Here is a 57,500-nt window from a genome sequence, read left to right as displayed (position 1 = left end):
CAGTAGCCCTCAAATCGCCAGTTGGAAAACTTTAAGTTTATTTTTATTTATCATTATGCAGGTTGTTTATTTTAGCATCCCGACTCTTTGCAGGCGGTCGCCAACATTCTTCTGTTCACATTTTATGCTCGGCTTTAACAGTGATCTATAAACACGCCTGCTTTGTTCGCACTTTGTATCAAATGATTTATCTTTATATTAATGTTATTATAAGGAACTTCTGACTGCGTTGTAGGTTATCGCATTTCGATGGAAAACAAGCCAACCGAGCGCGAATTACAGGTATATTATCTAATAGAGACATGGATACGGGTCCTGTTGTTATTTAAAGACGCGCAGCTTTTATGTAACCACTAACTTACTCCGATCAGATCATCGGCACAATGAAGATAGTTATGTCCAACATGTTATTTGCATTTTTAAACGATGTAATTGATGTTTATTGACAATTCATCTTCGTTAAATTGCTCAATCTAAAATTTTTATGTTGCATATATTTAAAGATATAACGCAGATCCAATGGTCAGTCGCGTTTTTCCTCTAGCAAAAAATGTCCTTGGTCATGATTGGGAATGGTGATGTTTGGTGGGATATGGTGGTTGTTGTGTATGTATGTTTCAAATTAAACCGTTTTTTCCACTGAACTGTCAATTTCAAAAGATGCAAACAATTGCATGACAACCTTCACCCTCCTCGAAAAAAAAACTAAAAGTAAAATGATAATGATCTTGGTTAGAAATGTACATTCAACGTTAACAGTATGGTGTTTGTTATAAAAGCAGACAGTGAGTGCGAAAACCTTCGACCCATCAAATAGCCATGCAAGGAAATCGGACTTATTTCGTGCAATCCCAACATTTATATATGAGAAAGTCGGACAAAGGTTATCACATTCTCAAATTTATATTTCAAGACTATCAGATCAAGGACATGCAATTTCAAAGAGTATGTCTTTGAATATCGGACTAAGGACATATCATAGTGTAAACGTGGTATCTGTAGTGTTGTCGGGCCAAAGGCAGGCAATCTCAAATTTATATATCAAGAAATGTTGGTAAAAAGACATGCAGTCAAGAAATGATATTCTATTTAATGTATTGAGAGTATTTTCGGAATATTGCCTTACTGTTTGAATCTAATATTCTGAAACGCAGAGAATTATGTAGGCACAAGTGTATACTAGATTAAAATATGAATATTATTATGAAGATTATATTGTTTCTCACATATTTAGCGTGCAGTTTTCGGAACTGAGACATTTTATATGCATATACATCATACAATCCTAAAGATAACGTTTTAGAGTGACGCCTTTAATTGCAGTTCGTTGCCATGGTTATGAACTAGTCTTTTGAAGTAGTTTTGGATGGTATAAAACGATTAAATTATAATTGGACATGTTTGTTCTTAATAATACAATTCTATGAGTTGGTTTCCGTTCCGATTATCCTATTGGTCAAGGAATTGAAATGAAGATTCTCAAGATTTTTGATGGGCAGTTATATATTATATAGTGCGGCCATAATAAAAACCTCGATTACGTTTCAATTGTGAGTTATTTACCCTCTAAATGTTCCGTTCGTTAAGACAATTATAATTACAACAAGCGATATGCGTTTAAGTAATCCTTTATTTTGCACTTTATTTTATCATTATACAAAACAACAGCTTAAGAGAGGTAAACAATTCATGATGACATATTACAATAAATACATGACTATAAACAATGAAACAATGGTCGCATGTAAAGCGCGATGATACGATATCACCTTGTTAAACTATAATGACATTACTCAAAGATATATCACCGCTCTCTGTATGTGTTCTACTTAATATTGCAGATACTTGAAGAATGAAATGCATCTATTTGACAAGTTGGTATGCACGTACATTTTATTCTAAATGAAATTCAAAACATGTCGTTGTGAAAATGAATGTTAATTTATTTTGCACGTGTACATACTGAATAATTAAAAAGCGTGTTTATGTTATGAAACGTCAATGGTTTACTGTTATTGTAAGCGTTCGCTTTCATTTGCAATGTCAATAAAAAGTTATCCTTTTAAGCACATTCACTTCGCTATTGCTTTATACATTATAGACGTGTTTTATCTTGAATTGGATATGCGACAAGGAAATCTTGTTTGATATTTATGTAAACACTCAAGTACATGTGTACCTTACAATAAGATAACACTGAACTAGGTTTGTCACAAAACGCTAATACCAATGATAAACTGTTTAGTTAAATGAAACGTTAGTTTTATTATCGATCATTTTAGGTCCAAACTCTGACATCATGAGTATGAATATATCAAATATATTATGTAATGAGGTTTTCAATAAACAACACCATAATTTTACATTGAACTTACAAAAATTTAAAATGTTTAATATATATGATCACATTATTACATAACGAAACGAAACAAGGAAAGTCATTTATATGTCGTTAGATCATATTATACAATTTCGTATAAAATCAAGATTTACTGAATTCAACAAATACAATACAGATCATTATAAAAGCAACGCTGTGTAAACATAAATGACGTTAACATACAAATGTAGTTAGTTGGCCTTATCCTCAAATGAGAAGGAAAAACATGTTTGCTAAACATTTGCACATTGTTTATGCCATTAAAGCCATTAATACACTATCATTATATATAAATGCTTAAACCGTATTATGATGACTTAAATGTATCATCTTTTTTTATTTTAAAATGCTTATAAACTTGATAATCTGTGTATGCAGCGCTGAAAAGAAAATGTCGTTATAGAAAACAAGAAGGCCACGATGGACTATATCGCTGCTCGCAAAATTAAACTTGATCAAGGTACCGAAGTGATTGTGTTTAATGCGAGTTAATGTGATGTTAGTTTTACCATGTATGTGGCACGTCTCTCTGACAGCTTTTCAAGCAAACAAAGTCGCTAATGACGTGTCAAACCAAGTCAGTAAAGGCATATCGGCAAAAATATATGAAGTTACCTCGAGGCAATTTAATTAATATATATGCAATACAAAATTCAATTTGTCAAAAGAGCCATGTTACATTAATAATTGTTAGAATTATAATAAACTCCAACAGGTCATTTTGCAATAGAATGTAATGTTAACAAGTGTCACTCTTTTCCAAAATTATTAATACAAGTTTTGTGCATTAACATCTAAGAATTATATCTATTCAATATGAGTAGTCTTAACACAAAATGAATTTGATTTGTTTCCGTGGCTCAGTTGTGAACCAATATGTTCCATTTTTAAAGCCCCTCAACGTTGATTTAAATGCTCTGTGTGGTTTCGATGGAGATGTCGTTTGATATAACAACTTCGAAAAATATGCATATTTTCTCTGATCTCCTTTTAAAAATGCGATAAACCCGAAAAATAACATAACATTTGACCACTAAATAATTATAACTTTATAGAACATTAGCACAATAGTCTAGGGGCTGAAGAGGGCATGTCATTTAAAGCAAAGTATTGACACACGTTGGACGATGGACGACGAACAAAGACGGTCATTAAAATAACCCGAAACATTTATATTTCAGGTTCACTAAATATAAGATTGCACATTACTATCTTCGAGTATATAAAAAAATGTCCTTACACTGGTGTCCCTGTATAACAAACACCATGGCACAAGAAATAAAATCCCTCCAAAAAGTGAAGATCGTTGATATGGAAATGTGTCCAAACTAGGCTTGGTATTCGTAAAGAACATCTGTCAAATCTTAAGTCATCCCTAATTAAAAACTGTCTGTCTTATTTATAGTAAAGCTCAATCACATGCTCTAAAAATCTATAAAAAACGCCTTTAATTGGAATTTAATTTCAACAAAATGAATATTATGAAAATAGAAGCCAATTACGAATTGTAAGCAAAATTGGCGACACTTAATGAATACGGGCCCTGGACACATGTCTGTACATACAACAGTCCGTACCTCATTGACAAACAATCGTAAAGGGTTGCAACTATATTGAAAATCATATTGTTCTCAAAATGAATGTCTTAAAGTTTTCAGACAAAGACTGGCCCAGGAACAGGTTAATTTATAAATATCTAGTCAATGACAAAAAAATCACTTCTATTGACAAATAAAACGCGTTAGACAATATATTTGTATGAAACTAGAAAATCGTGTATTAATAAGTATGCAGCTTTTGTTAATTGCATTCGATTTGTTGCTAGCAAATTGGACCGTTCGAAAATTATGTACATGTTAATACACATCTGCATTAAAATAACATTAAAAGACACTTAATGGCGATTAATAATGTGACAGTTAAACTGTTCAGCTACCTTGGAGAGTCATTGACTGCAACAGAGACATCCCATTTACTTGTCCAAAACATTGTCATGCGTTATACTCACATACATTTGTAGTAGGAATGTGTTGTCGCAATGTTCGATTAAGGACAAGTATGTTATTATAACACATATATTATAACACTGAATGATATATACAGGTGTACTGAATCAATTACTAAAGAGATATAATATTGTCTAAACTGTCTTTATACCCTTTGAGTTGAGAAAAGTCACCCTAAAGCCACGTCAGGTGACAAGTCACATCGTTTTGCTTCTCTATCGAAGTTCGTTTTGTCTTAACAAATGGCATCACAAAAATCACATAGAATGTATTGACCATGAAGGAATACACTCTGCAGAAAGACTATAGACGAAACGTGTTGATTGCGACTGAAATGTTAAGCAGCCCTTGTTATTTGCAGAAAACACCAAATAAAAAACGGTAATCATGAGAAGACGGTATTGACAACAATATAGTCAAAGACACGTCTCATGTTGTCCCGTGCCGTCTTCTTTCTCCATAGCCGGGAGGGCGTTGTTGTACTTTTGGACGATCACACGTGAACACGCGAAATACTGTGGCAACGTTATAATAACGTGACTCTCGGAGACAGGAAGTACTGGCACTAGTCGTGAGATTTGTAGGAATATCACAGGTTTGTAGGCAGATAAAGTTGCCATCTACCAAACGGGAGTTTTATCTTCAGAATGAATTTCTGAAATGAAAACAGTTACATTCAGGTATTACGATTTCATAACTGTTCATTATTAACGACTTCTTTTTTATTACATATTGATGATTGGTTTCAATGTTTCTATAATAAATGATACTGTTGTTTGTAAAGGTTCTTCATACATTTGTATCCTTATTCGATAAAACTCCTTGTCCTGGAAATGATATCAATGAGAGCGACTATAACTTCTCACTATTGAAAACTCAGCGTCCTAGTTTTAAATCATAAAATAAATCAGTGGTTGGAAGCGGCTTCATTCAAGCGTGAGTAGTTCGAGTATAACATTAATTGTTAGTTTATTATTATCTGACGTTTGAATCGCAAAATAGTGTTTTCCTTTTAAAGAAAAAAATATTGGTAGTTAGTTGGGATTATATATACTTTTGAGTTTTACCTTTGTCAATACTGGAATATGCCCGTTTCTTGATACATTTCGATTTGCAGAATATTTTTCGTGAAAAGTTATTTCCTGTCGTTTTGCACCCCATAAACTTTTCGCATAGACCAGTTCTCATGCTGTAAAACCATCGTTTTGAAGTGTGCTCACAGTTGAACGCGGCTTCTGTAAGCGGCTGAGAACACAGTTCTTCGTCTTTGGAATGTATTGGTGGTGTAATTCCCAAACGATGATATCGACACTGATTTTTGCAATAGAATTTTCTTGCAAAATTATTTCCACTTGTTGGGCATCCCATGAATTTGACACATTTTCCGGTCATTTGGTTGAACGTCCAGCGACGTCTTTGGTTGCTACACGCCACGGCTTCCGTTGGCAAATTTTGAGTGCAGATATCTTTAGAAAATGGGTCGTCTTGTTGGAAACTTCCAGCTGGAACTTCATTTAAATCGTGGTATATCTTGTTTTTGAATGTTTCTTGAATGATTTGCTTCTGTCCTGCAAATATACAATAGAATAAGAAATGCGAAAATCCCCTCATCATCTCTCAACATTGAAATAAGAAACACATAATAAGAGTGTTACTTATAACCGAAAAAAAGGGTTGGGTAGGAAGATCGTATTGTCTCAGTCACTGGTCGAGTTAAACAAAACCGAAAAACAAATTAATATTGAAAATACAATAATTATCGCTTTATAGTATATACTACTTAAAATAATAAAACGTCATTTCAACTCTATTTTTGTCTAAAAACAACTGATACGAAAAATACGAGCACGTTATATCGAACGAACTAATGTTCTTGGCTTAGTTCATTTTGTTATATCGGCCATTCATTTAGACACAAATATTTTACGTTTCTCACATGTATAACTGGTATGAGTATGAGAAGGACGAAATGAACTTTGCATCAACCACTGCTGTGTGAGGTTTGATAAATTATATGTTCAAAATATAATATTTTGAATATCCATTTATTTATATTCAATATATGAATAACGCACGTAGTCCTAGTTTGTCTTACCTGTTCAGAGAAAAGAGTTTTGTCTAATGAAAACTACTCTCATGGTGAATGGCAATAAATGTGACAGTGATATGTATTAGACTACATGGTATTTATATTAACTTTATAAATGTTGATATGTAATACATGCGACAGTATCATCTTAGACAACTTATTTTACAACGTGTGTCCTGAATGTAGGGCATACTAAGTAACAATCTTTCATTCATAGTTAAGTATCATTTACGGCGTGTTCAAATAGAAACAAATTCTTCCAATTTAAACACAAGACCTAGCATTCAACTGGGCTTTACCTCGCTGTAACAAAATCCAGAGCGGCGCCACTATTTGTGTTGACTCGTTTCTTATTCTACAAGTTTATCTTTTTATGTAGACGTTTGCTTGATCTTCATCGTATCTTTGTGATTACGAAAACGCTGCTGGTGGTTATCTCATTTTACTAGCTTATACTTTGGCGAGACCCCCTGGAGAATTATGTCACATACTTGTAACCAGTTCAATTAAAAACCTGATTGATGTCTGTTTACTGATTGACAGTTATGCAACTGCTGGATTAAGGTTACCCTGTATATTGTGTCTGCTGACAAAGGTAGATATTGTATAACCGTTTGTAAGGTTTTACGCGCCATGCTTATTTTAACCCATTTATGCCTAGTGGACTCTCCCATCCTTCTAAATTGGATCAATTTATTTCCAAAATTAGGGATGTGTAGTATATTTATTTCTATGTTTAGAATATTTCTTACAGAAAATTCTTTAAGCAAACAGCGCAGACCCTGATGAGACGCTGCATCATGCGACGTCTCATCTGGGTCTACGCTTTTTCCCAAGGCCTTTTTCTAGACGCTAGGCATAAATGGGTGAACACAAGCCATGCGATAGACATAGTAAATGTACAGGGCAAGAAGTCCTGTAACTTTTGTATTTTACAGGAGCTCCTCAGATTTTTACCAAATACATGACATATACATTTTAGCAAGTCCATAAGTCTATTTTTTACATGAAAACAGTTTTCCAGTGTGAATGATTCCTTGAATTACATTGTGCAATAATATAAAACTGAATGAAGCGTCACCTGACAACAGTGCTAGGAACAACATTCTTCCTGACAAAACAATATAACTATAACTACATTAATTTTGTCGAATGCCTTTGAAATCGTAACCTTTACTTTAGAAGTTGACAAGGTCAAGACAGTGCCAGACGTCTTTGATAACGAATTCCCTTTCGTTTGGAGATTCTTGAAAATGAGAAAGCACTGCGGATTGCAATCGTGACAGGAAGTGTGAAATGATGGCATATCTATACCTGTCTCCTTTATGTGGAACGTATATATCACCGGATCATCAGCAATGATACAGACATTAACATGTTGCTTTAACAAGTCTTTATAAATCTAGACACATCTAATTAGATGTCAGAAGATTGAGAACGTTACAAACCAGGTGCATAGACTCAATTATAGCAGTGTTTTGTTTCAAGCGTTCAGAAAATAGCCGTATAAAATTATATGCTTTATTTACGTGTCTAAAAGTCTTATATATGCGAATTTTATCTAAGCAATTGGGCGTATCTTCCACGTGTCATATGTTAGCACTCCACCACCTGAAACTGACGGTTCTTTGTTTCGTTGATCCCAAAGTTTTTACATAATATGCTTACGCATGCTTTTCAATTTCTTTAAGAATTAAAACAAGTATGCTGGTTACATCAACTTTGAGGTATTTGATTTTCATTTGTTTCTGTTTTTGTTAATGCATTTGAGTTGATGTTCTAAAATGATGGCATACCATTCATGAGTAAATCATTCGAACGTAACTCAACAGCCTTCGATATTCGTTAGTTGTGTTCAATTACGTTGGTGTTTAACTAGATTTAAACGGGGCCATACCCCATTCAGTTGTAAGTAAGTAGAGAATAGAGAAAAAACACATTTGCACTACTTTGTTATCTGTGTTAAGTGAATGAAGTTGGATAGAGGTTTGAAAAAAACGTGTAAACGGCGTCATTTTATCTTCAGATATTAACAATTTACCAACAGACCTAACTTATGCCATGTATGATTAATCCGCAAATACGTAAACTACTGATCATATTTACTGGTTCAAATATACAGTTGTTTTCTGTTTAAACGCGATACGCTTCAGTTACCAATAAAACATAATTATGTAAAGGGGGTCCTATCGCCGACAATTGTAAAGGACTCCACAAATTATTAATAAAAACATTTACTTACTTTCGCATCGTGTTTCTGGTTTGCATGGACCTGACTGACAACTCTGGGGCATCTCTGCTACACACACGGTGCCTTGTAGGCACATGATGAACTGAAAGACAAGAAACATATGAATTATGAAATCAATATAAAATGAGCATGTTCTAAGCCTGTAAGCGAATAATACATTTTTATGGGAAAACTGTTTATACCCCATTTATACGTTGCTGGTTAGAAATGTTATTGATGAGGCTGAGGCGCTAACACATATGATCAGTACAAATGGAAAATGATTGAGCAACACCAACACAATAATGGGCCGTGTTCTGTGAAAAGGGGGTTTAATGCATGTGCGTAAAGTGTCGTGCCAGATAAGCCTGTGCAGTCCGCAAAGGCTAATCAGAGACGACACTTTACGCTTTTATGAATCTTTTTAGTTTCAAGAAATGCTCTTCTTAGCTCTTCTTAGGCGGAAAATTTCGTTCCTGATTATCGCGCATGCATTAAACCCCGTTTTTACAGAGCACGGCCCATATATAGTACCCGTTTGAGTACAAAACAGTTGATACTGGTGACATGCATCACGGGTTTGTACGGTCAAATGGAATCGAAACCTTAAAAAAAAATGCTGATAATTAAATCGTCAATTGCAACTTTCAACTGACACACGATTTGTTCGAATTGTTATTCAACAAAAGGTGTGTGCATTGAATCGACGTTGTATATACAAGTATTGGTGTATCACATAACTATTCAAACAATCTCGTTTCACGTCATTTTGCGATTTTTTTTAAAACTCTGATTCACTTTGGATGCATGGTTCGTATGATGGCCTGATACATTGCCCTCATGTTCTGACAATTCAGGTGCCTCGAAATTGGAAGCATTTTCTGCCATTGAAGCAAGACCTTTGGCACTTTTACGATATGAAGGAATGTTATAATTATTTTCGTGGTGAACTGTAAATATGGATCAACTTCCAAACAGTGGTTCGTCGCATCAAAAATGCACAAAATAATTTTAAACCCTCGTGTCAAACAGGTGTTCGTACGAAATTATAGGATTTATTGACAAATAAAACCAACTCCTGTCCGCTCCATAGCTGAACAACATCCTATTTGCTTAATGAAAGTCTGTTTGCTCACAAACTCCGCAATTTATACGTAATTGAATTTCTTAAATACATCCCATAGGTCTTCAGCTGTTATGTTTTACAACTTACTTAACGGAAGTATATTTTAAACTGGTCGCTTTTTTAACTTTTTAAAATAATAAATTGAATTTTTACAAAGGAAATTGGTTATTAAATTTTCCATAAATGAATACAAAGTTGCATTGATGTTGATTTTGCTCTTGCTTTATCTTGTGAAAATTAGCTCTCCCTTCTTAGATAAAATACATTACAATATAAACATTATGTGTTAGCATTCAGGTGAGAAGAGGAACATGGCTTACCCCTCAAACCTGTAGGTTCCCCAAAAAGATGAAGAGTAACACTTTCTTTTCTGAAGAGTGGGCAATTTAGCGCTCTATCAAATTTCTCATTTTATAGCATTTTCTAGATTAAAATACTTGTCGTATCGGATTGCGTATACAATCAAATGTACTTGAGTGGCACTTTATATGACAACATGACAAAAGGTAAAACAGTACTTGATGTCCTAAATAAACGACAACTATAAAAATGTCACTGACGTTTTGGCCTCCGAAATGGAATGTGTTATCGTGGTTCAAGGATAGAGTTACGGTTCAATACGGATTTGTTGCGGAGTCTTCATGCACATAAAATGATGAAGTCTTACATCGCCCATGTTCAGTTAGCAGTGTCAAAACATACATAATAGGCTTATAATTAATGGACATCTTAAACTGTTAACCGAACCGTGGTTTGTGGCTCTAAATTGACAGAATGTTTTCAAACATAGTTGAACTTAGGGTTAACGTTTTCCACCATGCCTTTGCAACAGCTTGTTGGCATTAAAACTCAACATCATTCTTTATCAAATACTCGTATAATGCTTCGTTTCATGTATATGAGCAGCTTTCACAAAATATTTTTCATACCTGTAAAAAATTATTTAATGCTAACAGAGCAGTTCGTTCAAAATGTTAACTGTATCACGAACATATATTCGCATAAAATACTGTTAATATTATTGTGGAATTTGCAATTGAATCATTTCATCATTCTAAAAAGAGTATTTTTTGCTAAATACATTACCTATGAATATATAATTAATTGTCTCCGCATTACATTTAACACATATGATGATGGTGATGATGATGATGATGATGATGATGATGATGATGATGATGATGATGATGATGATGATGATGATGATGATGATGATGATGATGATGATGATGATAATGATTATTATTATTATGATGATGATGATGATGATGTAAAGGTTCTTCATACATTTGTATCCTTATTCGATAAAACTCCCTGTCCTGGAAATGATGAAACCGAAGCAGCTATCATTGGTTTGTAGTACCTTAAACAAACGTTTTAATAGATATCAATGAGAGCGATTATAACTTCTCACTATTGAAAACTCAGCGTCCTAGTTTTAAATCATAAAATAAATCAGTGGTTGGAAGCTGCTTCATTCAAGCGTAAGTACTTCGAGTATAACGTTAATTGTTAGTTGATTATTATCTGATGATGATGATGATGATGATGATGATGATGATGATGATGATGATGATGATGCTGATGATGCTGATGATGCTGATGATGATAATGATGACGATGATGATGATGATGATGATGATGATGATGATGATGATGATGATGATGATGATGATGATGATGATGATGATCAAATTAAATATTTATCCTTTTTACATTATGATCGTAGACTTAGTTTGTATTTTTTATTTACTGAAACACGATTTTGAATAACTATTAAGCGCTTAAGAAAACGGCTTCATCACTGTAAACATAGAACATAAAAAACAGCCTCATAAAAGTGTCATATACAATGTAGGTATCGCAAGAAGAGTGCAAATGACAACTATGAGCGTTATTTACGAGTTCGAATAAACCAGAGTGACATTTAAAGGAGATTTACTCATATGCAAAACTTTCATGAGGACTTTGAACGAACAAAACATTTCCTTCTTTCTACGCTGAAAATCTATCAATCGATGAATCTCTTCATTATCAAATCAATACAACTTATTAGCTCAAACCGAATCCGCTGTGTTTACTTTGCATGTGTTTACATATGTTTCATTATAAATGTTTATGCACACGGCGCAATGTATAGAATAAAAGAAGCGATGACCTACCGAATTACTTGTGGTTACAGAGAGCTTTACTACAGCTCCTTATAATTGTAGCATGTTGGACTAAACTGTCAGGAACGCACCTGTTTTTATACTGTTCATTAATGCAAAAGCTACTCGAATGCCACACATAAATCAAAGTGCTGAAGGCACTGAAGTTGTTCGCTGTTTTCGTCCTTGATTAGCTTGTGCGCATTGCACAGGCTAATCAGTGTGCAAAGGCAAATCTTATTTGACATGCATTAAGCCCCGTTTTCCCTGAAAGCAGCCAATATGTACATATTTCAATGATAAACACTAGACTAGCCAATGTCGTCTTACAAGCTGGTATATACACTCACTGCAGAAGTAGAGCAGAAGCATTTGTCGTCTGCAGTGCAGACAGGCATCGTTAATCGCTCCTAGCATAGTGAGTTGCGGTTCTTACCGTAGCTAAGGCTTCTAAGCACATACTGATTTGCAAAATATGCTCTGTAAATTTAGTCGGCCGCTAACGCAACCAACTAAAACTAGAAAGGTATATAAATTACCTTGTCCTGTTTGTTTTTAAAAGTCGTCTGTGTAAAAATAAAATGCTCATTTAAAGTTTTAGTGTGACACGATGTTAATTGTCTTCTGCATTAAATGATACCCAATGGACAACTGCAGGCGAGAAGTATAACATGACATAAATTGAGTAGTCCAGGGTCAAACAGACGCGTGTTCGGTACTTTACAAACTGTTGACAACCGTCTCGGCAGTTAAAATTTATTAATGACCACCATCAGATGTTACATTTAAATGTGAGAACATTAAATTTGCTCGTTTTAAAAGACTTTAAGCTAATATGTCAGATTTAAATGTATGAAACATTTGACTTGCATACGCTTAGAAGTATACTAGTTATGTTTTATGTGGTAAACAACATTTTCAAAACTACTTAACTAATGTGCCAGGGGTACTGTTCATTCAGCAGTTAATTTGCGCAAAAAGCATGGATTATTTCCTTTGTTTTGCAGCTCTGTTCACATAAAAAATGTTAATCACTTACATTAATCTACTTAGTTATATATATTGTTTTTATATAAAATATATAAATGACAAGGCCCAAAATGTAAATTGCAAAACCCTTTGTCCTTGTTAAAATGTTGTGAACATCCGACCATATTTATTTTCTTTCATACGGTTTTAATATGTTAAATTAAATTCGCCGCAACATAAGATGAAAACAATGAATACTTTTTACGTGCAGGTCCAACCCCTGGGTGCTAACGATATCTGAATAAATCATCCTGCACTTTTACAAACGTCACCATTATTTAAGCCGCATTCTTGATATCAAAAAATGTATCTAACGCCCTAATAAACTCAGTAAAGAATGTCCGCTACACTCAGAGTGTTGACTTCTTTAAACATTGCTGTAGTTAATATTTAGGTATTTTTTGGTTGATTAATACGTGCTCAACACATTGGAAACAACAAAAAGGTATCAAATTATCCAGTTACGACTTTGTTAAGAGACTCGATAATAAGGGACCCAAACCTTCTATTTTAAAATTTCGCAAACCTGGGAAGCAACATGTTTTACGTATGGTAGATGTAATAAGTGTATGTGTTTGCGACGTTTAGTTGTATTCGCATACATTTAATGTAAGTTATGCAGAAATCTATACAACATACTTTCATAGTGTTGATTATTTTATTGTACTTACGTAAAAGAGATTTTAAGGTCAAGGTCAGATGGACGACTTTGCTGCACTGCTTGTGACAAACAAGCCTTACAAAAATATCTTGCTTCAGATTCTTTTTTTGATCTATCGAGCACACGCCGTCCTATTTCAAACCGAAGTTAGTAAACACAATGATTAAGAGCAGGAAATAAAACATGAGCGGGGGAGTGATGTTTCAATAAAACATGAGCGGGGGAGTGATGTTTCAATAAAACATGAGCGGGGGAGTGATGTTTCAATAAAACATGAGCGGGGGAGTGATGTTTCAATAAAACATGAGCGGGGGAGTGATGTTTCAATAAAACATGAGCGGGGGAGTGATGTTTCAATAAAACATGAGCGGGGGAGTGATGTTTCAATGAGAACGATCTGTAGTACACCTACTCAAAAAACTATTAATCATCAAGAAAAATCATCAACAACGCATTGCTCATCTGCTAAATTAAAGTTAATAAACGAAGGCCGACAGATACATGTTTTGTGTATATAGATTTCTAGATTACAATGTAGTTATCGGGTTAATCATGCTTGACTTTCCGAGTGTTTACGTGTGTTTGGGTTATTTTGAGTGGCTTTGGGTGGTTTGAGCATGTTCATTTATTGTTTTCACTCCGTAACGTTGCTCTGGTACATGTTGTGTGTTCTTTGTCCAGATAATCGTTCTGTGTTTTGCTTGTCGCGTTTATATTTTGGCGGATACAACGGGATTTTAAAGGGGCCTTTTCACGTTTAAGTAAATTGACAAAATTAAAAAAAGTTGCTTCAGAATCGCAAATTTTCGTTTTAGTTATGATATTTGTGAGAAAACAGTAATACTGAACATTTACCATGCTCTAAAATAGCCATTAAATGCATCTTTTGACGATTTATAAACCTGAAAATTATAAAGCCTTGCATCGCGAAACGATTGAATAATTTGGAAAGTTCTGTTGTTGTCCTTATATTTTGTGAAACTATGAGGATTACTTAAATAAAGTAAAAAATGCACCCTCCATAGTATGAGCACGGATGGCTGAGTGGTCTAAATGGTAGACTTTTACTCCAGGACTCCAGGGGTCAGTGGTTCGAGCTCTGTTGATGGTTACTTTTTTTCTTTTCTTTTTTTAAAACTTATTTTTGACTTTTTACCGGAGCTTTTTAGATCCATGTTAACATTTATCAATATAAAGCATTTAATGACAAACTTCAATAAAATAAAAAAAATGCCAAAGTCTGTGAAAAAGGCCCCTTTAAATAAAGCTGCAGGTTGTATACGTGTTTGTGCAGAAAAGTGTTGAATTGAACACGTGTATCAATTTATTTCCACATTTTGCTCAAAATAATTGCTGAACTGGTAACCAAAACAACCAAACAAACTATTCTGTTTCAGCTGCTTTGAATTATATCAAAAGTCATAACACTATGACCTCGGCATACGAGCTCACATGATAAACAACTGCGATTACGGTGTATTCAATATCCAAATGCATTCATGAGAAGGGAAGAGTAAACAAAGGTTAACGTAATGAATTATGTGAAGCCTTGCACTAGTCGCCACCTTTCTTTACGAGGACGGTAATGGTTTAATTTCGTAACCTAACAGGAAGTATGTGCCGCTATGAATACCATTATATATAATATTCAAAAGGCATTGAAAGCGATGGGGAGCATGATTGGAGTTTGTGGTTGAAACGAGAACAAAGTGTGTTGGCCCACCTGTTGCCATTAATTGAGAACGTATAACATTGGTTTGTTCACACGTATCTTGAAAGCGTTTCTGGAGCAATTTTAGAAATGTTACGATACGACCTGTATGAGTCATACATGGATCAAAGCGGTTCAAACGTGCTTCTGCTTATAGAAGATGTGTACGCAAGCATATCATCAAATTAAAGTTCGAACATACTATTAAAGTATTAGGGCATTACCTGGCTTACTTTACAACTTGTCTTCAACATTAATGGAATATTGTTCATATTAAAAACATATGGCTACTACTTTTTATTGCTTAACGCAAAACTATGAGCATTGAATAATTTTGACCCATTTATGCCTAGCGTCTACAAAAAGGCCTTGGCAAACAGCGAAGATGAGACGCCGCATCAGGGTCTGCGCTGTTTGCTTAAAGGAATTTCTGTTAGAAATATTCAAAATATAGAAATAAAAATACTAGAAATCCCTAATTTTGGAGAGAAAAAAAAGATCCAATTAAGAAGGATGGGAGAGTCCACTAGGCATACATGAGTTAAATGTTAGTTTGAGACTCGAAAATACAGAATAATGGCATGGCCTGATTACGGATGGAATTCTGTGAATAATACTACAGGTATTTCGGAATTTCTCTGAATGAAGTAACGTGTACTGTCTTACTCACGTTTGACATACCTTATACTTCATCGGCGCAAGAGAAATAATTGTTGGCGAAATAGTAGTAATTAATTTGACAGACGCTTGGCAACTAATCGTGCTGCGTATGCCAAGCTCTGTGGCATTGTAAATGAGAACAAACCAAGCCAAGCGACATGATTTGGCGCATCAAGAGTCTTGTGTTACATACCTTAGGATCATAAGACAAAAGTAACAACAACACTGAACATTGCTAACTCTCCATAACCTTTCTTACCGACTTTGATTGTTTTGCTTTACAAAATAGTGTTGGAGAAATAGTTTTTCATTGGAAAAAAACACTCTGGAATATAGTATAGAAAATGTGCTATTCGAGTTTTAAGTTCTTTACTTATTCATATAACCATAACACATTTGTCTGAAAAAAAAACTAAACAAGCGTGCACAGTTCCCATTTTTCCATCTTTATAACAAGTTTTGTTCGCATAGCTCATGTGTTGAGTTATCGTAGCCTAGGATCTAAATTGTAGTGTTCAATTATTTCTGTATCCATAACATGTATAACTATTTTTGTCATATACAACAATCAGAAATAACGTGCACGTTCCCGCTATGACAATAAAATAAAGTCACGTTCGGTTCCACTGATAGGGCGCTAAATATACGCGAAAAGCTCCGACATTAGTGTTTGTAGTCGATGCTAAAGTGACAATCCAGGACACACAGAATTATTATCATGTCACGTGCGGAAATGAAGATTTCACGACTTCGGAACATTTATGTCAAAGAATCGCGTTATGTGTGTCATATTATATATAAAAAAAACATAACTGTGTTAAAAAACGTTGTTCATTAATGAAGCAATCGACAATAAACGAGTATGGCCTTTCGTTCTTCAAAATGATTGCCTCCCCAACTAATTTCCTTAATCCAGTCTGTCAATAACGATTACAATGTTGTAAAGGTCATATGTACTCCTTAAATTCGCTTTATCTATACAAGTTTAAATGTAAAGTGCACTCTAATGTACTAATGATGGTGCTATTTGTTTATTATATAAATAACATGTCACTCTCTTTTCTTAACGGTATGTTTAACCATGAATTGTTCAAGTCAAAATGCCAAATTGCTTATTCATTTCTTAAATTGGTATAGCATAGAATTGCATGTTAATTTATTCGCATACTCTAATCACAATACATAATGATACTTATGATGACGACACAGGTTTTTAACGATTACACACACGAAATGGACAAAAACGGTTTGGTTGAAGATGAATCCGATAATAATAAAGAGTATCATAAAATATATTTGATTGATAATACAAGTGAAGAGGACAAGAACAAAGAATTTAAAGCCTTGACCTACCGTACAGGGGTCGTAACACTCGCACGTGAGCTCTCCTTCAACGTCGGCGCGAAATCCGAACGGACATGGGTTGTTGCACTTTAGCGTCTGCTTTCGGTTCATCTCCTCGACGGTCTCCAGCAGACGATTGCTGAACACGTGACCTGCCAATGCGTGCTGGAAAAAAACGACGTACGAAAAATGTATACCTTGTGTGGAAAAATATATGCGGTGAATCGCATAAATTACCCAGGGATAAATGACTTTTGTTAAAAGCAATGTTGGTCGTTAAATGTGTGACCTTAACGCACGAATTTTACCCAGAAACAGTATACTAAATATATTTTATAAGATTGTTGTTTTATATAGCAGTATTTTATTCAGTTGGTTAACGCAGACACTAAAGGGCAATTATGCTCGATTAGCATCATGAAAGCAAGTCAATGATAAATCGCCATCCGCACAGGAAGCCAATGTCAAATTGCCCAATAATCTGACACAACCAATTTCCGGTCTCTGTGTCTGTTGTTTTCATGCAATAACCAGTCGCTTTAGTAAGTTTGTCATCTGATTGAAAAAGGGGCATATACTTAACAAATAAACAAAAAACGTTAGCAAAACATTATTGGGTACAAAGCAACAAAATTGTATGCGCATGCCATTAGTGTGTTTTAAATTGTTTAGCCTTACTGAGTGGGGATAGAAAGTGTGACTAAATAGGCCTAAGTAGCAGATTAAATGTATGGTTTGCGGTTATATTTTATAGTTTTAATGCATGTCCGGTCAAAACATGTAATTCCTGTGATTATGTTCCTTTAATGGATAACAATCCCATCAGAGATTTCTTTATTTCCAGTTTTACACCCAACTCATACGTTTATACAATCTAGTATAGCGAAATACTTAAATGTCAGTGACCAATTTACATAAGTGCACTTGCATTAATTATATTAACAAAACAAAAGTTAAGTAAAAAAGCTAACTTAAGGGCATTTAAACTTTCCCTATAATGCATTAACCGTTCACGAATCTGATCAAGTGGAAAACGGATTTTCATGTTTCCACCTCGCAGCAATGCTGACGATGTTCTATGGTGATTCGTAAAGGGCAAACACATCTAATCACTCTGTGATAATGGCTTAACCCACAGTACAGTAGTCCAAGTTTTATACAGGAAAAAAGTGAACGTTTCGTTACTAAATGAGTCAATGTGTACAAGACAGATTGTTCCTTAATACATCATCTATTAACTAACAACACAAATCAGACATGAATGCGATAATTAATTCGATTAAAACAAATAAAGAGGTGATCATTTTATTATCTCCAAGCTCCGAATTGGAGCGGGGGATTATGTGGTTATCTCCGCCGTCTGTCCGTCCGTCCGTCCTGGCCACTTTCTCCTCATACACTTTTAGCACTAGAACCTTGAAACTTAAACACATGGTAGTTATGAGCATATGTGCGACAGTGCACTATTTGCAATTTTTATCTGACCCCTGGGTAAAAAGCTGCGGCGTGGGGATACGCGTTGGCCGCGGCCGCGCAATTTCTAGTTCACATGATTATCGTTATGTAGTTTTCAAGTCAAGCGATGCTTTTATCATAATTATGTTAGCATGTGGACTGTCGTCATTGTACGATTTATATTACATACATGCAACTACAAGAAAATGATACAGCCATGGATTGATTTATCCGTTATTACGTAATTGTAAAATTGCTTTTCACGGCCAATATCGATACATTTTTCATGACGCAAATATCGTAATTTATCGATACATATTTCATGACGCAAATATCGTAATGTATCGATACATATTTCATGACGCAAATATCGTAATGTATCGATACATATTTCATGACGCAAATATCGTAATGTATCGATACATATTTCATTAGGCAAATATCGTAATGTATCGATACATATTTCATGACGCAAAGGTCGTAATGATACTGCTTACACGGATTAACAATGACTTCAATATTTTACAATGTGAAATTCCTAATATTCCCAGATAGAGATTAATATATATATATATATATATATATATATATATATATATATATATATATATATATATATATATATATATATATATATATATATATATATATATGTATACATGTAATGCACTTTATAAAAGCATCAGGTTGTATATTGCATCGTATTAACAAATAAAAACAAACATTAATAGAAGCCGAGTGACGCATTCTTTCTTACCAAGCTACAAGAAATAATTACGGGTTATCTCTCCCCACCTATGTTAAGGCGGTAGGAAACAACTTCATTTGAACCCGAATGTTGACAAATACATGTTCTCGCATTGACCGATGTAGTTGATAAAGGTGTAAACATGTTAGTATTCAGAGCCCGGCACGTTCGGTATGCGCGGAATGCCTGGTATGAGATGTCAACAACGAGGCTACGGCGTTGGATGTTCATTCAATCGCCGGGCCACGCGACAACAGATAGCGGGGGTCAGAAGATCGCATGTCCGCGTTAGCATATCTAGATGGCTTTAGATGCGGGGTTAAGTTGATTTAAAGAAATAAAAGCACACGGTCTATTAGGCTAATCAGCAATTTGGCGAACTCGATTCGAAAATTGACTGAAGAAGAAAGGCATTTTAACGCGAACTTTGTTGAATGTTCAAACAAATGATTGCTCAGGCTTCGGGAATTAAATGTTTGATGCGTTTCTTCCAAACTAAGTTGGTCGTTCTTGCCATAACAACGGAGCAATTTCGAAATTATTTTTGTAACGTGCATTTGTGTATTAGGAAAATGATAATCGCAATCCCATTGAAATAGTTACATTTGTACTCGTATCTAAGGGCAGAGATAAAGCAAATCACTGTGTATTTTTTATTTTCTTTTAGTCGTAAATATTTTATTTTATTTCTGTCGTGGGCGTTGTGTCTTGTTAACCATGCTGTCATTACGTCAAAACATAATGATTGTCTACAAGATATTCACATTGATATAATTATGAAGAGGTTCTCAATGACTTTAAAGCATGAAACCTTTATTATGACATTCAACATTTAACCCTTAACGTAAGATCTTGCTCACAAAGAAGCTACTTCTGAATCGGAAATGGCTATCACGCGGTCGCTTGAAGGATGAAAATAAACAACACGATCATCTTATCGATTATTCATTCTGACACTTAGTAATTTTTACATATATAACCACATAGATTAATGCCTAAAGTACGTGCGTTAATATCAATTAAAAATTTAACTCGGTACTTAATTAAGATGTCACGAACAATATAAATAGCGCATCGCTAGCGCGCCGAAAAGGTCACGAATGAATGCAGCATTTATAAAAGTCTATGATCAATGATATTCTTCAATAGATGGCGTGTACAAGTTTATTGCAATCTATAAATAAAGATGTTTTTCTTATCGCATATCGCAATACGCAGATACGCGAAATGCCGATTCCATAATCCGTATTATGTTTAATGCAAAGAACGTAATGATGTTTGTGTTTTTACTAATTGCGCCATTTTCTCCATAACATAATGTTCTTAAAATCTAATTAAACATTAAACGATACGGCACGCTTACCGTAGTAAATAACGTAAGTTGAGGTCATTATTAAGATTAACCCATTAATGCCTAGAGCGTCTATAAAAAAAAGGCATTGGCAAACAGCGTAGACCCAGATGACACGCCGCATGATGCGGCGTCTCATCAGGGTCTGCGCTGTTTTCTTATAGGAATTTCTGTAAGAAATATTCTAAATATAGAAAAACATATACTAGACATCCCTAATTTTGGAAATAAATTGATCCAATTTACGCATAAATGGGTTAAACTTGTTCTAATAAAAAGTACTGTACTTTTTGCAGTACGAGTAATTGATGAATCAGCAGTCGCTATCACTTCACTCGTTCAAGACATCAGAACATGACACTGACAGCACAGCATAATGAGGGGTCAGATATGCCAAGAGGAACAAAACGCCGCAGATACATGAAATAGCGCGAAATACCGCGAGACTTGTATTGTTTGTGGCTCCTACAAAACTGCACACGAGTATGTCACAATACTAGTCAACGAGTGTCTAATCAAGGCTGATGGTTGGCGGAAAGTTGTGGGTCGTATTCGAGCAATTTGCGGCGTCCAACTGTTAAATATACGTGCTGCGATACGTTTACCGTTCATAGATGAGCGTTAACGATGTCACGTTAATAACTAACATGACGTGCCGCAGTATTTTTTCTGAATAAGCACGCTTATTAAAACACAGTCATGATTGATGACTTGATTTCGCCTGCTCGTCAGCTTGATTATTATGTGTCAATCGTTTATGGAACCGTGTGTGCAGGGCTCGTTTCAAGAATCGTTGCATCAAGATTCCATGCAACATCCATTTTCTGTACAATTTAAATAAAAGAAGTCTTATGAACACTTGCAAGTGAATAGAAAATGCACAATATGTCCATATATGGATAAGTAAATTTCATACAATCTTCTGCAAATACAATTAAGCTTTTCTCTTTATGTTTAAGTTGCAAATTCATAGGTTGTATTCTTAATGAAACAAATAAATTACATTATCATACGATCAAATTAAACAAATAATATCATCAGTGAAATACGCAGTCATATATGCTGACAGCTATTACAATGAGGAAAGCAAACTTGTGAAGAAATTAATTAACGGACATCTTAAATCCGTTCGTCATTAATAACAAAAGTATGGGTGTCATTTTAAAGTCAAGTCTTTTGATGTGAATGTCCAGTTAGGGCCATTATTTCTATGAGTTGTAAAACTTGAAGCTGTTACAAGATTATCACACGCATCAATCAAAAGCACTGTACCAGATAAGAGCACTGAAAAATACGGCTTTATTGAACTGATATTTTCGTCGATTTTCATTAAAAAAAAAGGATAGGGAATGGGGTCAGTATTCGGACCTGCAGGACATGCCTTTGGTACGTTAATCAAGATCAATTAATTACCGGATTTGGCTCATTCATGTTATTTAACAAACAAAAGAAAAGACACATGCGAAAATAATGTTTTGTTACTTGTCCCATATATTTGTAAGTAACGATATTCTTTGTTATTCGTATAACACTACCAGCGTGTTTCATAAACGGTTTGCAAAATTCATATTAAAGTTATCGTTATATTTCCTTCTTACATTGCAGAGAAAACAGATCTGACGAACGCATGTGCTGTAAATGACTACCATGGCTGCTTACATGCGATGCATATTAATAAGAACCTCACTCAAGACATTGTATTTTAGTTGTTAATAATTGCTAGCGAAGGTCACGTCAAATTATCACATGCGTCTGATTTGAACGCGTTCCGACAATTATGTTTGAAATAGCCTTATTATAGCCAAGTGTCTGGCGCTAATCGTAACGTATAGCGTCACCTCTGTTTATGACATGTTTGACGTTTGATTTACACGTTCAACGCAGCCACAACGTATTCTGTCAGCGATTTAGCCGCATCTCCATTGTCTAAGATTGAACATTATTTTTCCGCAAGGTTGGAAGGGAATGGGACTTAATATACGAGACAAATTTTAGCGTCATAGCAATGTATGCATTTCCAGCTCCGGTATCAAATAACATCGTTCAGCGGCGACAGGTTATTATTATTGTTTATGGATCGCACATGTCTTACTTATGTATAATGGTTATTTTTACTGTCGTATTGTGCACAATCGACGGCCAACGAACGTTTCGTTCGGATATATAGTTTGTGTAGTGTCAAGCTTTATGTTTTCCTTATTGCTGTTTTATTGTTTTGTATTGGTCATAGTGTTAATACTTCTAATAATACAGATTGCATGCTGCTGTCGATGTGTTTTGTATTTACGTTAACATAATAATATATATTCCGTGTCTATTTAGGATGAATAGATGAACACAAAGTATCCCCCAAATAAAAAAACTAAAATCAAACTACTGATTTGGATATTTGGATTTCCATTGATCAAATAGATAAATATTGAACTGATTGCGATACTTGTTGTGATGGTTGTGGTTTAGGTGGTCGTGGTTGCGATAGTGGAATTTTTTAAGTCATACTACCTAATATATATGACGCACGCAGCTCTGTAATTGATGTGTTATTATAATTATATAAATGTATCTGTACTCCTTTGATATGTGATATTCCAAAGATATGTAAGAATTGCATGAATGCATTTATAAATCACTTGCATTTTCAAGATGTGCACGACGGCGCAATACACGAACATGCAAGTAGCATGTGCTGAACACCACTACGATTAAAAAGTTATAAAATGGTATGCACTTGCTTCTTTCCCACACCGACGTCTTGTGCAACTTTTCAAAGACTTTGATCTAACGTAAATCTACTGAATTATCGAATTTGTGATCAGTTCGATTACAATTCGATAGGGCTATTACCCTCAAAATATCGCACTGGTGTGTTTGATGTTTGGTGACATGAAACCACACTTTCTTTAAAAAAAAACAATTTTGCGAAAGATAATCCCTTGGTATTATCCGAGATCATGCATTAAACGTTAAGAAATACAACTGTATTTCGATGAAAGGTAATTTGTATAAATGGCAGTTGTAGTAAAATTAGTTGTTGTTTTCGTAGAAGAAGTTGAAGTAGTAGTTGTTGTTTAAGTAGTAGTAGTAGTGGAAGAAGTAGTGTTGGCGTAAGAATAAGTAGTTGTAGGTACAGTGGTGATAGTAGTAGAAATATAAGTAGATAAAAAGTAGTAGTAGTAATTGTAGTTGTTCTAGTAGTAGTAGTAGTAGTAGAAGTGGTTGTATTTTATTTTATAGTTTTAATGCATGTCCGGTCAAAACATGTAATTCCTGTGAATATGTTCCTTTAATGGATAACAATCCCATCAGAGATTTCTTTATTTCCATTTTTACACCCAACTCATACGTTTATACAATCTAGTATAGCGAAATACTTAAATGTCAGTGACCAATTTACATAAGTGCACTTGCATTAATTATATTAACAAAACAAAAGTTAAGTAAAAAAGCTAACTTAAGGGCATTTAAACTTTCCCTATAATGCATTAACCGTTCACGAATCTGATCAAGTGGAAAACGGATTTTCATGTTTCCACCTCGCAGCAATGCTGACGATGTTCTATGGTGATTCGTAAAGGGCAAACACATCTAATCACTCTGTGATAATGGCTTAACCCACAGTACAGTAGTCCAAGTTTTATACAGGAAAAAAGTGAACGTTTCGTTACTAAATGAGTCAATGTGTACAAGACAGATTGTTCCTTAATACACCATCTATTAACTAACAACACAAATCAGACATGAATGCGATAATTAATTCGATTAAAACAAATAAAGAGGTGATCATTTTATTATCTCCAAACTCCGAATTGGAGCGGGGGATTATGTGGTTATCTCCGCCGTCTGTCCGTCCGTCCGTCCTGGCCACTTTCTCCTCATACACTTTTAGCACTAGAACCTTGAAACTTAAACACATGGTAGTTATGAGCATATGTGCGACAGTGCACTATTTGCAATTTTTATCTGACCCCTGGGTAAAAAGCTGCGGCGTGGGGATACGCGTTGGCCGCGGCCGCGCAATTTCTAGTTCACATGATTATCGTTATGTAGTTTTCAAGTCAAGCGATGCTTTTATCATAATTATGTTAGCATGTGGACTGTCGTCATTGTACGATTTATATTACATACATGCAACTACAAGAAAATGATACAGCCATGGATTGATTTATCCGTTATTACGTAATTGTAAAATTGCTTTTCACGGCCAATATCGATACATTTTTCATGACGCAAATATCGTAATGTATCGATACATATTTCATGACGCAAATATCGTAATGTATCGATACATATTTCATGACGCAAATATCGTAATGTATCGATACATATTTCATGACGCAAATATCGTAATGTATCGATACATATTTCATGACGCAAAGGTCGTAATGATACTGCTTACACGGATTAACAATGACTTCAATATTTTACAATGTGAAATTCCTAATATTCCGAGATAGAGATTAATATATATATATATATATATATATATATATATATATATATATATATATATATATATATATATATATGTATACATGTAATGCACTTTATAAAAGCGTCAGGTTGTATATTGCATCGTATTAACAAATAAAAACAAACATTAATAGAAGCCGAGTGACGCATTCTTTCTTACCAAGCTACAAGAAATAATTACGGGTTATCTCTCCACACCTATGTTAAGGCGGTAGGAAACAACTTCATTTGAACCCGAATGTTGACAAATACATGTTCTCGCATTGACCGATGTAGTTGATAAAGGTGTAAACATGTTAGTATTCAGAGCCCGGCACGTTCGGTATGCGCGGAATGCCTGGTATGAGATGTCAACAACGAGGCTACGGCGTTGGATGTTCATTCAATCGCCGGGCCACGCGACAACAGATAGCGGGGGTCAGAAGATCGCATGTCCGCGTTAGCATATCTAGATGGCTTTAGATGCGGGGTTAAGTTGATTTAAAGAAATAAAAGCACACGGTCTATTAGGCTAATCAGCAATTTGGCGAACTCGATTCGAAAATTGACTGAAGAAGAAAGGCATTTTAACGCGAACTTTGTTGAATGTTCAAACAAATGATTGCTCAGGCTTCGGGAATTAAATGTTTGATGCGTTTCTTCCAAACTAAGTTGGTCGTTCTTGCCATAACAACGGAGCAATTTCGAAATTATTTTTGTAACGTGCATTTGTGTATTAGGAAAATGATAATCGCAATCCCATTGAAATAGTTACATTTGTACTCGTATCTAAGGGCAGAGATAAAGCAAATCACTGTGTATTTTTTATTTTATTTTAGTTGTAAATATTTTATTTTATTTCTGTCGTGGGCGTTGTGTCTTGTTAACCATGCTGTCATTACGTCAAAACATAATGATTGTCTACAAGATATTCACATTGATATAATTATGAAGAGGTTCTCAATGACTTTAAAGCATGAAACCTTTATTATGACATTCAACATTTAACCCTTAACGTAAGATCTTGCTCACAAAGAAGCTACTTCTGAATCGGAAATGGCTATCACGCGGTCGCTTGAAGGATGAAAATAAACAACACGATCATCTTATCGATTATTCATTCTGACACTTGGTAATTTTTACATATATAACCACATAGATTAATGCCTAAAGTACGTGCGTTAATATCAATTAAAAATTTAACTCGGTACTTAATTAAGATGTCACGAACAATATAAATAGCGCATCGCTAGCGCGCCGAAAAGGTCACGAATGAATGCAGCATTTATAAAAGTCTATGATCAATGATATTCTTCAATAGATGGCGTGTACAAGTTTATTGCAATCTATAAATAAAGATGTTTTTCTTATCGCATATCGCAATACGCAGATACGCGAAATGCCGATTCCATAATCCGTATTATGTTTAATGCAAAGAACGTAATGATGTTTGTGTTTTTACTAATTGCGCCATTTTCTCCATAACATAATGTTCTTAAAATCTAATTAAACATTAAACGATACGGCACGCTTACCGTAGTAAATAACGTAAGTTGGGGTCATTATTAAGATTAACCCATTAATGCCTAGAGCGTCTATAAAAAAAAAGGCATTGGCAAACAGCGTAGACCCAGATGAGACGCCGCATGATGCGGCGTCTCATCAGGGTCTGCGCTGTTTTCTTATAGGAATTTCTGTAAGAAATATTCTAAATATAGAAAAACATATACTAGACATCCCTAATTTTGGAAATAAATTGATCCAATTTACGCATAAATGGGTTAAACTTGTTCTAATAAAAAGTACTGTACTTTTTGCAGTACGAGTAATTGATGAATCAGCAGTCGCTATCACTTCACTCGTTCAAGACATCAGAACATGACACTGACAGCACAACATAATGAGGGGTCAGATATGCCAAGAGGAACAAAACGCCGCAGATACATGAAATAGCGCGAAATACCGCGAGACTTGTATTGTTTGTGGCTCCTACAAAACTGCACACGAGTATGTCACAATACTAGTCAACGAGTGTCTAATCAAGGCTGATGGTTGGCGGAAAGTTGTGGGTCGTATTCGAGCAATTTGCGGCGTCCAACTGTTAAATATACGTGCTGCGATACGTTTACCGTTCATAGATGAGCGTTAACGATGTCACGTTAATAACTAACATGACGTGCCGCAGTATTTTTTCTGAATAAGCACGCTTATTAAAACACAGTCATGATTGATGACTTGATTTCGCCTGCTCGTCAGCTTGATTATTATGCGTCAATCGTTTATGGAACCGTGTGTGCAGGGCTCGTTTCAAGAATCGTTGCATCAAGATTCCATGCAACATCCATTTTCTGTACAATTTAAATAAAAGAAGTCTTATGAACACTTGCAAGTGAATAGAAAATGCACAATATGTCCATATATGGATAAGTAAATTTCATACAATCTTCTGCAAATACAATTAAGCTTTTCTCTTTATGTTTAAGTTGCAAATTCATAGGTTGTATTCTTAATGAAACAAATAAATTACATTATCATACGATCAAATTAAACAAATAATATCATCAGTGAAATACGCAGTCATATATGCTGACAGCTATTACAATGAGGAAAGCAAACTTGTGAAGAAATTAATTAACGGACATCTTAAATCCGTTCGTCATTAATAACAAAAGTATGGGTGTCATTTTAAAGTCAAGTCTTTTGATGTGAATGTCCAGTTAGGGCCATTATTTCTAGAGTTGTAAAACTTGAAGCTGTTACAAGATTATCACACGCATCAATCAAAAGCACTGTACCAGATAAGAGCACTGAAAAATACGGCTTTATTGAACTGATATTTTCGTCGATTTTCATTAAAAAAAAAGGATAGGGAATGGGGTCAGTATTCGGACCTGCAGGACATGCCTTTGGTACGTTAATCAAGATCAATTAATTACCGGATTTGGCTCATTCATGTTATTTAACAAACAAAAGAAAAGACACATGCGAAAATAATGTTTTGTTACTTGTCCCATATATTTGTAAGTAACGATATTCTTTGTTATTCGTATAACACTACCAGCGTGTTTCATAAACGGTTTGCAAAATTCATATTAAAGTTATCGTTATATTTCCTTCTTACATTGCAGAGAAAACAGATCTGACGAACGCATGTGCTGTAAATGACTACCATGGCTGCTTACATGCGATGCATATTAATAAGAACCTCACTCAAGACATTGTATTTTAGTTGTTAATAATTGCTAGCGAAGGTCACGTCAAATTATCACATGCGTCTGATTTGAACGCGTTCCGACAATTATGTTTGAAATAGCCTTATTATAGCCAAGCCATGGGACTTAATATACGAGACAAATTTTAGCGTCATAGCAATGTATGCATTTCCAGCTCCGGTATCAAATAACATCGTTCAGCGGCGACAGGTTATTATTATTGTTTATGGATCGCACATGTCTTACTTATGTATAATGGTTATTTTTACTGTCGTATTGTGCACAATCGACGGCCAACGAACGTTTCGTTCGGATATATAGTTTGTGTAGTGTCAAGCTTTATGTTTTCCTTATTGCTGTTTTATTGTTTTGTATTGGTCATAGTGTTAATACTTCTAATAATACAGATTGCATGCTGCTGTCGATGTGTTTTGTATTTACGTTAACATAATAATATATATTCCGTGTCTATTTAGGATGAATAGATGAACACAAAGTATCCCCCAAATAAAAAAACTAAAATCAAACTACTGATTTGGATTTCCATTGATCAAATAGATAAATATTGAACTGATTGCGATACTTGTTGTGATGGTTGTGGTTTAGGTGGTCGTGGTTGCGATAGTGGAATTTTTTAAGTCATACTACCTAATATATATGACGCACGCAGCTCTGTAATTGATGTGTTATTATAATTATATAAATGTATCTGTACTCCTTTGATATGTGATATTCCAAAGATATGTAAGAATTGCATGAATGCATTTATAAATCACTTGCATTTTCAAGATGTGCACGACGGTGCAATACACGAACATGCAAGTAGCATGTGCTGAACACCACTACGATTAAAAAGTTATAAAATGGTATGCACTTGCTTCTTTCCCACACCGACGTCTAGTGCAACTTTTCAAAGACTTTGATCTAACGCAAATCTACTGAATTATCGAATTTGTGATCAGTTCGATTACAATTCGATAGGGCTATTACCCTCAAAATATCGCACTGGTGTGTTTGATGTTTGGTGACATGAAACCACACTTTCTTTTAAAAAAAAACAATTTTGCGAAAGATAATCCCTTGGTATTATCCGAGATCATGCATTAAACGTTAAGAAATACAACTGTATTTCGATGAAAGGTAATTTGTATAAATGGCAGTTGTAGTAAAATTAGTTGTTGTTTTCGTAGAAGAAGTTGAAGTAGTAGTTGTTGTTTAAGTAGTAGTAGTAGTGGAAGAAGTAGTGTTGGCGTAAGAATAAGTAGTTGTAGGTACAGTGGTGATAGTAGTAGAAATATAAGTAGATGAAAAGTAGTAGTAGTAATTGTAGTTGTTCTAGTAGTAGTAGTAGTAGTAGAAGTGGTTGTGGTAGTTGTAATATTTGAAGTAGTAGTAGCAGTAGCAGTAGTAGTAGAAGTACTACTACTACTACTACTACTACTACTAGTAGTAGTAGTAGTAGTAGTAGTAGTAGTAGTAGTAGTAGTAGTAGTAGTAGTAGTAGTAGTAGTAGTAGTAGTAGTAGTAGAAGAAGTAGCAGTAGTAGTAGTAGAAGAAGAAGAAGTAGCAGTAGTAGTAATAGTAGAAGAAGAAGAAGTAGTAGAAGTAGTAGTAGAAGAAGAAGAAGTAGTAGTAGTAGTAGAAGTAGTAGTAGTAGTAGTAGTAGTAGTAGTAGTAGTAGTAGTAGTAGTAGTAGTAGTAGTAGAAGTAGTAGTAGTAGTAGTAGTAGGAGTAGTAGTAGTAGTAGTAGTAGTAGCAGTAGTAGTAGTAGTAGTAGTAGAAGTAGTAGTAGTAGTAGTAGTAGTAGTAGTAGTAGTAGTAGTAGTAGTAGTAGTAGTAGTAGTAGTAGTAGTAGTAGTAGTAGTAGTAGTAGTAGTAGTAGTAGTAGTAGTAGTAGTAGTAGTAGTAGTAATAGTAGTAGTAGTAGAAGTTGAAGTAGTTGTAGTAGTAGTAGTAGTAGTAGTAGTAGTAGTAGTAGTAGTAGTAGTAGTAGTAGTAGTAGTAGTAGTAGTAGTAGTAGAAGTAGTAGTAGTAGTAGTAGTAGTAGTAGTAGTAGTAGTAGTAGTAATAGTAGTAGTAGTAGAAGTTGTAGTAGTTGTAGTAGTAGTAGTAGTAGTAGTAGTAGTAGTAGTAGTAGTAGTAGTAGTAGTAGTAGTAGTAGAAGTAGTAGAAGTAGTAGTAGTAGTAGTAGTAGTAGTAGTAGTAGTAGTAGTAGTAGTAGTAGTAGTAGTAGTAGTAGTAGTAGTAATAGTAGTAGTAGTAGTAGTAGTAGTAGTAGTAGTAGTAGTAGTAGTAGTAGTAGTAGTAGTAGTAGTTGTTGTTGTTGTTGTTGTTAGTGTACTAGGAGTAGAAGTAGATGTTGTAGTAGTAGTAGTAGTAGAAGTAGTAGTAGTAGTAGAAGTAGAAGTAGAAGTAGAAGTACTAGTACTAGTATTTTTCAGAATATCTCACCATCTGGTAAAAATCTCAAGCTAACAACAATTAATTTTTAAACATCTATTATTATATTTATTAGCTAGTTTTTAGTTTATTAAGAAAGTATTTCGAAACTGATGTTTGGAAAACACTAAATCAGACAATATTGAATGTCTTTCTTAGATGTTAAATGCCTTTCTAAAAATTTGCATGTTAACTCTTACATTGCACAATCTGCACGCTGCAAGGGGTAGGGCTATTTTCGTGCAATGAAAATGGACACATAACAGACATTCTTTCATGTAAAAATTACGACACATAAATATTTTGCATCGATTACAACGTTATCTGAACATGACGAATCGACTTAATGATCAACAATTGTATCGTTTATTATTCGCCAAATTGGCTATCAAAACGCTATCAGAGAGGTTTGTTTTGGTATCAAGTGATTTAACTGTGCAAATATGCCACAATTGCTCAGACAATGTGCTAGACGATCGTATGCTAAAGTGGTATTTAAGAGGCGGTATAATTGGTTGTAATGTGTTTTAAATGACACTGCTATGCACAAGTTTTACAAAGAATTTACATTTAATAGCATTTTGACTGTAATTGACATAATTAAAATTAGGCACATACCAATGATTTAAAATGGTATTTTTTCAGTACACACACATCAAATGTACATTTTACGGAGGAGTAAAGAAAGTCGAACTCTATACCGAAAAGTACCGACGATCAAAACTAGTTGGCGAATTTTAAGGAGTTTAAATCGGTTTGATACTTAACATCATTACGTTTCATGAAAATGACCATATTTTAAATGTTAAAACACGTATTACGGTAATTGTAATACGGCGGAAATCCCAAAATCTTGTTACCCGCTTTTTGTACATAAACTGTAAGAAACTAAGAGTAATAACTGAAAGAATTATAAAATACATAAGACATTAACACTTGAAAAACAATACCAATGCAGTCGCTTCCGTTAAAATGGAATGTATTATAATATAATGATTTTTTTTTCATTCTTTGTCCCTTTTTAAAAAATATCAAAATATTTACATTTGCGTTTCAAACACAGGTTCAGCATTTTGTTATCAAAGACTGAAATTAGTTTTCAAAAGAAGCCGCTACCAATGATTTGCAGTCAAGGCTTTCAAAAAAAAATGCAAGAAGACTAAGTTAAACGATAACGATAAAGTCGTTAGCATAACACTGGTACAGCGAATTGCTGTTCGGCAAATACTCGACGATTGTGTGCTATGTTTGCGGCGTACGGTAGCAAAGAGACTCTAGTGTACCTCCGACGTAAACATGTCTTCATGAACCGTACATCAATTGGAAGAGGATACTTTAATAAACATATTCCGAAACCCACTAGTATCTCAGTATAAACAACGCTCACCCATAATATCTACCAATGGTATTTTCATTGAAATAATAGCGATTTATAAGAGATGCATTTTGAAAGCATTATTAAGTTCTCAACTTTGTTTGCACAACGGATTAGTGGAGTTTTATAAAAGCTAGCTTATTCCGGGATACGTCTATTGTATGCAATACAAGCTGAATGTTAAGATGTGGGAAAAGTGCGGTGTACGTTGTGAACTCTCAGTTTGTTTGCGATACCACGATGCGAGTGGATAGAGGCGCTTCATAAAATCTGTACCAAGTGCGACTTTCTTGGGCGAAAGTTATTTAAACGATAATTAAGCATCAGTTGCGGTAAACATGTGTTGCGTAAACCTAATTTTAAACTGGATCACCTTGGAAGGCTCTGTAAACATTGCAGAAAACAAAGCCCACTGTTCGATTAATGGCTATATCGCACCACGGCTTAATGCGCTGATGCAGGTCTGCAACCGCGTTGGATAGAAACGTTGTGAAATAAACAAACATTAAGATTATTAAATCAAGTAAATTTCTCCTATATAAACGGATTGCTAAATATTATACGTATTTATATATTGCTTTCCAAAATCGACATAATATTTCAGTGCGCGATTAAAAAAAAGATTTTTTTTTTTGTTTTATTGCAAAACTTATTTATTGAGCATATATGAAAGTGACATTATGACATATCCACAACTGATCACGAACACGGAGGAAATTTAATAAATGTCCGCAAGTCTGGCATGCGATAATAAAAAGGACATTTAAATACTTTATATTATAAGCATCATGCTGGTAATTATTCATTCTAAAGCACTTGAATTTCCCATAGATGTATATATTCTCAAAAAATATTTTTTGCAGATTGCTAGATTAATCATGTAATGCAAAAATTCAATTTAATTAAACGTTAGCATATGACATAATGTGCTATAACGTTAGAGTGCGTTTTTATCTAACAACTTAACATTATTACTCCACAAATTACTATGGTTAGCGTTTTCCCTTGTGAGAAACGTTATATGGTTAGCGTTTTCCTTTGTGAGAAACGTTATATTTAACCTTTAACCGACATAACGACTAACATAATTTCGATTATATACTATAATACAATGTTGACTGCTTTATCAACGGCTAATTGCTATCGTAACAGGCGTTCAATTACGCTGACTTCGCGGCGCTAGTAGACGCATGTGTTGATGGAAAATAAGTTGGTACCTTTGCTGACCTTTGGTAATGCAATGATTATCAACTTTTTGCCATTGTGTTAAAGGCTTGATGCGTTCTCGTAACTTAACTCAGGTTTCCTAACGACTTCCCAGCAACACATTAAATGATAGCATGTACTGGACTTGTTTGTAATTGGTTAGTTGGTTGATTAATCAGTCGGTTGGTCGGTCGAACGGACGGACGGACGAACGGACGGACGATCGGATGGATGGGTGGATGGATTTAAACGTACATACGAACAAATGGTTGCACATAAGTATACATTGAAAAGATAAATGTTGTTACATCACAATTTGTAAATAAATTCAACGTCTAAGACATTCTTAATAAATAAATTTTCGCAAGTGAACGCACGATATATGCGAGATCGCGGCGGTAACAATGAATTTATTTACACGTTTACGTAATCCAGACGTAAATATAATCTGAATCGCATGCTTTGTCCTTCGATTTTCGTTGGGACTGGTTGGCAGATCGAACTGTTTGTATACCTAATACTGACCTATATCCACAATGCGCCCCAACTGAATGCCACGGTTGTGTTTGTTTGAATAGGGTACTGACCGTGAAAGAATCTTTATTTTATCAACGAAAGTTTGAATTGAACTGTTTTGGTTTTGATGGGCGACGACACTAACTGTATGCGATAGGTTAAGCCAAATCTCGCCTTACTATTCGACAAGTGGCAACTCCAATAGCCGCAAATATAGCCTTTATTTTCATTCTGGACAAAGCTAATAGCAAGTTCTGTATGTAATGGTTCACGGTTGATGCATGTGTCATTTTAAAAGCCCATTATTTGCATCCAGTTGAATGAAACAACAATTATTTTCAACTTTGTAAAAATGATAAATGTCATTAATGTTGCTTTTTGACATTATTTTACTGCATGCACATGGGTAAATCATTAAAGATAACATTACAAACTTACATAGATTCACAAGCTCTCAAAACTGAATTTTGTTTGTACACAAACATATTGATTATTATTTGCAGTAACTCAACAAGTTTATAGCATCATGATATTGAATAATCGTTAAATTATACCGACCAAGGCATTTTTATGAAATAATTCAAATGCAAATAGACACATACCATGCTGGGGTTATATGGTAGTATTGTATTTTCTGTCGTTTTTATATAATGGGCTTGAACCTATGCTTGACAACTACATTCCGTTTTAATTGCAGTATATCTCGTGCTAATTCCAAAGGCTAAGAGTACTTACCCCAACAAATAACCACCCGCCGATCAACTGATACAAGTATGAAGTATACATCGTCCTCGTTTCTTTTAACTCCAACACAACATTTACGACTCTCTTATTCGCTTTAAAATATCACAGGAATAAAGTAACACTCAATAACGTTATATATAAGTTTTATCTTGCTATTGTTTTCACTTTCATCTAACACACCGACGTTTATCAAGTAAACGATAAACTTGTCAATAAAATGAACGTATATCTCCTTGTGATTAATTTGGATTCGAATGCGGTGTTTTAACTTTTATTTAATCCGTCCACCGTATGTTTTTATTGTGCTTAAACTTTATTAAGCAAGGTTTAAACCTAAATGTACATCTAATCGCCAACACTATAGCTACTACAATGAACCTTTATTTCTCATCTAGGTAGTTCTGTTATCCAACTATGAACGAACACGCTTCGAGTATCGCGTGGTATTTAAACGTTTGTAAAAAGCGTGTTGTCATTCTCTACCACGGCCTCGGAGTTAATTCAAGGTTTTTTCCTTATTTGGATATAACCTTGTGACGTCGGTGGGTTCAAGCCAGCCTTCCATTAAGACGATTGGCTAATCGCCGGCAAGGCGGAACGTTTTCATCCAATCGCATTTCAATCAGCTGTTATTGCGAGCAAGGTTTACGTGTTACCGATCGCATACTACGATTCTTTACTACGAGTTTATTTTTAGATAGTTTCCTGCCGTGAAATAGCTGGCTACCAGATGTGTGGATCATTATACGGAATTCCTGGGATGAATCGTGATGTTAGAGGAAAACAGACGTTTTAGACTGAAATCTTGCATGAAGCAAAACATCCTGGAGAATTAACAACAAGAATGCAATTCATTAAAGGGGTTGAATAACGCTGACGTAATTTTAAGAAAGATTCGCATGGTATTTTGTATATTTACCATCGTGTTTTTAAACGTGAAGTATTTGTTTTTCTTTTCCACATCGTCGCAGTATTCATCATCATCATCATTATGATCATCATGTTCTTCTGCGTCTTTCTTCTTTTTTTCACTTTCTCCTTATCTTCCTTGTAATGATAAAAAAAATCATCATTAGTATATTCTTAGTGTGGCGCTTCTTCTTTTCCGTCGTCGTCTGATTAATCATATTCATCATGACCATCTGTTTAATCATCGCTATGGTTTGATTTAAATACGTATTGTCGTAATTACATTTATTTATAGTGTGCGTAGTAAAAGTCGAAGCCTCAGCTACCGTCAACGGTTAAAGATCTATTTGATTAGTTGTTTACCGGTCATATTGTATGCCACCTACTCCGTCTTTGAGCAAATATTTCATGCTTTATCATCGTCCATTGATAAGGAATATTTTCAAAGTATTTAAACATCGGATATATTTTCAGCTCATATCACTTGCATAAAGCAATCTTTATTTCAAGATAAACTTTAATTAAGTCCGAAGTATTACACACGTTTACACATGTAGTCATATGGAACATGTTAACCGATGTATGATTGAAGTAGAAGTTTTAAATGCCGATAAATGCATCGAATCGCTGATACCCATAATGCAAACATGCCGTATAATGACTAATAAAGATAAAATGAGGCATGAAAGATTTATCAAATTTCACAATCATGAACATGTGTTGGCTTATGAAAAAGTATTCCGAGAACATGTGATGTTTACTCTCAAACACATTTTTGTGCTTTTCCCATAATTTAACGATTTAAGGAATGTCTTAGTCCACCGGAAAGCATTTTTTCATCGTCGAAAAATACTGAACATGCTGAATGAAATTTATGAATAGTAATAAATGAAACGCCGTATCACAAGGGACTTTCTTCACAGACTCAGACATGCACTTATCTCAATTCCAATCCTAAAACATCTGAAACTGCATATGATGTGTATTATAAAATTATTTATTTTCTAATTTACTTAGTTTACATTGGAAATTAAGCAGCGTTTTGGTGGAAAATGGGCTTAATGAATGTGCGTTAAGTGTGCAGTCCGCACAAACGTATCAAGGACAACATTTTGCGCGTATATGGTACTTTTTGTTTCTTTAAAGGAGGTCTCTTTTCAAAGAAAATTCAGTGTAAACGGAAAGTGTCTGGACAGGCTTATCTGGGATGACAATCCGCGCACGTTGATTAAGCCCGGTTTTCACAGAACGCGACTCAATCTACTGCTATGAGAAAGACAGAGTGACATTCACCGAGTGCAAAAAGCAAGGTTGCGCATAATAAGATATGAATTAATGGCTAGACCTAAATGACTGCAACGGTCAAGAAACCAAAATATACAATATAGGTCGAAACAGCTGGGCTTCTGCACCCATCCCCTTTGTACCCGCTCCTTGTGAACGTATGACAGGACAACAGAATGCTAAATACTTTTATTTGGTGACCTGAGACTTTCATAAAATCCCTTAATAAATGGAGTGGTAATCGTTTTTTTAGACCACCTTGCGATCCCAGATGTCTTACACAAACGAATATAATAATCGCGTACCCGTAGATAAAGCGAAGCAAGTAAATCGCATCGCGCGGGGGTTGAATTTAATCGTCATAAACCGCGTTGTATTCGACACGCGGTCCGTTGGGACCCTTTAAAAATTCCCTGTAAGTAACGTTGATTGGCAATTGGATCTTTTAAGCGCTTTTGCGGACAAAAAAACTCCGACGCAAAATGATTATGTCGTTAAAACATAGTTAATATAGACATCAGTATACGACCACAGCTGCGTAAATACATCGTATATATCTCATTGTTCTTCCTTTAGGGAATTATGTAACTACTGCAGCCATAATTAATTGTGTATTTTATAAAATAACTAGAAAAAACATTTATCTCCTGTTAGCATTACATATCTCTTCTGTAATACACCTTGCAAAACGTAAACCTTACAGTAAATTATGTATTTTAGCATAAACGGTAGATGAGATGTTAGTGCTAAATAACCTATTGATGGTTTCATGTTTCTGATCATGTTCGCCAATATATTATCGGTCAAGACAATTTGATTGACTATTCCTTTTATAATCGCCTATTAGATACCTTCCCAAGCTCGTAAAAATATGCCTTTATTGTATTTATTTTGATAATGACTACATAAAGCAGTTGTCAATTATGACAAACTAACATTTAATGATATATGATTTAGGTCAGATACGAGCAGAGTTACATGGACACACTACTAACTTAAAGGAGTTGCCCCCCTTGGTTGTAACTCGCATTTTGTAGGTTTTGCGGATTAAACGTTTTGGCTAAATATGTTAAGATTGTTTGAGCGTTTTGTATTAAAAGCTTTTCTCTAAAATAAAGATTAGACTTAGATGTTTACAACAATGCCCTCATTTTAAGAAAGAAGTAATTTGATACCATTACACGTGGGCCTTGAAATGGAAGCCGGTCGAGATTTTGTCTACTGGAAAGGTTTGAAGTACTTGAGTTTAGAAAATGTTCCACCATCCATGTTAAACCAACATATTGTTTTTACATGCATGTTTAATTCTGATTTTCATTGTAAAGATTTGTGTGAAAACGATATACGCCAATTGATTTTCATCAACCTTATATTCCCATGACTAAGTGGTGGCATTTTATAATCAGAGTGATTAATCAGCCGGAATGAAATCATATCAACCCAAGTATGGCATTATTAAAATATGAGCAAAACTTTTCTCTAGTGACACGCTAGATAAACAAGCGGTGTCGTCTGCTTACCGTTAACGAGCGGATGAACTTAAAGTATGACTGAATATATTCATAGACTTAAAATGAATCACTCGGTTTTGCACAAGTGAAACTATTTTAATTGATTAATCATCAAGGGCGTACTCTCCAAATCAATCCAGTGTCTGCATTTGTTATAAGGCGGTAGAGCAACGCATGAAGTGGGGGAAAAAGCTGCCGGAAATGCGTAATAAGTCAGACAGATGGTAAGTCCTATTGTTTAATATGTCTTCCTTCTCTGGCCATCGCGATTAGTCCGTGGATAGAGAGTGTTTATTGTTTATAACTGGTGACGAAGTTTACACATGACATTTAAAGCATTCGCGAAAGTAAACGTAATTACAGATGTAACATCTTCTGCAGCCTCATCAATTGCAAAATATTACACACACGACATAAAAAGTAGAAAATGCATATCAGATATCAAAATACGCACAATCTGATCACATTCTGTTTATTGCCTGTAGATTGACACAATCTGATCACATTCTGTTCATTGCCTGTAGATTGACACAATCTGATCACATTCTGTTCATTGCCTGTAGATTGACACAATCTGATCACATTCTGTTCATTGCCTGTAGATTGACACAATCTGATCACATTCTGTTCATTGCCTGTAGATTGACACAATCTGATCACATTCTGTTTATTGCCTGTAGATTGACACAAAATGTATGTAAAAGCAATCCCTGGTACCATAAGCTGCGTAAATAGCATAGGGAAGATTCTAAGAAAAAACTATCAGGAAGAATAATTACTTGAACATCTTTTATTATAAAATAACAAATTCGCAAAGCATTGTTTTTATAGTTGACAATCAAATAATTAAGCGCATTATAAGTTAGATTTTTAAAGAAAGCGAACATATATACATTCGTTAATTATGGCAGCGATCGTTTTGTCACATGCACAATAATGGCATAACACTATAATATCATATTCATTTATGTTTTTGAATGCTTCTTATTCTAACCCTGTCAGTCGTAAGTGCTTTTCTCACGATTTTCACTCGCGTGGCACTTTCGCAATAACGTACTATTAAGGCTGGCAGTCGATGCATGCATGTCCTGTACTTATAATTCAGATGCCAGACTGAACGAACGTCCGTAATGACGAGTAGGTATCATATTCTACAACTGCCAACATCATTTATAAGTATTAACGCCACATTAAGCCATGCAGTGGATAGGTGCCACGCTGAAGGGTGTTAATATCATTGGTATCAATTTAAGTGTTTTTCACAATAATTACTTAAGTTTTATGTAAACAAGCCCTTAACGGGCGCAGCTACATTTATTAAAACGAGCGTACGGAAACAAACGCTAAAATGGATTAAGCAGTTAGCGAAAGCTATTTTAATTGTTGTTGTTTTTGCAACAAGGTCGTTTCTGCTTCAGATGACACATTTGGGAATGGGAAACTAAACATTGGCATTTGATACAATCCAAAGTGGTTGTTTCTGACAAGACCAACGTACGTGCCTTTGAGCATTAACATAGAAATATGAAGATTATGAAGAATAAAGAAAAATAACGACTTCACCTTATACAATGTTTCCATATGTTCCGGCGATAAATCTTGGTGTAATTTCCACGCTCTTGCAAACCTTTGAAGTTATAACCCCCTCATCCATAATACTCCAGTTGGAATCTAGGAAGTAGTATAAAACGTTTTTATGGTAAACGTCTGCCAACAGTAGCTTTATTTCTTTTATAATTGTTTTTAGGGATGTATTTGGGGTTTGAATGTCACTGGAAACAAGAAAAGGTTCAATCATCACTTTGAACGTTAGGTGTATTAAATTACCCATGCAATTTACAAAACGGCCATAATAAAAATTGGCCATAATAAAATTGTACATTAGCGTGGCTTTTAATAGTAAGCATTCGTAATTGCGTTGCACTAACAAAAGCTTCGTTATAGTTTCTGCATGTGAATGAACCTAGTAACTAATCGGTACATTATTATTTTGCGTTGGTGGTTTTATGAGCCCATTAAACTGTCTAATTATCTAAATAATTCATCGATGCCCTCTTCAGTCATCCACATGTATCTAGTGTTACGCTTATGAACTTTCTACTACTTGTCGACCATGCACTTTTCGATGATAACCGAAAAAATATGAATACAAGTTTGTGTTATGACAGTTTACTGCGGATGAGTAAAAACATAAAACTATCATTGGCATTTTTAAGGTCTACCAAACCAAGCACTTCTAACAATGCGATTCTCGCATCGGCCCCACTTGCAGCTTACATTGAAAGTTATCCGGCGTAGCTGTCTAACCCATATTTTGATCTTTGCTATCCAATAGCAAATGAAATGGTCGTGAAATTTCACACCAGTTGATCTTAATGAATACAAGTCAAATACTGCATTGGTCACTTTATAAATTATAGGGATGCAGCATTGCGTTTTGCAACGTTTCTAGCCGAATTTTGAGTGTTAAATAATGATTAAATTGTCAAAAATAATGCAACAGTTCCACACTCAAATATTCAAATCAATAGGGTGCGTGCGTATCCCTTTATATAAGCATCATCGTGTAGACGTGTATGTCATATTATTCACATACGTTTAACGATCATTTTGAATTGCATTATTTGCACTAATATATTTTATATAATATAAATTATTGCTATTCGCTGGTTTTTTATACCGTGATAAGCTTTCGTGTTGATGCCTTTCCGCCTCACAGCATCATCAATATACTTGTGAATGCAACTATATACTAGCTACCACAAACGAATCCAATTCAAGGGTCACATTTGACCGGCTTTACTGATTTCGTTTTAAAAAATCCAATCTAGGCGGAAAATGTCATTTCTGATCAGCCTGTGTGGACTAAACAAGCTAATCAGTGCGGGCTCTCTACGTACATGCTTTCTTAGCACGAGGTTTATTTTTTATTTAAACAGTGCAATAAGCAAAACTAAGTTAGAATAGTTAACTAATTCGCAAACGATTTGTTTCACATTTACACCAGTATTAATATCGTATATAGTGTCATCTTTTTTAATCCAACGATTAGCAAAGTCGAAGTATATCAATAAAGCATTATAAACATGACGCTAGTACCACGATTCATCTCATCGCATGTATGATTATCATAGTTCAAATTACATACTGACCTAAAACCATGCCTGCAAATCGCCCCATAGGAAGAACTTACTGTCGTTTGTATAAGATCTGAAAATAACTACATGTATGCTTTCCCATGAAACGTAATTTATAATATATTAATTATCATTATCTTCTTTTATACATACGCAGGTGGTCCTTACTAAATTTATTTCGTATAACTTTAGCCGAACGCTAAATGTAGTTATTTGTCCGCATGAAATTGGTTTATCATTCCCCAAGTAACTGCAGTGATTGTTTAGATGCACAATAGAACATTGATATGCCAATAATTTAGAAAATGAGAAAGCAATGTGTATATTAAGGTCAATAGGACCAAAAAATCCACAACAGTACGTGTAAGCTTTCAGCAAAAATATGAAAAATAAACGCAATTTCAATAAATGAGAACGTGTATACTTATATATTTTTGCATTTCATTTTTTAAACACATTTGTATCAGACAGACACAGCATAATGATATTGACAAGAAAAACTCTCTTACCAGGTTTTATCAAGATTGGTGCGCAAATTAAGGTTTTCTAAGATATGACCTGGTGACATAGTTTATTTGACGCCCGCAAAAAGATTTGTACTTGCTTTTGATATTGTAAAGAGAAAGATTCTGACATAGTTACATCAAGATTGAGTCATAAATGTGGCACCTAAGCTGGAAACACAGTTTTTCTTAAATCTTACATGGCGACCTAGCTTAAAAAACGCTTTTGACCCAGATTTGAACTCGGTTTAGCCATTGTTTATATACACATTCTGACAAAGTTCTAAAAATATTGAATCATAAATGTTGCTTGTAGAATGGTTAAAGGTTTTTATAAGATTTGATCGAATGACATTTAAATTCACCATATATCAAAATAAACATGCCAACTAGGTTTCATCAAAAGTAAGTCTTAAATGCTGCCTATGGGGCGGAACAAGGTTTTCTATGATTGACATAGTGATCTTGTTTTCAGATCAAAGTAACCAAGATTCTAACCGCGCTTTTCAAGAGAACTTTCTGACAAGTTTCGACAAAATTGTGATATGAATGTAGAATCTAGAGTAATTACAAGAATATTCTTACATTAGACCGAGTTTCATATGTGAAAACGCACGTTGCCCCGATTTAAACTCGGCTTCGATATTTTTAGACAAATTCGTACAATCTTTCACCAGGAATATGACATCTATAGTGGTAACACGGTTTTTCTAGAATTCGACAGTGGGAGACTAGATGACCCAGATCCTACATTTTGCTACATACTTGCATTTCGTTTCAACTCTTAAGACAATCAAACAGCGTTCTTGACATATTGATACGGTATAAAAACCGAAAACAAACATAATTAAAAGATGCCAAGAATATTTTCTTAGAAGGTCTACTGTTATATTCGGTATTACCTCATGCTGATGTTTAACCTTATGTCAGTTTTACTTATGTTTTTGATAGAGGAAAACCATATCTCTGTTGCAAATTGATTTTCAGTACACGGGACATGGTGTGTTTCAATACAAAGCTTTCATCGGACAGAGAAATAATAAGATAATTTGTTATTAAGTGTAGCCATATGTAACAATCATTTTCCAAGAAAACTCTGGCATATTTGGATACAGGTGTATTAGGTACTTACTGTAAAAAAAAGTAGCACATCAGTGAACTATACGTCATTTTTCAGGTATGTGGTTAGAATTGTATGTATTATTGTATATATTTACACATAAATCTTACATATTTGTGAATTGCAACACCCCTCTCGAATTGTTCCTAACATCGTTTTATAATATACGGTTATAAAAACTTTGAATTGCACGTTGATTAGGGAAACATTAATGGTAACTTGAAGCGAACCGCTGTATAAAAACAAAATTAAAAAGTTTGTACATTAATGTCATGTTATGCATGTTATACATGTATGTTGAAATAAGATACCTATTTAATAAATGCAATACAGTTGAACATGCTTTATTCGTTTCGCAGGTGAACAGAAAATTATACAATATAATATTGCTATATCATGATTCCTGTTTTCGTTGCTTATCACATCTTTATGATAAGAATCAAGCAATGTAACGAAGTTCAATGTCACCATAAAATATGTAAATATTTACTTTTAATTAAAATTAACTCGCTTTGTTACAATCTTTGAAACTCACAAGCACGTGATCCTATACATCATGGGTAAATCTGTTGTTTAGTGTTCTTGTTGTTAAAACATAAAAGTAAATGAACACATTATAAAGTTCACCTTAATAAAATATAGAAATGGGGTTCAACTTCAGTGCAAAAACTGTTTAACAAATTCAGTTTTTAACTAAACATCTTTATGTATGTTTCTTAATTTGAAATACATAGAGACTTTAGGTGTTTAGCTCGTCAATGCGTAAACATATATCAATGTAAAATAGGAGTATAGTATCTGTATAATAACCGATCAACAATTTAAGAGATAGCAAGAATTGCTGCTCGTGCAAAAGCCATCTTACTTATTGTGATTTTGCCGCTAACTTCGATTTTATAATGGTGAATTTCCAGTGAAAAACTTATTTTGTTCTGGCAACATAAACTATTTTCACACATTTTGTTTGACCCTTACGCATGTTCGGTACATAGCTATATATGGTTTTATGAATACTGTATGAATAATCAATCACGGTTTCACTAGGAGGAGGACGTTAATAAATGACTAAATGTTCGGTTCATTAAAATTTGTCATTGAAATTAAAATATATTGCTTGAGCCACATATTCTCATGATAAAATAATGAAAATCATGTTCATGAATCCAGTGACTATGAATCATTAGTGCATTTTTTTATGAATCAATGTTCACACCCAATAAAAATTATATTAATGCAAAACCAAACCATATACTCTATTCATCCTGTCTCATTCAGTGCCATTAATTGTTTCCCGGATACGAAAGTTTGTTATCACTTATTTAAACTTCCTTTTCAGTACCGGGGGTAATTGCATTTTTGTTAATGTTATGCATAATCAGCAATAATCATTATGGTGACATTTTAAGTGTGTAATTTTGGTACAAAAATAACTGTAGTTATATCAATGACTACGTTAAGCCCTTAACATATCTTAATATCTTTAAAGAATGACAACACTTTTAATGAAAATTATTGACTGAAATAGAGCAGATATAGGCACAAAAGCTCGTTTATGCATGTTGGAACAGTATATACGCTTCCGCGGTTGTTATGAACGGCGTACACGCACTGTATTTGCTTGGATTTGCTCCAGAGAACAGAGACGTTTAGGATTTGTTATTAATAACTCGACCCATGATCTAATCGGACCAGCATTGAATTAAGCGCGGAACAGTATTTTACCATTCATTGAAAACAAAAAAGCAGTAAAAGTTGCATGAGAATGATTTATTTAATAAGCCAATAACGTTATTGTGAAAGCCATTGAACATAAAATGAACACTTTTTATAAATAATGAGACACAACTTAATATATTAATAATGGTATACGTTGCATTGCCTTAACTGCCTTGCTCCGACTCAAAAATGTCCCTACTATAGTATTTACTCAATATGTTATAATACTCGTTTACTTAAAAATAAAATGTTCAATATTTTACGAATATGAATTGCTTTTACAATAGTGAACGCACGTAGCTCTGCCACAGACACTTGATTAAGAACGCTCTCGGGAAATACCTAAATGGTCGGTTTCATATTCTACAAATGCCAAACCTATGGCTAAGTACCATTGTTGTTTTAGCACTGATTTCGAGTGGCACCATTGTGGATCTAAATAGTGTTTGGAGCTAAACATAATATTAACCGTTCTTTGGTGCATTCATAATTGTTATTGAAAATTCAGGTGCAAGACCTAGAAGTAATTCAAAAACATCATTACAAATTGCCATTAAATATGTTAAACACGTGCAAAACACAAATAAAAATGAAAATAATAATGACCCGTTGGATTCGCTTAAAATTCAAGTGTTAAAAGCGATACAGTATGCCAATTGTCCGTCCATTCCTCGTGCATCTACGTAAATCAGCCACAATAAAACAACCAACACATTAAACATGGCTTTCTCATCTAAGCACTTTTTTGTTGAAAAACAATTATAAAGATCTACCCTAATTTTGCCAAACCATTTCAAGGGACCTTTTCGCAGATTTTGGCATGTATTGAAGGATGTATTTTGGTTTGTTTTTCTCTGAGGAAATGTGGTCAAGTCTTAACAGCATGATTTGACATTTATTAAAAATAAGAATTGTGAATAAGAACAACTGGACGACTGAAATGTGGTGTTATGGATTGAATCAGGATTTCAGGGACAAGCCGATGATAACAATAGATACTGATTAATGCAACATATAAACAATAAGAAGTTTGGTATTTATAAAGTTGTACACATGTTAAAACAATGCTCTATCGTTTTATGTTAATTTCTTAGACTTTATTGACAACTTCAAGCTCACCTGATGGGATTATGATCGACGAAAATAGAAATGATTTAGTTATTAACAAATTACTGAGAGATTCCACGAATCTTTTCTTAGAAGCACTATTTGGTATAACTCCAAGCAAACATTTATCCTGTGGTGACACTGATATGTGTCAAATTATGAGGCAGTGCATAGCATACTTATTTAACCTTTCTCGTTGGCAAAACTTACGTTTGTACTTTAAATAAAATTTTTGCATGGGGTTAGTTGGCTAATTGTGTCATATATTCATTTGGCTCTAAATTACGCTTGATGAATCACCAACACATTTATAGACCATTATTTGTTTAGAAATAATCGGAGAGTCTGTGGAGGCATAAAAATGGCAATATTATTTCAATTGTAATTTATTTTCTTCTTAAGAGAATACTGCTAAATGACAAATTGTGTTTTTCGTTTTTTACAGTATCAAGACCCCCAAACCTACACCCGAAACCCCGGATCTGTATTTCTAGAATTTATTGTATTTTCTAATTGTCATTGTTATTGCCATCTGGTATGACCGTGATTTCTCTTCGTATATCGTGTTTCGTTTTCGTTCATAGATTAAGTATTAAAACACAGTTCAATGTCAATTTCAAATTGAAGAAATTTTTTACTCACAATCATCTGAGATAAAACACACATGCAATTACAAAGAAACACTCTTTTCATTGCTATGATGTGTCGTTTTGGCCTGATCAGAACGAGACAATTTTTTGTTTCGTAAAATTTCTATAAATCCGAATAACATACATGAATGTATTTTAAATTTGTGTTTAATGTTCAGTATAAGTGAATTCGAGTTATACTCGAAAAAGACGAGCAATGAATTATTATGTGCTAGTCCTTTCAAGTCCAAACTGCATATTAATTTACAAGTATGAACAACGACTCTCTTTTGGATGTACAGTGTTGTTCTGTCGATGATGACTAAATATTTAAGATTATCGCCTTAATTTTAATATATAACTCCATTTTAAGTGCGAGACATTGAACTGATTATCATTGGCAGATATTTCAGAAATTGTAATGCCCTTGCCAATGTTCCAAGACAAATGATGTCTTCTGACGAAATAACAAATATCAACCAAGCCCATCCAGAATTGTCATTTAGGCATGGGAAAAGAATGATAGGTTGGCACCTCCAGCCACCTCCACATTTCTAAACTCTTTTTCACAGACGCATTCCCTGATTCTTTATCGGATTATAATGTGATTTAAACTTATAGTCTGTCAACAAAGAAAAATAATAGTCAAATCAAAAGTAGTAATAATTCGTGTGAATGTATTAAACAAAAAATATCACAGTTCTTTTAGACTTAAACATAATAGACTAACACAAAATTATAAGAAGTTTTTCAGTAGGTTGAGTCATCTACCTTTATAAATGAAGTACACGTTTCTGAAACAAAGTGCCTACATAACACTAGTATTAATAGCCTACATAACACTAGTATTAATACTGATTCTTTTTTTATAAAGATTTCCAGCTATCCGCATCCGTATCCGCATCCGTATCCGCATCAGTATCAGCAAAATCATAATACGGACGCTATATTCCATTTAACCGAATTCGTCGAACGTATCTTTCTTTTTGGGAAAATATATATGGATAGAACTGAAAATTATAATTGAGATAATTATAATGAAGGACAAGCGTGCAGTTAAGTACAGATGAGGTACAAATCATCATTCTGTCTGTAAACTAATACAAATGGTGAATATCTGAAGCATCTTCTTTGAGTGCATTGGCTATGCTTTTCCAAACATTTGAAGTGAAATAAGAGTCCCGATATGCAGAATTGCATTGGTTGTATAATTCCGGGTAATTGTTCACGAATTCGATTAGTTTTTCAGTTGATTTTTGAGATGACAGCTTCCCTAATCGTGCTAAATGCTGTCCGTATCTTGTTCGCATCCGCATTAAAATGCTCACTTGAGCGTTCCTTTTGCGGACGCCTATTGCTTGTGCGGATATGCGGATGCGGATGAATGGAATAAGCGCAGTGCATTTCAACTTGTTCTATGTTTTGCGGATGCGGATATGCGGATGCGGATACGGACAGATGGAATACTAGGCTTATATTCCATCTATCCGCATCCGTATCCGCATCCGTATCCGCAAACTCATAATACGGACGCTATATTCTATTTATCCGCATACGTCGAACGTATCTTTCTTTTTTGGGAAAAAATATGGATAAAACTGAATATTATAATTGAGATGATTTTTATGAAGGACAAGCGTGAATTTAAATAGATATAAGGTACAAATCATCATTCTGCCTGTAGAAGAATACAACTGGTAAAAACCTGAAACACCTTCTTCTAGTGCCTTGGCTATACTTTTCCAATCATTTGAAGTGAAACCAGAGTCCCGATATGCAGAACTGCGTTGGTTGTATACTTCCGGGTAATTTCCACGAATTCGATTAGTTTTTCAGTTGATTTTTGAGATGATAGCTTCCCTCATCGTGCTAAATGCCGTCCGCATCCGCATTAGAATGCTCACTTGAGCGTTCTTTTGCGGACGCCTATTGCGCGTGCGGATATGCGGATGCGGATGAATGGAATAAGTGCAGTACATTTCAACTGGTTCTATTTTTTGCGGATGCGGATATGCGGATGCGGATACGGACAGATGGAATACTAGCCTTACCTTATTTATTTTGAAAGGTATTAAAACAACAACTTGCTTAAGTTTGTACTATATAACGTATTAAAGGACAGGTCCCATTCGATATATCAATTGGTTGACATATTGAGACGATATTAATACAGGATATCGAGAGCTTAGGTTTTGTTTGATATTGATTATAGAAAAACATCGAAACCCGGATATATTACAATACATATCTATAGAATTAATTGAAATATATCCATATGCCTGTGTCGATAAATCGTTATTTATTTTTTACTAAATATTTTAGGAACACGCTTAATCGACACGCGTCAATAAAGCGTACACAAACTCAAAGTTATTTGTTTCCACCTAGATACAACCAACTCTAATTTTTGGTACCGATCCAAAAAGTTTTTTTTTAAATTGTGTCTTCCATCAAATTTGCTTATTTTACTGAACTTACTATTACTTCTGAGATCATATAATCTACAGTCTATTATTTTCTTTTAAATAACTTAAAATAAACTAAAGTTAACTAAGGATTAATTTCAGATAGATATTTATATGATTTCTGCATGGGATGTCATATTCGTATTTAATCGGGAATATTAACCGAATTGAAAGTCTCATACAAATAAAATGTCATGCTCTGTAACAGGCATTTGTCACTTAATCAAAGCATTTCATATCAAAGCTTACATTAACAATACTATTTTAATTCCTGGCATATTGCTAAAATAGAACCATTAAAAATTAAAAATATCGGCAGCATGCATTTACTTTTAATAATATGGCACTTACAATCTTTATTTGACATATACTTCCAAAAAGCGTAGGAACGTTAATTAAACACATGCTTTAATATTACTTACAGTCACACGATTATCATTGACCACATCAAGGAGTGGCTCTCAACATGATTTCGTATAGATTATGAAAAAAAAGAAAAGTACAAAAGTTTTATTAATCATGTCAAACAGGCGCACTATACACAGAAGTGTACTATAATAATGTCGTAATTCATTCTGGTCGTCATAGTGACGATTTGAAATATATATTGTATGAAAAAGACCACTTTAATTTGAAAATAAAAAAGGGAAGTACTGCTATCAGAATTCATTTTGTTAAAAATTGAAAATTAACATAAATAGAATACTAAATATTGGTTATATCTTGAAAAGTATATATCAAATAAGATTTCAACTTATCTATAATCAAATGAATGGCATTTGCTGAATATGGATCATAATAACTGTTCACATTGCAAATAGCTTAACAAAAGCAATGAAATATGAATGCTGTATTTAGTCTGACATTTTGGATACTCGTTTTGTTTTTCGGTCACCAGAAAAGCTATTTCTGGCGGCACTCAATGCCATATTTAATTTTTGAATAATTCAAAGTTGAAAATAATACACTAGTACCAATACGTAATGTAAATTATGTATCAATACAAAAAAACCCTTATAGTTTTCTCATTTTACAAACGATTGCCGTTTTTTCTATTGGTGTATTTCATAACACAATTGAACCTCTATTTTTGTTTGGTCTAGCTGAAATTGAGTCTGTATAACTTATTATTTTCAAATACATAAATGAAAGCAGAATTATTATTTTGTAAATACACGCTAAAACGTTAAATATAGAAAAATAACTAATATGAGTATCGATTACGTGTAGATTTTCAAACAAATTAACAATGTAATAAACGATGGTATGTTTGCTTCGCTATTGCGTCTGCTGTACAGCGCTCATTTTAGTGAAATGCACACCGAAGGCATTATGCCTTATTGTAATCCTTTTGATTTATTACAAAGGTATTCATAGAAGACGGAATACGTTTGTATATTTTATACTAACAGATTGTGTTGTTGAACTATAAATAATGTATTTTAGCTATTTATGTAATATCATTATCTGGGAGAGGATCCAGATAATGTTGCAAAAACGTGTAATCCAATCCATGCATATTTGAGCAATAAATACGTTAAAACTAAACAAATACGTTTGATATAGAATTTAACACTGAGGAATGGGATACTTAATGCAAATGGCTTACTGCATTTAAGGTAGATGACATGTGCACTTTGAACAAAACATGTTCGGAATACCGATTATTTACATTATTTGACAACTTTCGCGCATATGTAGATGAAATACGTTTGTTCAGATCCATCAAAAATGTGGCAAGAGTTAAGAAAGAAGAAAGGTCAAATACAATAATTTAATTGTAGTCTGGTACGGAAATTCGCGATTGTAAAAACGCATTTTATGCAAAACAATATTAACGCTTTAAAAGTGATCCTAAACATGTGCCATAAGCAGAATTTACAAATGTCGATTTTTTAATGGTTCTCTGTATATAATGTACTTATATATTAAAAGCGATTTTTTTTAGAATTTGGAATTAAAAAACCCCCACATGTATACACTTGACGTTTTTGTTCACTTTTTAAAAGATGAAAACCAACTAGGGTGTTCTAATACTTGATCGGGTTCCCTGGATGAAGACGCACGTGGCCCAGATTAAAACTCGGCCTAAATATTTTGAAATAAGGTCTGACAATCTTTCAGCAACATTCCTACTCCTTAAGTGGTTACAATGCTTTTCTAAGATTTGAGATGGGACCAATTTTTTAGACTCACAGGACCCAGAAAATACTTATTGCTTCATATTAGCATTTTGTTTCAACTCATGACACTCATACATCGTCCTTGACATATTGATACGGTATACAAACCGATAAATTATTATTTAAAGATGCTAAAACCTTGTCTTGAAAGCTCTAGTGTTATATTTGATATTACCTCATGTTAATGTTTAAAAGTATCCTTGATGCAAACATTTTTTTAGTTATCAGAACATGGCGTTTTTCAACACATCGCTTTCATCGGTTGGAGAAATGATAAGACAATTTTGTTAAAGTGTGGCCATATTACAATATATTCACAAGTAAAGATTGCCATGATTGAGTAAAAGTCTAATAGGTTCTTACTGTAAAAAGTAGAACTTTACGAAATGCGTCAGGTATTAGGTTAGACATGTATGTATTATTGTATATTTTCACATTAAAATTTCATATCTTTGAATTGCAATAAGCCATGTTAGGTAATTATAGGTTCCGATTTTTTCAAAACACCGTTTCTATATTATGTAATCGGGTTTGAAACCTATAGCAAGATGAAGAACATTAATTTTATATTGAAAAAAATCGTTGTGTACAAAACAGAATAAAATCAGCATTTTATTGTATGTTATAACTAGAATTTTCAATCAGATACCTATTTAAGAACAAGTACACACGACCACACACTGATTATATACGCAGATAAAGCAACTGTAAAATAATATACATCATGATATTGCTATGTCATGATACCTGTTTTCGTTATTTATCGCATCTTTGTGACATAAATCTAACAAGTGTAACGGAGTTTTATACCACCGTCAAATAAGACTATAAATTTACTTTCAATTGTTAAATGTAACGATGCAAATAAATTCGCTTTGTCACACTTATTCTCAATTGAAACTAACGCGCACGTGGCCCGAAACAGCAATGGTAAGTCTGTTGTTTGGTGTTCTTTTTGGTTGAACAAAATGGTATGTGAAAAGTTATATTGGCAAGGTCACCTTTATAAAATATGGCAAATGGGACTTACTGGTCAATGGCATTATCACAAATTTAGCATTTGTTACTAAACGTCATTATTTTTATTACTTGTTTTGAAATACACGGAGGCTAAAAGGGCTAAAGGATAGCTTAAAAACCAATACTTAAAATCAAAGCGCTAACGGCACTGTAGGTGTTCGCTGTTGTAAAATCTCGTCATTGATTAGCTTGTGCGCATTGCACAGGCTAATCAGTATGCACAGGCTAATTTTATTTGACATGCGTTAAGCCCCGTTTTCCCTGAAAGCAGTCAATATTTACAGATTTCAATTGATTAACACCAGACTGGCCAATATCGTTTTACAAGCTGTTACACACTTTTAGTCATATAAACCCTCTTCAGTGTACCAATACACGGCGGTTCATCACATTCACATTTATGTTGAGGCACGAACGACAATTCTGCTAGGAGAATGGCATTTGTCGTCTGCTGCAACAGGCAGTGGTTGTCTTTCCATACCGTACCTAAGGCTTCTAAGCACATACTGATTTGCAAAATATGGTCTGTAACATTAGTGTGAGCTAACGCTCACACTTACTAGATCAAAATAGAGAAGAATGTTTTCCGCATGATAACTGATCAACAATTAAAGAGTTGATTTGTTTTTTTGTGGAATTTCTACGCTACTTGTTGGTTTTGTTAAGCTAACTTGAGTTTTATGAAGGTTACACAAACTTGAAAAACATATTATCTTTTGGCACAATATAATATTGTCAGAAACATTAATCCGTAGATTGTTTTTATACAAAAGTACGCCCACCCTTTTTGTTTGGCCCTTACACATGTTTGGTACAATATATATTTCGTTTTATGAATAAGTATGAATTGTAAATCACGTTTGCACTATGAGGAGGACGTTAATAAATGACGTGAAATGTTCGTTTCATTTAAATTCGTCATTCAAATTAAAATGGTTGGCTTGAGTTACATATTATCGTTAAAAGTTCATGCACATCCTGTTCATGACTCTAGTAACTATGAATAATTAATGATTCTATTTTAAAATGAATCAATCGGCAAACTCAATTTAATTTATTTGAATGCAAAACCAAACCATAAATACTTAATATATTTTATACGTCCCGACTCATCATGTGTCATTTATTGATCTCCGAATACAAAAAGCCTGTTCACATTGAATTAAAGATACGTTCTTTTTCAATAATTGCATTTTTGTTAATGCATAAACAGCATTACTCATAACGGTGACATTTCAAGTGTGTAATTTAATGTCGAAATTACTTAAGTCGATATCTACTTTAAGTCCTAGAAATACCTTAATATTAAAAAAAAACGACAATAATTCTAATAAACATTATTACCTTGTAATAAGAAGATAAATGCATTTTATAATGATAAGCTTGTTTATGCATCTGACGAACAGAATATACGCGTGCGATGCATGTTACGAAACAACGTACACACACTTTATTCGCTTGTTGTACCGAGGAGTTTTTTTATGTCAAATTCATTGAAATCGACCCATGATGTAATAAGGACCAGCATTGAATTATACTCGGAACAGTGTAGCACCAGTCTTGTCAACAATAAGCGATAATAATTGCATAAGTTTGATATATTATAAAAACGAATATTGTTATCGTGTGCTGCCTGTAAAATAAAAATACAACAATTGTAATGGTTAATGAAAATGAGACACAACTTGATTCTATTAATATATACGTAAATTTAAAAACTGCCTTGCACCAAAATATGCCCAATTATATGTGTATTCAATTAATTGATATACTGGTTCACCTACTTATGTTCAATGTTTATTGATTCCATTTATAATATTATTTTACGACCGAAAACGCACGTAGCAATTTCTCAAAAACTGTTTTATAGAATAGACATTGGACTGTGGTTAATACTTGAATGGCCGGTTTCATATTATAAAACTGCCAACACTATGGCTAAATAGCAATTTTCTTGTAATGCTTTTGAGAGATGCCAGTGGTGATCTAAGGAGAGCTTGGAGTTAAAAACGAAAGTGTCATTTGTTACTTTTTTTTCGAGCACAAGAAATTTAACATTCAGCTGCAACATCAGGAAGTCTTTCAAATGCGTCTCTACCAATTGCCACGCGCCAAATACAAATACCAATGACTGTCACATGGGTCGCAGCCTTGAAACGGTAAGCTTATATCACAAGATAAAAGGTTAAAACAGTTTGGAGCCCACAAACCTCACACCTGGCCCGAATTCATTCATTAAGCGTTTATGTGTAAACAGCAGTACATTACGTCAATTGCTCGTCAATTCCTAGTGCAATTATCAAAAACGGCCAAAATTAAACAAACAACGCCTTGAATGTAGATTTCAAATGTAAGCATTTTATTTTCTTGAAACATAATTAAAATAAATGAACTAAGTACTCATTTTCTTGAACAAAAATGTATTTTCTGTTTGTGTGAACGCCATTGTTTTGCTTGTTTATTGATACGGGCCGGTGCAAGTTATTCAAGACCTCTACGGGAACGCCAGCACTGCAGTACTTCTCAACGGACAGCACTAGCACTTCTTCAAGATAGCAGTGGGCGTCCATCAGGGATGTCTGCTCTCTCCCGTCCTATTCAACCTTTTCATTGAGAAGATAATGCATGAAACTCTTCGTGACCAATTGTATGAACTATGTGGTAAAAAAGGCCCCACATATAAAACAAAATTCGATTCATGAATGTCGATTTCTAGCTGTAAATGCCTTAATTCTTAATTCTATTTCGTTTAAATAATCTGTAACCAAATAATGTGTTTTAACTTCATAAATCGTATTTAATAAAAGTGTTATTTCGTACCTTTTTTTTGGATGATCTTAAATGCTGTGCTCAAAGTTTCGTGATGCATCCAGACTTTACAGAGACCGAAAAAATCAGGCATCATAATGTTGAGATTTGTCTCGAATGTCCACGTTTTGTATCCGATATTTCACAAAAATTTCTATGTTTAACCTGGTGTATGTTTGTTCTTATGATATCACCATTCAGCATATTTGATTCACCAGCAGGTGTTGCATCGTTCTATACTAAAATTATCTCTTTAATGAGGGGAATTAGGCTTGTAATTCCTTGCAGAAATGTGTTTAGGTCTTAACTGAATTATATTAAATTAAATAAGAATCATAATTTTGAATACGAATTACTGGATGGCTGAAATATTGCTTTTTGAATTTACTCAAGATTTCAGGTCAAGCCGCTGATAAAAAAACATTGGTACTTATAAATGTACCAGGTATTAAATAGGAAGGTATTTAAATTGATCTCTACATTGCTTTAAATTATTTGATCGAACATAACATGCAGATTTACAGAAAGATGTGAACAAAATAAAAATGTGTAAGTATATTCATGTTTTAACAAATCTATATCGTTTGATGTTAATTTCTAACAATTTGACCTTAACGGTTGAAAGCTCAGCTGATGGCATTATAATTGACGAAAACAGACAATATTAAGTTATTAACATATTATAAACAGATTCCACGATAAACAGAATCTTTTCTTAGAAGCTCTATATTTATTTTTGGCATGACTCCAAGCCAGAATTTCTCTTGGTGGCGATCGTACTTACGTTATTCATATTTATTATTAGACAATAAGTACATGCCATCGAGTGGCAACAAAAACAGGACAACATTCTAAGCCGGTGGGAAACTTTCAAGGGAAACTTGGCCAAGGTTTGCAATCTTTTCAAAATATTAACGCTTGCATTGTTTTCTCTATGGAGAGAGATGTGTGTAACATTGAGAGGCAGTGTATGGCATACTATTTTACGTTTCTCAAATTGTTTCTCAAACAAATATGATATTAGTGTACATCAAAAAGCAAATTTGCATGCAATTAGTTGGATATGTGTGTCCTATTCTCACATTGCTATAAATACACGCCATGAATCACCAAAACATTTATAGGACATTATTTGTTTAGACATCATCGGAGAGTCTGTTTTGCAATAAAAGTATTTTCTGCTTGAATTTGTACTGCTAAATAGTGTATTGTGTATTTGCGGTTATTATAGCATTTTGACCACTTACATACACACGAAAACTTAGGACACATTTTTCTAGAATAATTCGTATAATTTTGTCAGCGTAAACAATAAAACCGTTGAAGTTGAATATAACGGTTATAGCTGTTGATAATCTCTGTGATTTATTATTTTATACATGTTTTCGAGCAAAGCTCATGGGATCAAATAACGTAAAATATTATGTTCAAATTTGAGAAAATATTAACTTTTAAATATCAGATATCATGCAAATACAAACAAAACATTTTTATAAATATGAAGAAATGTGTCATATTTATCAGAACACGTAGATTTGTGTATGGTACAATATATGTAAACCTGAACCATAAATTGGTGTTCTATCTTCAAAATAAATCAATCGGGTAATTCTCAAAGTAGACCAGCATTTAAGAACTGAATGGATTACCATGGTTTCTATCCATCAACGTACAAAGTTTCTGTTAGCTGATTCGTATTAACAACGATTCACATGTGAATGCAGATGGCAAAATAGTAATAAAGTTTGTCGCCTTCCTTTGAAAATAGAAAGTAGACATGGTTTTCGATAACTTTAGATGATACAGCATACGTTGTAATATCCTCATCAAGGTTTCCAAACATATGGTTTCTTCTGACCAAAGCTCCCTCCAGACGTGTAATGATGACATTGACATGCGAAAGGAATTATCGGTCAGCAGCCACAAGCATCCCAAACTGAAGAGAGAAAAAAAGTGTTTCCAAACTCTTTTTCACAGACGTATTCATTGATTCGTGTATTCAATTCTGCGTTGCAATTCTTGTACGGTTATGTTTAAATATATTATTTACACTCATTGTTCACAAACATGACAAACGCTGGTCGATACATGTGTAGTTGTAATTCGCGTAAACGTATGTTTTGAATAAAGTTTAACTTAGATTTATTTTAGTCTTCAAATTGATAGATTTGAATTGATAGCTAACTATTTTTAGCTAGGTGTAGTCAATTACATTTATTTATGAAGT

At 34.0% G+C, this 57,500-nt stretch overlaps 1 protein-coding gene across 1 annotated transcript; it reads right to left on the bottom strand.

Annotated features, from left to right (window-relative positions):
- Nucleotides 1-1,612: 1,612 nt before the first annotated feature.
- LOC127870748 (uncharacterized) lies at nt 1,613-35,523 on the bottom strand. The gene is made up of 5 exons (XM_052413197.1): nt 34,873-35,523; nt 17,396-17,551; nt 8,718-8,808; nt 5,454-5,954; nt 1,613-5,041 (listed from the first exon to the last, which is right to left on the bottom strand). The coding sequence occupies exons 1-5, from the start codon at nt 34,921-34,923 to the stop codon at nt 5,007-5,009; spliced, it is 834 nt and encodes a 277-aa protein (XP_052269157.1). The 5' UTR covers nt 34,924-35,523; the 3' UTR covers nt 1,613-5,006.
- Nucleotides 35,524-57,500: the final 21,977 nt, after the last annotated feature.

This window comes from Dreissena polymorpha, chromosome 3 (assembly GCF_020536995.1).
Source record: "Dreissena polymorpha isolate Duluth1 chromosome 3, UMN_Dpol_1.0, whole genome shotgun sequence".
Taxonomy (NCBI): domain Eukaryota; kingdom Metazoa; phylum Mollusca; class Bivalvia; order Myida; family Dreissenidae; genus Dreissena; species Dreissena polymorpha.
The sequence above is the reverse complement of the archived record's forward strand: the minus strand, read 5'-3'. Positions and strand labels throughout refer to the sequence as shown.

Excerpts from the sequence above, each read along its gene's own strand:
- LOC127870748 (XM_052413197.1), bottom strand. The coding sequence starts at position 34,923 with ATGTATACTTCATACTTGTATCAGTTGATCGGCGGGTGGTTATTTGTT. Across the intron at positions 8,809-17,395 it reads AGTGTTACGACCCCTGTACG|TTCATCATGTGCCTACAAGG; the intron begins GTAGGTCAAGGC and ends CTTGTCTTTCAG. Across the intron at positions 5,955-8,717 it reads ACCAGAAACACGATGCGAAA|GACAGAAGCAAATCATTCAA; the intron begins GTAAGTAAATGT and ends GTATATTTGCAG.